Genomic DNA, 72,089 nt, shown 5'->3' with positions numbered 1-72,089 from the left:
AAAGCATGGCTATCCAGTAATTATCATATTGCTTGATGGTAAAAATACGCCTGTCGGTACTTAACCAAGCAAACAAAGCTTGCCATGCTCACTGGAGTGCCCGAGGACCAGGTTATTTCTGGCTCAACCCCCACTGAGATTGTTGGTCATCATGGCAAGTCTCATCACCTTCATCAGCCTCCTGCTCCTATGCCACCACTTCCTCCTCCAGTGGTAGCGCCTCATCCTCCAACGTGATTCTTCGTGGAACTTTTTCATTGTGGGTCACCAACAGCTACACTGCAGCCGTTACTTGTTGCACCTGCATGAGCGTCTGCAATATGGTATATATCAGGGGTATGACATTGTTTATGCCCCAGTTGTTCATACTACTGACCTCAAAACACATGCCCCCTGTTGTGCTGGTCTGTTGCATGACAAAATCATTCACCATTTTACTCTGTTCATACAGAAGCTTCAGCACTACTAGAGATGAGCGAATCGAAGTTGACCAAGTGGAATTCGATCCGAATTTCAGGAAAAATTCTATTCGCACCGAAGCCAAATTTCCTCACACTTTGTGGTAACGAATCGCATTTTTTCCTAAAATGGCTGCTGCACGTGTGAGGACATGGAGAAAGGAACTCTGGGAAGGCGGGATCACACATAATGCCATGCATGTAGCCAATCAGCAGCCAGTCAGCCAGCCCTGTGATGTGTCAGCCCTATAAATAGCCTCAGCCATCTTGGATCGAGCCATTTTCCAGTCTACTTAGTGCAGGTAGAGAAGTCAGCAGGCGCTAGGGACAGTGCTAGGAAAAACGTCATTGTGCAAAAAAAATATATATTTACAAGTGCAGGGAAAGATTATTCAAGGTGTAAGGAAAGGATAGGGAGGAATCATTCCATAGCATTTATGTTGAACAGGGTTCAGTAAGGGAGGTTACAGCCTGGTAATAGGAACAATCCTATTACACCTTGCTGCATTGACTGGAGACCCAAATTGCCATTATACAGCTCTGTAATTCCAGCTAAACCGTTCTTGTTATTGGGGTGCAAGTGCTGTTTGATACAGCCATTAACAGGGTTTATTACAAGGAAATATTTCTACATCTTATTTGCCCTTGTGCGGTGCAGTTATATGTTCTAAAGCATTTTTTTGCTTGTATTAGTGGGGGGGGGGGGGGGGAGGCGCATTAGCCGTTGTGTGGTGAAGTGAGAAAATTACAGCCCTTTTTGTCGTGTATTAGTGGCAAAATAAAAATATATTTGCCGTTCAGTTGTGCAGTTATATGTTCTAAAGCCTTTTTGTTGTGTATTAGTGCCAAAATAAAAATATATTTGCCGTTCAGAGGCGTGTAATAGTGGCAAAATAAAAATATATTTGCCATTCAGTGGTGCAGTTATATGTTCTAAAGCCCTTTTTGGCGTGTAACAGTGGCAAAATAAAAATATATTTGCCGTTCAGCGGTGCAGTTATATGTTCTAAAGCCTATTGTGGAGTGTGTAAGTTGAGAAAAATAAGGCTCCTATTTGCCGTTCAGAGGTGCAGTTTATATATGTTCTAAAGCCCTTTTGGGCGTATGTTAGTAGCACAAAAAATATATATATTATTTGCCGTTCAGCGGTGCAGTTCTATGTTCTAAAGCACTTTTTGGTGTGTATTAGTGGCAGAAACAATATATATTTGCCATTGAACGGTGAAGTTCCATTGCACTACAGCCATTTACAGGATGTATTAATCGGATAGATATGTATGTCCTATTAGCCATTCTGTGGTGAATTGGGATTGTTATATTTATTTTTTGGCGCGTATTAATAGGAAAAAGAATGCGAGACAATTGATAAGTGATTGTTGACTTTCTTCTGTATGAACCTAATTACGTTGATTAGCCATTCGTTGGGGAATTTTTTTTGTGAAACAGCCTTTATGGGGAAAATAGATGGGTGATTGTTGACTTTCTTCTGTATGAACCAAATTACATTGATTAGCCATTCATTGGTGAAATTTGTTTGTGATACAGTCTTTTTTGGGAAAATTGGTCGGTAGCTGTAACTATGGTCAAGGAAAATATATGTCCTTTACGGCCCACTGGGTAAATGTGGTTCCTGCCGAGCCACACCAGCAACTTGGCCAGGTGATGCCGCTTCCGCCTCAACGTTCTCACACCGTTGGTCCTGCGACAATATCCGCCTCTACCTCCTCATCCTCCACCGTTTCCTCAGCCTCCACTGCAGGGACAATTCGCAGTGCTCCTCCAGCATACCACATGTGCAGGGCACAGCGGTGTCACGCTGTTCTACACCTCGTTTGCCTGGGTGAACGGAGTCACACAGGGGAGAAACAGCTCCGTGTCCTTCATCAAGAAATCGAATCCTGGGGGGGTCTGAACTGGAGGATGAGGAGGACATTGGAGCACAAGCAATGTGTAGCGGAATGGGTGGTTTTTACACACAGGTGACAGGAGAGGAGGAGCAGGAGCAGCCAGAGGAGCTACAGGGCGATGAGGAAGACAAGACAGAGGACCTAGACACACTGTGGCAGTATGCAGTGGAGATGGAGGCAGGGATTCCCTCCGAGTCACTTGCACAAATGGCCACATGCTCACTTGCTAGCGTAGTGACAGCCAAATTGTCATCATTCGGCAGAGGGATGACTTCTGGCTCTCCACCTTGTTGGACCCTCGCTACCTGTCCAAAATGGGGGCCTTTCTTACACCCGCTGAGAGGGAGGACAAACTGAACTACTATAGAGACATCCTATGTAGTCAGTGGGCCGCTGCCTATCTGCGCCACCGTCCATCCTCTCTCAGGTCTGACCGGGTGGGCCCTCTGCGCTCACGTTCCTCTGCCATGGCTGCTGTGGGAGGGTAGGAGCAGTTCCAGCTCCATCAGCAGCAACTTAAGTCTAGAGTCGCTGATGAGCAGCTTTCTTCACCCGCCTAGTGAAGAAACTACTCATCAGCAGCAGCATCTAGACCTGGAGCAGGACCTGAACCAGCAGGTGGTGTCATACTTGGACAGTACCCTGCCACCCCACATTGAAGATCCGCTGGACTACTGTGCAGCCAAACTGAATTTGTGGCCGCAACTAGCAGAGTTTGCCCTGGAAAAGCTGTCCTGCCCGGCCAGTAGTGTGGCATTAGAGCTGGTGTTTAGTGCGGCGGGGGCCATAGTTAACCCAAGAAAAACTCGCCTGTCCACCTAAAATGTGGAGAGACTGACCTTTGTCAAGATGAATCAGGCGTGGATCAGCCAGGATTTCCACCCTCCAATGCCTGATGCATCAGACTAGATCATCCATGGTGCCACACCAACACTTTGACAAGAGACCGGTTTCTTCTGGCTACCTGCCTCAGCTACTATTCTGATGTTGCCACCTGCCTGATGCCACACATCTGAGGCCAAGTGCTCCTTCTTTCATCCACCATCTTCAGCTGGTACTGGTATTGCCACCCACCTCCCCACTCTGTCACCGGGTCACTCTGTAGTCTCCTGATACTGCTGCCACCTCCACACTATGTCACCTTGCCACTCTGTGGCCTCTTGATGCTGCTACCACCTCCACACTATGTCATCTTGCCACTCTCTGGTCTCCTGATGCTGCTGCTGCCAACTCCACACTGTCATTTTGCCACTCTGTGGCCTCCTGATGCTGCTGCCACCTCCACACTATGTCACCTTGCCACTCTGTGGCCTCATGATGCTGCTGCCACCTCCACACTATGTCATCTTGCCACTCTCTGGTCTCCTGATGCTGCTGCTGCCAACTCCACACTGTCATTTTGCCACTCTGTGGCCTCCTCCTGCTGCTGCTGCTGCCGCCACCTCCACACTCTGCCATTGTGCCGCTCTGTGGCCTCCTGATGCTGACGCCACCTCCACACTCTGCCATTGTGCCGCTCTGTGGCCTCCTGATGCTGCTGCCACCACCTACACACTCTGCCATTGTGCCGCTCTGTGGCCTCCTGATGCTGATGCCACCTCCACACTCTGCCATTGTGCCACTCTGTGGCCTCCTGGTGCTGCCGCCGCCTCCACCCTGTCATTGTGCCACTCTGTGGCCTCCTCCTAAAGCTACCGACATCTCCAGACTATGTCATCGGGCCACTCTGTGGTCTCATCATGCTGCTTCCACCTCACCACTATGTCATAGGGCCACTCTGTGGACTTCTCATGCTTTTTCTACCCTACCCACTTCATGATTGGGCCATTATTTTGCCTTTCGGCCTGGCTGACATCATCATTTATTTGACCCTTCTTCTAATCTGTCAAAAGGAAGGAAAAATGAGACACACAACGGATCCTGTCTGTGTAGCGGCTGTAAGGCCTGTATGGTCCCATCAGAATTGGCTTGTGATTTGGTAGCCAAAAGCAGGAATGGGTACAAAACACAGAAGACATGCAAATAATCGATTCACGTGTCATCTGTTTTGGGTCCACTCCTGTGTTTTTTTGGCATTAGCAATACTGATGGATTACTGACCAAATCCTGACCGAGTGAAGGCGGATGCTCCACAGACAAGATCCGTTTTTTGGGGATTATTGTTCTGACAGATCAGAGGAAGGGCAAAATAATCAGTGATGTCAAAACAAACTTACTGCTGACACCCTCTCCACTCTGTCGGGGGGGGGGCTCTACTTGTATAAGCGTTTAATAGAACAGATTCTGTAGACATCTATGTGGAATCAGCTGACGAGGGTGTAAAAGGAGTGCGCTTCTTCTTGGCGCTAACATCAACCTGTAAGGTTGAGTTCATACTTGAGTTTTTTTGTTCAGTTTTGGCCCTGTGACTGCACAAATAAGTGAAGTGTGCAGTGATTCTAAGAGCGACGCCTGTCATCTGCATGTCATACTGACTCACAGTATTATTTCACTACCACAGACTCCCTATGCGTGATACTGCAAGGCACAGTGTTCGAATAAATTTGGATCGAAACCAATTTTTTTGAAAAATTCGGCTTAACGGCCGAATCGAATTTTTGAAAAATTCGCTCATCTCTAAATACCACTTTACACAACTTTTTTTCGCGGACTCATCTGGAATATGCAGATCAGTTTTGGCACCAGTCCATAGAAAGGATGCCCTGGAACTGGCAAAAGTACAAAGGAGAGCGACTAAACTGATAAGGGGCATGGAGGGTCTTGGTTATGAGAAAAGATTAAAAGAATTACATTTATTTAGTGTTGAGATGAGGGGGGGACATGATTAACCTATACAAATATATAAATGGGCCATACTAAAAATACTAATAGTAAATAGGATTTACTAATATTTAAAGTGACCCATGGGAGTGTGGAGAGGATGGAAGTAGTAGTTCTGTATTTGATCATTCACAGTGGCTGGGCAATCTCCACAAAACCTCCCTCACTCCCAGGGCTCGCAGAGTGACAAGATGGTCACACTTGATAAATGTCACGGAACCATGAACCAGACGTACAACAAGAGATAAGTGAAAATAAGAAGGCTTTATTGAAAATAAAGCTGTAAAGCAAAAGTCCAACCGGATGGTGAAACCGAGCAGAGTCTTTCCGAAGCCAGAGGTCAGGAACCAGAAGGGTAGTCAGACGAAGCCAGGATCAGGAACCAGCAGGGTAGTCAGACGAAGCCAGGATCAGGAACCAGCAGGGTAGTCAGACGAAGCCAGGATCAGGAACCAGAAGCAGCAGCAGTCTTAGAAGCATGTGAACACAAGAGGACCAAGCAAGGAACTGAAGCCACAGACCTCCTATATATATGAGCTAGGCATCCAGCTCCTCCCAGTGGGAAGGAGGAGCCGCAGGGTGGAAGGCTACAAGAAACCCAGAAACCAAGATGGCCGCCAGCACATGTCAAACGAAGGAGAACAGCAAGAAGGTAAGACCATGACAGTACCTCCCCCTCAAGGGCCCCTCCTCCGCGGAGCACAAAACGGTTTCTGAGGGAAGCGTGCGTGGAAGGCTCGGAGCAAGGCAGGAGCATGGACATCTGCGGAGGGAACCCAGGAACGCTCCTCTGGACCATAACCACGCCAATGGACCAAAAACTGCAACCGACCGCGGACCAGGCGTGAGTCCAGGATATTGCTCACCTCATATTCCTCACGATTGCCCACTTGGACCGGACGAGGCCGAGGAACCGAGGAAGTGAAACGATTACACACCAGTGGCTTCAACAGGGAGACATGAAACACGTTGGAGATCCGCATGCCAGGAGGAAGCGCAAGGGCATAGGCTACCGGGTTTACCCTGCGAAGCACTCGGAAGGGACCAACAAAGCGAGGCGCCAGCTTGGGAGTGGGCACTCGAAGGTTGAGGTTGTGGGTGGACAACCATACACGGTCTCCGACCTGGTAGGAAGGAGCAGGCGCTCGTCTGCGATCAGCCTGGAGTCTCTGGCGCTGCGCAGAGACCTCAAGGGACTTCTGGATCTGTACCCAAGAAGCACGTAGGACGGAAAGGTGATCCTCCACAGCCGGAATATCCTGGGGAGAGAATACCTCCGGTAACACGGCAGGTTGGAACCCATAATTGGCCATGAAGGGAGACGTCCCAGAGGAAGAGTTCACCGCCGTGTTCCTGGCAAACTCAGCCCAAGGCAGGAGGTCAACCCAATTGTCTTGGTGATCGGAGACATAGCAACGAAGGAATTGCTCCAAGGCCTGATTGGATCGTTCTGCGGCCCCATTGGACTGAGGGTGGTAGGCCGAGGAGAAGGAGAGATGAATCCCCAACTGGGAGCAAAAGGCGCGCCAAAACCTGGACACAAACTGACTCCCCCGATCCGACACAATCTCCTTGGGCAAACCGTGCAACCGGAAGACCTCCCTGGCAAAAATCGTGGCCAACTCTTGTGCAGAGGGTAACTTCTTGAGAGGAACACAGTGGCACATTTTGGAAAACCGATCCACAATCATGAGAATGACCGTATGGCCTCGGGATGCAGGGAGGTCCACAATGAAATCCATCCCCAGGTGTGACCATGGGCGCTCCCCGGTGGCTATGGGTTGCAGAAGGCCCAACGGAAGGTGCCGAGGGGACTTACTCTGGGCACAAACGGAGCATGCCGCTACATATGCGGCGATGTCGGAACGTAGGGAAGGCCACCAGAACAGACGTGAAACAACCCAGGACAGCTGATTCTTTCCAGGATGCCCCGCGGTCTTGGAGTTATGGTAGGTTCGCAACAACCGAGTGCGCAACTCCTCAGGCACAAAACATCTGCCATTGGGTCTCCCAGAGGGAGCACCAGATTGAGCCGCCAAAATCTGCTCACCCAGGGGAGAGGTCAGGCTGGTGCGAATGGCGGCCAGGATCTGATTCGGAGGTATGACCGAAGTCGGAATCGACTCCTCCCTGGACAGCTCGGAGTACTGCCGTGATAAGGCATCCGCCCTGATGTTCTTGGAACCGGGTAGGTAGGAGACCACGTAATTAAAACGTGACAAGAACAGAGCCCATCTGGCCTGACGTGGTGTCAATCTCTTGGCCTCAGTAAGGTAGGTCAGATTCTTGTGGTCCGTCAGGATGAGAACCGGAACCACCGAAGCCTCGAGCAAGTGCCTCCATTCTTTAAGGGCCTGCACGATGGCCAATAACTCCCTGTCACCAATCTGATAGTTGCACTCCGCGGAAGACAGTTTCCGGGAGTAAAACCCACAAGGAAGCAGAGGACCCTCTGGTGTTCTACGCTGAGACAGAAGGGCGCCTACTCCCGTCTCAGACGCGTCCACCTCGAGGACAAAGGGCAACCCAGGGTTGGGATGCGACAGAATCGGAGCCGACACAAAGGCGGACTTTAGGGCCTCAAAAGCTCGGATGGCCTCGAGCGGCCAGACCTGGGAATTACTGCCCTTCCTGGTCAGATCTGTGAGAGGCTTGGCCAGCATGGAAAAGTCCCTGATGAACTTCCGATAATAATTGGCGAAGCCCAAAAAGCGCTGCAGGGAACGAAGACCACTGGGCTGGGGCCACTGTAAGACAGCCGAAACGTTCTCAGGATCCATGGAGAACCCCTCAGCGGAAATGATGTAACCTAAGAAGGTTACCTGGGATCGGTGAAATTCGCATTTCTCAAGCTTACCGAACAGCTTGTTCTCTCGTAACCGTTGCAACACTCGTCTGACATCCAGAATGTGGGCCTCCATGGATTCAGAATATACCAAGATGTCATCCAAATAGACCACCACACACTGCTGCAACAGGTCACGGAAAACATCGTTGATGAATTCCTGAAAGACTGCGGGCGCATTGCACAACCCAAAGGGCATAACCAAGGATTCGTAATGACCGGTCCTGGTGTTAAACGCGGTCTTCCACTCATCGCCCGCCTTGATCCTTACCAGGTTATATGCCGCCCTCAGGTCGAGTTTGGTAAAGACCGTGGCCCCTTTAAGGCGATCGAACAGCTCGGAAATCAAGGGTATCGGGTAAGCGTTCTTGATCGTGATGCGATTGAGACCCCTGTAATCGATGCAAGGCCTCAACTCACCGCCCTTCTTTTTCACAAAGAAAAATCCAGCCCCTGCCGGGGACGAAGATTTGCGAATGTGTCCGCGTGAAAGCGCCTCCCTCACGTACTCCTCCATGGCCTCATTCTCCGCTACCGACAGTGGATAGACTTTGCCACGAGGAGGAACGGCACCAGATTGTAACTCTATGGCACAATCGTATGGGCGGTGCGGAGGTAGGGCAACCGCGCGCACCTTATCGAATACATCCCGGTACTCCTCGTATTCAGGAGGCAACAGAGAGTCCGAGGAAGTACACAGCAACTTGACAGACCCATGGATGCAACTAGCCCCACACTGCGGTGACCACGAGAGGATCTCGACCGATCTCCAATCGAAAGTTGGATTATGCTTCTGGAGCCAGGGGTACCCCAAGACCACCGAGTAGTGTGGAGACGAAATAACCTGGAGGCAGACCGACTCTCTGTGAACGGCACCAATGGCTATCCCCACTGGAAGGGTCTCATGAGTCACGTGTGGCGGCAGAAGGGGTCTGCCGTCTATCGCCTCAAGAGCCAGTGGGGAACCTCGAGCCTGCAGAGGAATGGAATTGGCGGCAGCGAACACACTATCAATGAACAAACCACCAGCACCAGAGTCCACCAACGCCTGGGTCGTCACCGAGCCCCCGACCCAGGAGAGGACAACAGTGATCAGTGGTTTGTCAACACGGGAAACCGGGGACGAGGAGACTCCACCCAAGATCTGCCCCCGACAGGATCTCAGGTACGAGCGTTTTCCCGGACGGTTCGGACATGCCAACCGAAAATGCCCACCGAGACCACAGTACATGCATCGGCCCTCGCGTCTCCGGAGTGCCCTCTCCCCCTCGGACAGGCGAGCAAACCCCAGCTGCATGGGTTCACCCCCAGACAAGTCATCCCCAGGAGGCGTGGGAGGAGAGGGAGGCACGGGTGGGACAGCAAACGTAGGCACCAATCTGTTAGAAGACCTCCGCAGGTTCTCCTTAAAGGAAGGTCTCTCCCTGAGTCTGGTGTCAATCAAAATCAGGAAAGAAATAAGAGACTCGAGCTCAACTGGTAGGTCCTTAGCTGCAACCTCATCCTTCAAGGCATCCGAGAGACCATGAGAGAAAGCAGCGACCAGAGCCTCATTATTCCAGCCCACCTCTGCTGCCAGGGTACGAAACTCAATGGCGTATTCAGCTACGGATCGTGAACCCTGTCTGATGGACATAAGGAGCTTCGCAGCAGAGGCAGCACGAGCCGGCACATCGAATACCTTCCGAAGAGAAGCAACAAAACCGGAAAACTCGGCAACCACCGGATTGTTGTTCTCCCATAAAGGGCTGGCCCAGGCCAAGGCCTTGTCCGAGAGCAGCGAGATCAAGAAGCCCACCTTTGATCTCTCAGTGGGAAAGGCATGTGGCAGCAACTCGAAATAAATGCCCACCTGGTTAAGGAAACCTCGGCACTGAGTTGGCTCTCCCCCAAAGCGCTGTGGAAGAGGGGCAGAACCGGTCATACCCCGAAACACCGCAGGCGCAACAACAGGTGTCGGGGTAGACTCTGGCGCAACAACCGGAGCGGCAGTAGGAGCGAGCCCAGGAGCGACAACCGACCCATCGGCAACGGGAGCGAAATGAGCCGTGCGTTCAAGCAGGGTTTGCAACGCCACAGCGAACCGACCCAACAGGTGATCCTGCTGATCAAGTCTGGCAACCAGCGTGGGTAGCGAGGATGGCCCTGTACCGTCAGAATTCATGGCTTGGTCCTAATGTCACGGAACCATGAACCAGACGTACAACAAGAGATAAGTAAAAATAAGAAGGCTTTATTGAAAATAAAGCTGTAAAGCAAAAGTCCAACCGGATGGTGAAACCGAGCAGAGTCTTTCCGAAGCCAGAGGTCAGGAACCAGAAGGGTAGTCAGACAAAGCCAGGATCAGGAACCAGCAGGGTAGTCAGACGAAGCCAGGATCAGGAACCAGCAGGGTAGTCAGACGAAGCCAGGATCAGGAACCAGAAGCAGCAGCAGTCTTAGAAGCATGTGAACACAAGAGGACCAAGCAAGGAACTGAAGCCACAGACCTCCTATATATATGAGCTAGGCATCCAGCTCCTCCCAGTGGGAAGGAGGAGCCGCAGGGTGGAAGGCTACAAGAAACCCAGAAACCAAGATGGCCGCCAGCACATGTCAAACGAAGGAGAACAGCAAGAAGGTAAGACCATGACAATAAGATAAGAATAGTATTTCCCGCCAGGCACACCCTGTGTTATCACACAGCTGGTGAAAGGCTGGGTACCCTTGGTATTCAGGTGCGATTGACAGACAGGAGGCTGAGTTGAAGGTGAAAGAACAACTTGTAGTCCCTGATTTATCATACCTTTGCAGTGAACCCCAGGGGAGCAGGTGCATAAGATGGGAGTGATAGTGGCCCTGATGAAGTGTTGTGTTACGGTGTACTCCCTCAGGCCGTTGCCCCTGGGCATCGGTGCAGTGGAAATGTAGTTATGTAAAACCAGGCCCGAAGTCCCTGGATGCATTTCTGGAGTGTAATAATATTACAGGTAGGGTTCGCACCGAACTTTAGGATTTTTGGACCCCGGACCCGAACCCGAACTTTTCAGTAAAAGTTTCGGTTCAGGTTCGGTTTCAGCGAGTTAATGGCGCTTTTTGAAAGGCTGCAGAGCAGCCAATCAACAAGCGTTTAACTCGTGTGCCCATAGAAGCTATCACAGCCATGCCTACTAATGGCATGGCTGTAATTTGCCAGTGCAGCATGTGACCCAGCCTCTATATAAGCTGGAGTCACGTAGCACTGCACGTCACTCTGCTGTTACTAGTGTAGGGAGAGGATTCTGCTGCTGCGAGGGAGAGAATAGGAAAGAATCTTTAATCAGAAGTGCTTGTTAACTCAGCGATCTACCTAGATTTAGTTTTGTGGGCGCAGTGCACAATCTTTTTACCCTGCCCTGAGCCCAGTGACACAGAAAAATAACTTTTATCCATCTGTTAGTTAGGTGGGCGGAGGCGGCTATTTTATGCAAGCTCAGTGCACCAGCACAGCATATGTGCTTTTGTGACATTCAAATCCAAGCTTGAAATACTGCAATAATAATCTGGGTTTAAAAAAACACCCATTTTGGGCAGAAAAATTAATTTGCAGCCTTTGCTGCATCTGTCAGTGTGAGATACACGCGTTAGATACTGCTGTTCTATTCTGTTATTAAAAAAACACCCATTTTGGGCCAAATACTAAATTTGCTGCCTTGGCTGTGCAGTGCGCCAGTCCTGCAGGGTGAGCGAATGTGAGGTCAAAGGGGTAGTTAACAAACCGAGGGTTGCTCTTGGTACTCAGTTTTTATTTACCCTGGGCAGGTGTACAGCAGTGATGGAGAGGCTAGCACATGAATCCTCTGGGGCACTCTCCGTGTATAGGGAGCAGGCCAGGTGGTAGATGAGGTGCCCCGGGTGTTGGAAGTTTAATGTGCCGGTGGCAAAATTCCCCGATTTGTTGTAGGAATAATTGAGGTACACAAAGTTGCAGTAAACCAGAACGTCTTTTTACTGAACAGTTCAACTATTTACAGGTTTCAGTTAGTTCCACATGTACAATGTTGGTCACAGGCAGGCTTCACATAAGTGGCAGGCAAAGTCTTTGCAAGATACTGAGAGGGAATAACAATTACAGATCAGGCTGTATTTTCCTCAGATCCTGTCTGGCTTTCTCCAAGGCCCGTATGCCCTATAGCTGGCTTTATCCTTGGGTAGGGAAAACTTCCTCTGATATAAATCCTCTTGCTGTAAATATCCTTCTGCCCTTCAGCTTTCTACTTAGCTGGATAAAAGTGGCTCTGCACTGTACTTTTCAAGGTGCTAGATATCTTCAGGAGGCAACTTCTTCTCCTGGGTTAACTTCTGAGCTTTTCTTACTCAGGAACCTCAGGCAGGCTAGACTGAGCTACTTAGCCTCCTGGACTGGACTGAACTAACTCTTTCCTGTCTGGGCCTAACTATATACACTCACCTAAAGAATTATTAGGAACACCTGTTCTATTTCTCATTAATGCAATTATCTAGTCAACCAATCACATGGCAGTTGCTTCAATGCATTTAGGGGTGTGGTCCTGGTCAAGACAATCTCCTGAACTCCAAACTGAATGTCAGAATGGGAAAGAAAGGTGATTTAAGCAATTTTGAGCGTGGCATGGTTGTTGGTGCCAGATGGGCCGGTCTGAGTATTTCACAATCTGCTCAGTTACTGGGATTTTCATGCACAACCATTTCTAGGGTTTACAAAGAATGGTGTGAAAAGGGAAAAACATCCAGTATGCGGCAGTCCTGTGGGTGAAAATGCCTTGTGGATGCTAGAGGTCAGAGGAGAATGGGCCGACTGATTCAAGCTGATAGAAGAGCAACGTTGACTGAAATAACCACTCGTTACAACCGAGGTATGCAGCAAAGCATTTGTGAAGCCACAACACGCATAACCTTGAGGCGGATGGGCTACAACAGCAGAAGACCCCACCGGGTACCACTCATCTCCACTACAAATATAAAAAAGAGGCTACAATTTGCACGAGCTAACCAAAATTGGACTGTTGAAGACTGGAAAAATGTTGCCTGGTCTGATGAGTCTCGATTTCTGTTGAGACATTCAAATGGTAGAGTCCGAATTTGGCGTAAACAGAATGAGAACATGTATCCATCATGCCTTGTTACCACTGTGCAGGCTGGTGGTGGTGGTGTAATGGTGTGGGGGATGTTTTCTGGGCACACTTTAGGCTCCTTAGTGCCAATTGGGCATCGTTTAAATGCCACGGGCTACCTGAGCATTGTTTCTGACCATGTCCATCCCTTCATGACCACCATGTACCCATTCTCTGATGGCTACTTCCAGCAGGATAATGCACCATGTCACAAAGCTTGAATCAATTCAAATTGGTTTCTTGAACATGACAATGAGTTCACTGTACTAAAATGGCCCCAACAGTCACCAGATCTCAACCCAATAGAGCATCTTTGGGATGTGGTGGAACGGGAGCTTCGTGCCCTGGATGTGCATCCCTAAAATCTCCATCAACTGCAAGATGCTATCCTATCAATATGGGCCAACATTTCTAAAGAATGCTATTAGCACCTTGTTGAATCAATGCCACGTAGAATTAAGGCAGTTCTGAAGGCAAAAGGGGGTCCAACACCGTATTAGTATGGTGTTCCTAATAATTCTTTAGGTGAGTGTATACTAGGGCAAGGCTGGCCAACCTGCGGCTCTCCAGCTGTTGCAAAACTACAACTCCCAGCATGCCCAGACAGCCTACAACTATCAGCCTACAGCAAAACATGGTGGGAATTGTAGTTTTTCAACAGCTGGAGAGCCGCAGGTTGGCCAGCCCTGTACTAAGGGGTTCCCTAGCTCCCTCTACAGCTTGAGAGGAGAAACTACACCCCTAGCAGGCCTGGTACACAGGAGATAACATGAAAATATGCATTACAATGCAATACAAAACACAATAGCAATTTCCCACAGGAGGTGGGGCAACATGACCCTTAGTAGTGCCCACCCTTACGTAGTGGGACACTACATACCCCGCTACTTTGAGGTTGCCCATCCTCGGCGCAACACAGGGGGTCCGCCTAGCTGGAAACTGTGACCTGAAAGACAAAAATGCAAAGCAGGCATATACATCAAACACTACATTTGCAAGGAAAATATCAGGCAGCTCCGCTGGTAAAGGAACAAGTCCGGTGAAAAGGGGCATCGTTCTCTTCACGCAGGATAGTACAGGGAACAGGGGTGCTGACCTGGTACAGCGTATCAGGAATAACCAGGATAGTCCATAATAATAAAATATGCAAATATAACATAAGTTCCTGGAGGCTCAAAAGAACGACATGAGTCCGTACCCGGGTCTTGTAGACAGTTAAACAGGGGTTTCCCGGGGGGAGTGACTCTGATCAACAATGTAGTCTCCGAATCTCACAGGTGGGTGCCCCTTAGTAGGCTGCGTGGACCTCCTTACTGGCAGAGACTTTTCTTGCCTTGTCTCAAGGGGGCAAGAGGAATCCACAGGCTCTGAGCCCTTTCTGGTACACCCTGGGACAGGTCATCCTGGGGTCGAGGACTAGCAGGAACTGGAGCCGGTACCACCAAGTTCAACCAGGGTGTGAGGAACCAATGAAGTGGCTCTTTGTCATGTAACAGGTTCTCAACGGCCTGCATAGGATCAACAGGTTGGACTGACGACTCTGGCTCAGGAGACTCTGGCTCAATGTCCTCTGTTGCAGTTTCTCCTTCTATGCAGGGCTTTAAACGGTTCCTGTGTACGATCTGAGAGCCTTTACCTTCCCTGGAAATTTGGTACACGTGGGTCTCAGCATTAGGAATAGCAGTCATGACGTAGGGAGTCCTCTCCCACTTACTGTCCAGCTTGCTGGTTCGGTGGTTATTCTTCAACCACACCACGTCTCCTATAGCAAGAGGTTCCGCATGAGCAGCCAGGTCATAGTCTCTCTGCTGCCGCTCTCGGGCACTTTCCATGCGCTCCAGAACAATCTCTTTGGCATTAAGAAGACGTCTTTGATGCTGCACCACCCAATCAGTCTTTGGTAGTGGGTTGATGACATCAGGTATTTGCACGTCCAGGGAGTGATCAGCAGGCAGCCTTCCTTGACGGCCAAACATCAAATAGAAAGGAGTGTACCCGGTGGAGCAGTGAATTGTATTGTTATACGTATACATAAGTTGTGGCAGCAGAGTAGGCCAATTACCCCTTGTCTCAGGGGGCACTGCTCTCAACATTTCGATGAGAGTTTGATTCATTTTTTCACAGAGTCCGTTACCTTGCAGATGATAGGCTGTGGTCCAGACCTTCTGGCAATTATGTAGCAGGAACAACTGTGATTCAAACGCAGACCCCTGGTCGGTGAGGATTCTCTCTGGGCAGCCGTAGGGCAGGAGGAAATGCTTCCAGAATGCTTCCGCCGCAGTCTTGGCTGTCAGGTCCTTCACGGGCACTGCTACAACAAACTTAGTGAAGTGATCAATACTAGTCATGGCATAAGTATAACCTGAGCGACTTGGCTCCAACTTCACATGATCAATAGCAACAAGCTCCAGGGGAGTTTTACTCACGATAGGGTGGAGAGGCGCTCTCTGGTCATGGCGCTCACTTTTCCCGACAGCACAGGCAGTACACTCCCGGCACCACTTTTCAATGTCTTCTCTCATCCCAATCCAATAGAACCTTCTGCGAATGGTGGCCTCAGTTTTCTGCACGCCGAAGTGTCCGGACCGGTTATGATAAATCTCTAACACAAGACTGGCGTCTCGACGTGGTATGAGGATCTGGTACACCCTATCGCAGGACACTGGATCCAGGCTCCTTCTTAGCAACAGGCCTTTTTGAAGGAAGAGTTGGTGGCGATGTCTCCACAATTTCAATTCTGGGTCTGCACTCTTCCTGCGGACTCTTTCAGGAGTTCTTCCACTAGTAAGGAAGTCGAGCAGTTCACCGAGGACTCTACTTTCTGACTGGAGCTTAATCCACCTTTCTTGTTCACCCCTGGACTCAGGATTATTCGGTGGAGAGGGATCAGCAGCTGAGTGATTTTCAGTGTGAACATTATCTTGCTGAGCAAATTTGTTGTAAAATGCCGGCATCTCCACTTCTTCACAGGCATCTTTTGGTTCATCTGGTGCTTCACAGTGAAGTCGTAGTTGGCAAGGCAGGAGGCCCATCTTTGCTCCAGAGCCCCTAACTTGGCTGTATTCAGATGCACCAGGGGATTGTTGTCAGTGAAGGCGACAAACGGAGTGGCAGCAAGGTAGTCCTTGAATTTTTCAGTCACAGCCCACACTAAAGCAAAGAACTCCAGCTTGAAGGAACTAATTCTGATCGTTTTTCTCAGCTCCCCTCAGGGATCTACTGGCGTAGGCAATCACCCTCTCTTTGTTGTCTTGCACCTGAGCCAACACGGCTCCCAGGCCTCTTTTACTGGCATCCGTATAGAGATGGAACGGCTTCTGATAATCCGGGTAACCCAGGACAGGGGGTTCAGTCAGCTTCTTCTTCAAGAGCTGGAAGGCAATCTCCCGTTCTTCATTCCATTCAACAGGGATAGGAGTCTTTGGACTCTTTTTGGGATGCCCCCTCAAAAGTTCCTGGATCGGATCCGCAATTTGTGCAAAATGCGGGATGAAGCGTCTGTAATATCCTGAAAAACTGAGGAAACTTCTCACCTCTTTCACGGTGGTGGGAGTATGCCAATTGCGGACAGCAGCGAGTTTATCAGGATCAGGCTGGACTCCTTCTGCACTGACAACATGGTCCAGGTACTTCACAGCTGGTTTCAGCAGATGGCACTTGGACGGCTTGATTTTAAGGCCATATTTAGCGAGGACTTGAAACACTTCGGCCAGATGCTTTAAATGATCCTCATATGTCTTTGAGTAGATAAAGACGTTATCCAAGTATAGCAATACAGTTTCAAAGTTCTTATGGCCTAAACAACGCTCCATCAACCGCTGGAACGTCCCTGGAGCATTACACAGTCCGAAAGGCATGTAGTTAAATTCGAACAGGCCCACAGGCGTGGTGAAAGCGGTCTTTTCCTGGTCTTCCAGGGCCATAGGCACCTGCCAGTATCCACTGGTTAAGTCAAGAGTTGAGAATCAGGCTGATGACCCCAGGGCAGTCAAAGATTCTTCAATGCATGGCAATGGATAAGCGTCTTTGTGGGTGATTTGATTGATTTTTCTATAGTCCACACAGAACCTAATGCTGCCATCTTTTTTACGAACAAGAACTAGGGGTGCAGCCCAGGGACTATGACTGTCCCAGATTATGTTAGAGTCCTTCATTTCCTGTATCATCTTTTACGGACTGGTAGGTAGTAGGCGGTATGGGTCTGTATCTCTCCTTGATAGGAGGATGAGAGCCAGTAGGTATGGTGTGTTTGATTACACTGACCTCTTCATAGTCAGTGGAGTGCTTGCTAAAGGCCTGGTGGTGCTCCTTCACCAGATTCAGGACTCCCTCTATTTGATCCTTCGGGGTGGATTCGTTCCCCACATGAAGTTCCTCCCACCAGGATACTGAAAAGGCGCTGGCAGAGACGCTGCTGCTCTGTGCGGTTTGAGACATCTCTGTGGCAGGCAGACGGATAACATCCTGGAAGGATACCTGGAAAAGCTGAGCAACAGGGCAGTGCTTAGAGAGAGCAACAGGGTGATCACTGAAATGAATCAAACGGACAGGCACTTTACCTTGAGATACGGTCACCAGGCTCTTGGCTGCTCGCACGAAGGGATGATTTTCAATTTGGATAGGCTCCACCAGGGCTTGATAGTCTTGGCCCTGGATCCCTAGTACAGCACGGCACCACAAAATGATCTGGGAATTCGGTTGCAGGATTACCGGCCGGTTATCCCCGATCCGGGCAGTGCAGATTTCTCCTTTCCCATTTGCAAATTTTTGCTGAGCACACAGCACACTGATAGTCTTTTGAATGACTCTTTTAGAAGCAGGTGAAGCTGAGGGTATGGATTGGTTCAGGGCCTCAATACCTCAGAGTAACAATTTTTAAAGACATTAGTCCCTAAGATCACGGGGTGTCCCCCTTTATCTCCGGCTTGCACCACAATCACACCTTGCTGTGGTAAGGTGGCTTCTCCCACCTGGAGGGTAGGTTCCCAGTACCCATGGACTTTCACCGGCTTGCCGTTGCTAGCAATGATATCCAGCCAGGATTCCGGTAGCTGGGTGAGGAGACTTGAATCCCAGAATTTGTCAAAGTTGGGTCGTTGGATGGTGGTGACCTGAGACCCAGTATCCAGCAGGGCTTCAAAAGGTATCCCGTTAATGCATATGTTAATTTTTGGACAAGATTCCACGTATCTGGGCATCCAACTTGGATCCTTTGGACCTACTGTTCTACCTCCCGAGGGGCGGTCCTCGGCCTCGGGGGTGGCCCGTTTAACTGCCAACACGTTGTCTCAGTATGGCCATATTTTTTACAATAGGTGCAGGCCTGAGGTTCAAGGGAGGCCGCCAGCCCATCGCGAGATTTCGGCGCTCCAGCTCTGTGACGTCAGCCAGCAAGGAGGAGATTCGGAGGACGCGGGGCGGTGCTGGGCTCCTTTCCGCTGGACTCATCTCCGGACACAGGACACATATCAGGTTCATTTGCATATGTATCAAATCGGGTTTTTTTACACAATAAAAGCACACAGAGCTATGGGGACTGGGTATTGCGGATGTGCTAGCGGCCATCTAGCAGCCCATGTCCCCAGCTCTACACTGCGTGCAGAATTATTAGGCAAATGAGTATTTTGACCACATCATCCTCTTTATGCATGTTGTCTTACTCCAAGCTGTATAGGCTCGAAAGCCTACTACCAATAAGGCATATTAGGTGATGTGCATCTCTGTAATGAGAAGGGGTGTGGTCTAATGACATCAACACCCTATATCAGGTGTGCATAATTATTAGGCAACTTCCTTTCCTTTGGCAAAATGGGTCAAAAGAAGGACTTGACAGGCTCAGAAAAGTCAAAAATAGTGAGATATCTTGCAGAGGGATGCAGCACTCTTAAAATTGCAAAGCTTCTGTAGCGTGATCATCGAACAATCAAGCGTTTCATTCAAAATAGTCAACAGGGTCGCAAGAAGCGTGTGGAAAAACCAAGGCGCAAAATAACTGCCCATGAACTGAGAAAAGTCAGGCGTGCAGCTGCCAAGATGCCACTTGCCACCAGTTTGGCCATATTTCAGAGCTGCAACATCACTGGAGTGCCCAAAAGCACAAGGTGTGCAATACTCAGAGACATGGCCAAGGTAAGAAAGGCTGAAAGACGACCACCACTGAACAAGACACACAAGCTGAAACATCAAGACTGGGCCAAGAAATATCTCAAGATTGATTTTTCTAAGGTTTTATGGACTGATGAAATGAGAGTGAGTCTTGATGGGCCAAATGGATGGGCCCGTGGCTGGATTGGTAAAGGGCAGAGAGCTCCAGTCCGACTTAGACGCCAGTGGAGGTGGAGTGCTGGTTTGGGCTGCTATCATCAAAGATGAGCTTGTGGGGCCTTTTCGGGTTGAGGATGGAGTCAAGCTCAACTCCCAGTCCTACTGCCAGTTTCTGGAAGACACCTTCTTCAAGCAGTGGTACAGGAAGAAGTCTGCATCCTTCAAGAAAAATATGATTTTCATGCAGGACAATGCTCCATCACACGCGTCCAAGTACTCCACAGCGTGGCTGGCAAGAAAGGGTATAAAAGAAGAAAATCTAATGACATGGCCTCCTTGTTCACCTGATCTGAACCCCATTGAGAACCTGTGGTCCATCATCAAATGTGAGATTTACAAGGAGGGAAAACAGTACACCTCTCAGAACAGTGTCTGGGAGGCTGTGGTTGCTGCTGCACGCAATGTTGATGGTGAACAGATCAAAACACTGACAGAATCCATGGATGGCAGGCTTTTGAGTGTCCTTGCAAAGAAAGGTGGCTATATTGGTCACTGATTTGTTTTTGTTTTGTTTTTGAATGTCAGAAATGTATATTTGTGAATGTTGAGATGTTATATTGGTTTCACTGGTAAAAATAAATAATTTAAATGGGTATATATTTGTTTTTTAAGTTGCCTAATAATTATGCACAGTAATAGTCACCTGCACACACAGATATCCCCCTAAAATAGCTAAAACTAAAAACAAACTAAAAACTACTTCCAAAAATATTCAGCTTTGATATTAATAAGTTTTTTGGGTTCATTGAGAACATGGTTGTTGTTCAATAATAAAATTAATCCTCAAAAATACAACTTGCCTAATAATTCTGCACTCCCTGTATGCACAAAATCCTGGTGACAGGTTCCCTTTAAATAGAAAACAAAAGTGACGTTTTCCCATTTTACTGTAACTGTTAAGGGGTTAAGAGGGTTCCGGGTTCACAGCTGAACCTGGACATATCCTCTTCTTCACCCAGGCAGCCCCTCTGATTATGTGGAGAAAGTTAATACAAAGCAGTTACTAATTTATTGTTATTATCCATATTGCTTCATTTGCTGGCTGGATTTCTTTTTCCATCACATTATACACTGTTCATATCCACGGGTTACGACCACCTGTAATCCAGCAGTGGTGGTCGTGCTTGAACACTATAGGAAAGAGTGCCGGCCTCTCTAGTGGTCAGGACCATGGGAGTGCACATAGGTCAAAGCTTTTTCCTTTAGTGTTCAAGCACGACCACCACTGCTGGATTGTATAATGTGATGGAAAAACTAATCCAGCCAGCAAAGGAGGCAATATGGACAATAACAAAACATTAGTAAGTGCCTTGTATTATCTTCCTCTACATAAGAAATGCTATTTGTTGAGGTGACACAACCCCTTTAATACATATGAGATTACAATAGATAGATTTACACTGTGGCTCTAACTTATTCAAATTACACTAATATTACATTTTGATTAAAAAAATTGAAAACCAAAAAAACTTCTGCTAAATCCTGTACCTGGCTGCTCCTTTATGTCTCTCTCTATATATACATATGCATACTGTATGTCCAGCCCCTTTACATCTAGTATCACACCTGGCCCATTCTGAACCCCACCTGATAAAACTACCTTTTGCCCCCTATCTACTACTCCACCCTTGTAGGTTGTCCTCAGACAGCAATGCTATCTTCCCCCTTAAACTACTAACCCCGACTAACCTATAGCAATTGATCCAAGGAAACACTTCAAATGGAACAGGGCACATTCCCAACTACTGTTTCCTATGCTACAGAGCAAATTACGCATGTTATTGGGATGTTGGGAGTCATGGTTCTCTGCCATACAGTGGTTTGCCCCACAGTTATTTGATGTCTATGAACACTCATTACTAGCAAAGAAATTGCAGTCAAACTCTTTCATTCTAAGGCAGCAGGTCTAAATTCAAGGTTCAATTCCAGAAGCTGCCAAATCAGGCTGCCCTTCACCCCTCCCATCTGAAAACCTTGAAATGTTTTATCTCTGTTGACAGTAAATCATTATCAGTTTTATATAGATAAGAAAATAGGTTATTTGTTTTAGGGTTTTATCCTGTGATTTTCTGTTACAAGGCAAATATGTGCATTGAACACTTGTACATGGGATTTATAGCCTAAGTGGACGCATAATTGACATTGCCTGGGAAGACACTGGACAAAATGAATGCTTCCTCATTGCAAAATTTCTCTTCACGCGCTGGGATTCAATTATTAATCTGATGTTCCTGCACATGGGTCTACAGGAGAAACCTCAGGTATTTAACCTTTGAAATACTGAGACTCCCAAACCATGTATTACAATGTCCAGTTTTGATGACTAATATGACTCATTGACTTCAGTCAATTTGAGGACTTTGAAATGCTTACTCTGGTTGATCTTCTACAGAAACTAAAATTTTGTGTACCACATTCCCAACCAAAATAAATGTGTTATATTCTTATTACCTCCCACTCATAGATTGTCACTCCTCCATAAAAGGACCTACAGTGTATTCTATCCTAGAAAAGTCCACTGCCTCTAGTCATCTCTCAAGCCCAAGCCTAGCCCCACCTCTACTGATGTCAGACAGCCTTGACTATATAAGCTAAGAATTGAGTGTGAGAGTCTATGGACACAAAACGTTTCCTGAAAAAGTACAACAGTGCTCAGTAAGACCTGGAAAAAATATAAAAGTGTGACACAGACCTGAGTCTTCATGACAGCTGTACAAGGAATTTCAGCATTGTCCTTTCGTCATTGTCGCTTTTTAAGTGGTGGAACGTGCTCTGTGCTCCATCAACGTGTAAGAATTAGGGATGATCAAACCAGAGAAGAACTGAAAAATCCATCTAATCAACGGGAGGCCTCTAAGGAGTCAGGTGGCATCTCCCCCCTGGTTGACCGTTCCTTGGTGCGGAGGGATATTCGAGCCTTCTTAAGAGAATGTGGTGGGACACCTAATGAGGCACGTCACTGGCTTGCACAATTCCAGGAGATGCATTCCATTTACCAAAAGGTCTTTGCAGTTGTTGAGGTATGTTCTACCAAGATCAATGAAAGGAGTTGTGCGTGAGTAGAAAGACATGGCTACATTGTTCTTAAAACTGTACCATACCTGTTCAGAGAATGTGTCTGGTACTGCAGCTCAGTCCCAGTCACTTTAATGGAGTTGTACTGCAATACCAGACCCAACTCAGGAACAGATGTGGCGCAGTTTTTATAAAAAAAAAAAAAAACAGCCATGTTCTTCTGATTCTGGTATATTGTACCCATTCCATTGGACCGATTGTCGTAACAAGTGGTCAACACGGTACTCTCACCCTATACATTCTGATCTTTTGGTGGTTGACACTGGTGTTGAGATTCTTTCTATCAGGCCTCTGTTGCTCTATGATGGTCAGGATAGCACTGTTCCTGCCTGTAAACTGTACAAACTGATGGAGAAGATCAGGTATGTCCATCAACACCAGCTTCTCTAATAGTGGAGGCACTCCATAGTGAAAAATGCAATTAACTTTGTATATATAGCCTCCACTGAGTATAATATTTGCAAAACGACGTTCAGCTCAGAGTTCTACCTTTGTGAGGCACTATTTTTCATTCATGACTATGTTCTTGGGTGGTAATAGTACATCTACAACCTAAGAAAGCAAGAGACAAATTAAACAAATGTAATAAAACATAAAACTCTATGGTCTATATTACCTCTTTTTACTGTAGAAGTTCAGTAGCAGTCTCTCATATCCCAGGATCCTGCTTTTAACCTTTCCCACTTTGCAGCTATTTTTGTGAATGTTTCTAATCTCTAAATGCAGTGTTAGACTGAGATACTTAGAGCCCACCAGTGTAACAGATTCTGGGGGCCCACCTTAGGGCTCCTGCACGCTAACTTATTTTTTTTCCATGTCTGTACCGTTCACTTCACTTCAATGGGGCCGCAAAAAAAAAAAAAGACTCCGTGTGCATTCCGTGTCTGTATGTCCGCATGGCAGTTCTGCAAAATGATAGAACATGTCCGATTATTGTCGGCATTACAGACAAGGATAGCACTGTTCTATTAGAGGCCGGCTGTTATAATGTGGAATGCACACACCCGGTATCCATGTTTTGCGGACCGCAAAACATCCAACAGTCGTGTTCATGAGCACTTACAGTGATAACAGAAATATTAAAGATGAAGTATGATCGGAGACATTCACAGCAAAATGCACAAACATACATGTGACAGAATTTACACATATATGAATATCCTGCACTTAAGGCAGTCAGAAACAAGACACATGCAGCGCACACCAGTCACTCATTGGACACATGTGGCACACAAGAAACCTATACATGGCTCACATGCCACTGATGCATATGTCACATACTGCACATACACCACTGATACATAGAACATATATAGCACACACCAATCACACATAGGAAACACACAAAGCACACACCAATACATTTATGCCTAACCCTATTAAGTGTAGCACACTTAAAGGGGTTAAAGGGGTTGTCTCACTTCAGCAATTGGCATTTATCATGTAGAGAAAGTTTATGCAAGGCACTTACTAATGTACTGTGATTGTCCATATTGACTCTTTTCCATCACATTACACACAGCACGTATCCATGGTTTTGACCACTCTGCAATCCAGCAGTGGTGGCCAGGCTTGCAGACTATAGGTAAAGGTGTTGGCCTATGAGCACTTCCAGCCTTTCCCTATAGTGTGTAAGCACGGCCACCACTGCTGGATTACACAGTGGTAATAACCACGGATACGTCCTGTGTGTAATGTGATGGAAAGGGGGCAATATGGACAATCACAATACATTAGTAAGGGTTGTTCTACCATACTGACCTATTGCCTATCTACAGGATAGGTGATAAATATCAGATTTCTGGGGTCTGGCTGCTGGAACACCCACTGATCATGAAAAAAGGGGTCCTGGGACATTCAATTATATTACCACCAATCTATGTACACATTCCTTTGATCATGGGGGTCCCAGCAGTCAGACCCCCATCAATCAGACACTGATCACCTGTCGTGTCATAGCTGTTGCACCTTTTCACATTCCCTATCCTTAAAGGTTTTCTTTGGGTGTAAAAAAATAAAAATAAAATAAAAATGAAAAATCTGGCCCAAAATATGTATCAAACTAAAATAGAAATGCTCGCCTGTTAAAGGACCTGTGTCCACTTTTCTAGTTATTCTGTATCCACAGGATCGGGGATAACTAAGTGATCCATGGGGGTCTGAATGCTGGAGCCCCCACTGATCCCCTTTCTTGATTGAGTGGCAGGTCGAGCATATGCACTGCCTCTCCATCCATTCTCTATGGGGTCGCTGGAGATGACAGAGTACAGCGTTGGCTAATTCCAGTGGTCCTAAAGAGAATAAATGGAGCAGCAGGGCATATGTGTGGCAGTAATGATGCCTGTAAATACGGAATATCATCACTACCGCCATGTAAACCATGCGTGTCAATACTGGAGAATATGACGCACTGTGCAGAATTTTTCAGTCATAAGTCCAACCCCCTTTGCAGGTCATAACATTTAACAAAGCCCAAGCAAAGGTGCTAGAGGAGCAACGTGAACAAAGGGCACAAACGGAGGGTCATAACCGAAACAGAGGCATTAGGGTCACCTGAGGCAGGGTAATAGTGGGGATCCTGGAGCTGGGGTAACTGGAAAAGAAGCAATATTAGTGGTGCATTTAGAATGGGGGCATCTGGAGCTGGGGCATTTATGGGGGTGCACCTAAAGCAGAGGCATTGGGGTCGCCTGAGGCAGGGTAATAGTGGTGATCCTGAAGCAGAGGTATTAGGGGGGCAACTGGAGAAGAGGCAATATTAGGCGTGCATTTAGAGTGGGGCCATTGGGGGGCATCTGGAGCTGGGGCACTAATGGGGGTGCACCTAAAGCAGAGGCATTGGGGGGACCTAGGGCAGAGTCCCCCCAATGCCACTCTGAACTCTGCAGAGAGCAGCACACATTCATAGATCTGTGTCTGCTATAAACAAATCCCCTATTTCCCCCTTACAGTCTCCTACAGCTCACTACTGTCACACACCTGAGAAATCAGCCCAGCACCGCAGAGGAGTCCTTCTCTCCAGCAACCACAGTTTTCTGACAGCAGGGAGGGCAGGAGGATGGCCAGACATGTTCTCTCCTCCTTCACTGCCAGCAGCCCGGAAAGTTTAGAAGATACTGCGGGGACTCCTGTACAATTTACACCAGTAGGAGGCTGCATCACTGTGCGATACTGCCACCTAGTGGCTACAATAATTATATCTCCTGAGAAACAAGAGAAATAATTACTCCGCCATCTTATCTCTGGGTGCAGGAGACTGGGGACCTACTGAGGAATCCCCCGCCTCCCCGGTGGGCCAGTCCGAGCCTGTCTAAATGTACTCTTCTTTCACCCTCTGACCGTTTGCTTTGTGCAATGCAATGATCCAAATGAATAGACATATCTTATACTTGGCAACTAAGTGGTCATGGGGATCTACAGGGAGTGCAGAATTATTAGGAAAGTTGTATTTTTGAGGATTAATTTTATTATTGAACAACAACCATGTTTTCCATGAACCCAAAAAACTCATTAATATCAAAGTTGAATATTTTTGGAAGTAGTTTTTAGTTTGTTTTTAGTTTTAGCTATTTTAGGGGGATATCTGTGTGTGCAGGTGACTATTACTGTGCATAATTATTACGCAACTTAACAAAAAACAAATATATACCCATTTCAATTATTTATTTTTACCAGTGAAACCAATATAACATCTCAACATTCACAAATATACATTTCTGACATTCAAAAACAAAACAAAAACAAATCAGTGACCAATATAGCCACCTTTCTTTGCAAGGACACTCAAAAGCCTGCCATCCATGGATTCTGTCAGTGTTTTGATCTTTTCACATCAACATTGCGTGCAGCAGCAACCACAGCCTCCTAGACACTGTTCAGAGAGGTGTACTGTTTTCCCTCCTTGTAAATCTCACATTTGATGATGGACCACAGGTTCTCAATGGGGTTCAGATCAGGTGAACAAGGAGGCCATGTCATTAGATTTTCTTCTTTTATACCCTTTCTTGCCAGCCACGCTGTGGAGTACTTGGACGCGTGTGATGGAGCATTGTCCTGCATGAAAATCATGTTTTTCTTGAAGGATGCAGACTTCTTCCTGTACCACTGCTTGAAGAAGGTGTCTTCCAGAAACTGGCAGTAGGACTGGGAGTTGAGCTTGACTCCATCCTCAACCCGAAAAGGCCCCACAAGCTCATCTTTGATGATACCAGCCCAAACCAGTACTCCACCTCCACCTTGCTGGCGTCTGAGTCGGACTGGAGCTCTCTGCCCTTTACCAATCCAGCCACGGGCCCATCAAGACTCACTCTCATTTCATCAGTCCATAAAACCTTAGAAAAATCAGTCTTGAGATATTTCTTGGCCCAGTCTTGACGTTTCAGCTTGTGTGTCTTGTTCAGTGGTGGTCATCTTTCAGCCTTTCTTACCTTGGCCATGTCTCTGAGTATTGCACACCTTGTGCTTTTGGGCACTCCAGTGATGTTGCAGCTCTGAAATATGGCCAAACTGGTGGTAAGTGGCATCTTGGCAGCTGCACGCTTGACTTTTCTCAGTTCATGGGCAGTTATTTTGCGCCTTGGTTTTTCCACACGCTTCTTGCGACCCTGTTGACTATTTTGAATGAAACGCTTGATTGTTCGATGATCACGCTTCAGAAGCTTTGCAATTTTAAGAGTGCTGCATCCCTCTGCAAGATATCTCACTATTTTTGACTTTTCTGAGCCTGTCAAGTCCTTCTTTTGACCCATTTTGCCAAAGGAAAGGAAGTTGCCTAATAATTATGTACACCTGATATAGGGTGTTGATGTCATTAGACCACACCCCTTCTCATTACAGAGATGCACATCACCTAATATGCTTAATTGGTAGTAGGCTTTCGAGCCTATACAGCTTGGAGTAAGACAACATGCATAAAGAGGATGATGTGGTCAAAATACTCATTTGCCTAATAATTCTGTACAGGGTGTATATGTAATATACATTGCTGAAACAAGACTTTGCGTATTATACAAGATTTACATGGGAAAAACATAGAGAAAATACTGTATCCTTGCTACAAAGTCTGTGTGCCCAGTACAAGTCTAAAAGCTTTATTTATGAGTGATTGTGACTATCATATTATATGACCCATCACCATGTTTGACAGGTAACACTGGTGGCAAGCAAGCCCTAGATGAAAGAAAAAATGCCACAAGAGAAAAAAAAAACACATGCAAAGTAAAGTGTCCCAATAGACTTTATATTGTCTATTAGATCTTCATGTCTATGGATGGCTCCGAAATGCCTTTAATCTAAAATTTCCTCTTGCACCAAAAAAGGGTATCTGAATATTTATAATAAAAGATGACAAAAACAGAACATGTGATAGACAATACATTATGCTAAGGGCTCATGCACACGACCATATGCCCTCCGAGACATACGGTCCATGAGCGGGCCATATGTCCTGGAGTGGCATACATCGTGCACACGGGAGCGCACAGCATCATAGGTTACTATGATACTGTGCGCATCGGGCCGCCCGCGGGACTATTGTCCTGCACTCATATGATACATGTCCCAGGACGATGTATGCCGTCCTGGGACATATGGCCCGCTCATGGACCGTATGTCTCAGAGGGTATACGGTCGTATGCATGAGCCCTAACACTGTGGAATTCCTCCACATCTAGTGAAACTAAGGTAGCTGCACTGAGGCAGACCCATTTACCCCCTAATCCCTTCCTGCTGCAGCGATTTTCCATTTTTTCATTTTCGTTTCTAACTCCCTGCCTTCCTGGAGTCATAACTTTTATTTTTTATTTTTTTCCATTCACAGAGCCATAGGGAGAGTTGTTTTTTGTGGAACACTATTTAATGGCACTGTAAGGAATATGGATTATTATTTACTATCAGCCATGTTCCCACACCAGCCATCTACTGTCAGATAGCAGAGGTAGTGAACTCCACAGAGGGAGCCCCTGCTTCAAAGCCCATTCAAATGGCAGAGAACTTCTAGAAGGCCACCTTTGTTTACCATTTCTCACCTCCAGTCAGATAGCACGGATCCTGCAGGAAAACTTTCCTGCAGGAGGTCTAGGCCATTCCCCAGTTCAATCAAATTATCAGACATATTGGAGCCGGCGATTCATAAGGAATTATGAATCGCCCATCCATCGCAGGCCTACATATCTCCCCACAGAAACCAAATAACGGTACCATGCTTGGACTCTACTGGTAGCCGGAACCCAGGCAGATCCATTGGTCCCAGAACCACCTCCCTTCGACATTCTGGTCTGGAGCCATGAGCCCTAATCGGTTTTGTGACTCATTTGCTGCCAGCCCCAGAAGAGGAGGAGTGGACTGGAAACAACTGACATCACTGCGTCCCATGTTACTACCATGTTACTACAGCCAAGCCTTATAGAAACCCATTATCCATCACCACCCAAAGGACTCATCCATCTGGTCAACTGACTTTTGTTCTGCTTAACCCTGTTGTACCACGCCATCTGTATTTACCACTCAGACCACTGTATATATTTTCTGTGTATATAGTGTTATGTTTAGTGAGCCCTTAAGGCAATTAAATATATACAGTCGGGTCCATAAATATTGGGACATCGACACATTTCTAACATTTTTGGCCCTATACACCACCACAATGGATTTGAAATGAAACGAACAAGATGTGCTTTAACTGCAGACTGTCAGCTTTAATTTGAGGTATTTACATCCAAATCAGGTGAACGGTGTAGGAATTAAAACAGTTTGCATATGTGCCTCCCACTTGTTAAGGGACCAAAAGTAATGGGACAATTGGATTCTCAGCTGTTCCATGCCCAGGTGTGTGTTATTCGCTCATTATCCCAATTACAATGAGCAGATAAAAGGTCCAGAGTTCATTTCAAGAGTGCTATTTGCATTTGGAATCTGTTGCTGTCAACTCTCAAGATGAGATCCAAAGAGCTGTCACTCTCAGTGAAGCAAGCCATCATTAGGCTGAAAAAACACAACAAACCCATCAGGGAGATAGCAAAAACATTAGGCGTGGCCAAAATAACTGTTTGGAACATTCTTAAAAAGAAGGAATGAACCGGTGTGCTCAGGAACATCAAAAGACCTGGAAGACCACGGAAAACAACTGTGGTGGATGAAAACACCCTTCACAACAGTTGGCCAGATCAAGAACACTCTCCAGGAGGTAGGTGTATGTGTGTCAAAGTCAACAATTAATAGAAGACTTCGCCAGAGTGAATACAGAGGGTTCAAAAACAGGAAGAGTATGGAGAAGGAAAGGAACTGCTCATGATCCTAAGCATACCACCTCATCAGTGAAGCATGGTTGTGGTAGTGTCATGGCGTGGGCATGTATGGATAGAGTAGAGTTAACACTCCTGTTTTCTGAGATTTCTGAGTTGTGTTATCTAATCTAAGCAAACACCTTCAATTGCTTTTCAAAGGCTTTTGTCTCAAGATAACACGATGAGTTAAGAAATTTGAGTTAAGAGCTGGAGTGATAACCCTGCTACATCTGTATGGCTGCCAATGGAACTGGTTCTCTTGTATTTATTGATGATGTGACTGCTGACAAAAGCAGCAGGATGAATTCTAAAGTGTTTCGGGCAATATTATCTGCTCATATTCAGCCAAATGCTTCAGAACTCATTGGACACGCTTCACAGTGCAGATGGACAATGACCCAAAGCATACTGCAAAAGCAACCAAAAAGTTTTTTAAGAAAAAGAAGTGGAATGTTATGCAATGGCCAAGTCAATCACCTGACCTGAATCCGATTGAGCATGCATTTCATTTGCTGAAGACAAAACTGAAGGGAAAATGCCCCAAGAACAAGCAGGAACTGCAGACAGTTGCAGTAGAGGCCTGGCAGAGCATCACCAGGGAGGAAACCCAGCGTCTGGTGATGTCTATGCGTTCCAGACTTCATGCTGTAATTGACTGCAAGTATTAAAAAGTGAAAGTTTGATTTATGATTATTATTCTGTCCCATTACTTTTGGTCCCTTAACAAGTGGGAGGCACAAATGCAAACTGTTGTAATTCCTACACTGTTCACCTGATTTGGACGTAAATACCCTCAAATTAAAGCTGACAGTCTGCAGTTAAAGCACATCTTGTCCGTTTCATTTCAAATCCATTGTGGTAGGGTATAGAGCCAAAAATGTTAGAATTGTGTCGATGTCCCAATATTTATGGACCTGGCTGTAATTTAATCTTGTGCTGTTCTGGTATCTCGATCACGAATCCCCACGTCCATGTTTCGGCCTAGTTATACGCTACTGCGCGTTTGTTTCTCACCCTATATAATCCCGTTAGCGGCCCGGGCTTATATCAAACGAGAAGCTGGTGGCAGTCTTCCCGGGCTGAGGAAGCGCTGTTTCACTGGGGCAGTGAAAAGGCTTCCTCAGCTTGTTGCGTCTCTGTGTCCGTGTGGACAGGAGGAGTCTGTGAACACTGTACCAAGCTGACCTTACCTGCTTCTCAGGGACGGCGTAATGTCATGCCTTGGTAACCAGTGACTATATCGTATGTCTCTGGCTCTACGTATTTGACATCCGACATCAGTCGGGGTACGGTATTCGTCATAGGCACCATTTAAAGGGTTGTCCAGGCTGAACTCAGATATCACGTTTTCTGTATTCACTTAGTATGTATGAGAGGAGCATCGGAGCATTTCCTTGCTCCAATGCTCCCCTTTACCGGTGTTATCACCATCTTTGCGATTCTCATCTTCTTTTGTGTGGTGCCAAATCAATTAGAAGTATAAGTATGTGTGTGCCATACTACTTTCATAATGAGACCAGACACACAGTTGGTTTCATGAAAAAGCACTTCCTCATCCCCTTGAGCCAGAACAAGAGAGAGCTTTATTCAAGTTACATTGACTTAAACAGCAAACATGACATCACAAAAGGGGTGTTCCTTAAGAAGAGACTATTGGCTCCTTAACCTGATAGGAGTGGTTTCAGCAACTTCAACTCTGAGTTCATAGGTAGATTTGAAAACTGCAACCTAACTTCCCCCTTCCCTATTGACTTTAAAACAAAAGAATGCACACATAGCTCATACATCTAGTTTGTGTACTACAGAATGTTCACATTATATATAGAGAAATAAAAATCTATCTCTCACAAATCCCTCCTTTTGCGGGAAATAGACCAAAGGTGAACAGGCAAAGTGAGGTACTCTCCCAATGTCCTAAACAGTGAAGAGCTGGACTTTCCTTATTGCTTCACCATGTCCCCTCAACTCCTTTTCGGGTTTGCCTTCACCTTGTCCTATTTACCCCGCAACCATCAACAAGGTTTTATTTACTTCAGGATGGAATCATCTTTGTCTTTGACAGGGGCACAGCACATATATATAGTTTGGGTATGAATGTATTAAACATTCTTGAAAACAATTTTCCTAAACCTAAGAACTATATAATAGCCTGTTAAAACCAAATGCTAAAAACATTGTAGTCGCTGAACCAGTTTCCAAAACATTACTCTGGCCATGATGTGATTAATTTCAGAAGTTTAACGTCAGTTCATTTGATAAAGTCCATCAGTTTATTCAGATCCTTGGTGATCCTTCCATCAGGGGCAGTGTTGTCCGGAGTGTAGATGCAGCAGGAACTTCCAACGATTTTGTAGACCCCTCCTTTTTCTGCTTTCATAAAGATGGCATCAGTACTTGATCAGGGTACATTGGCCACTTCATTCTACCTGCATCCTGGGTCGGAGTTTCAAATCTCCACACAATCACCAGATATCTGCGTTTTGATAATTTTGGTGGATAAACCATGTGTCAGGAACTATCAGAGTCACTACTTGTCTTTTTCAGCTGAATTAAGTAAGAACAATATCGTGGAGGAAAAACACCAAAGGGCTTTCATGTATAAAATCCTGTTTCACCACTGTTTGGTGGTGTTCCCTTCAGGACAGTCATCCTTTGCTACAAACCTTTACCTTTCCTGACTCTAGAGGTAGTTTCCACTCTGTTAATCTCCAATATCCACAGTTGGTATGGTCATATCTAAACACAATTACCATAGACTGGGTCAGTTCCAATCACACAGATGTAGATCAGACCAAAACTAAGCGTCCTATCTGTCATCTGTCTTACAGTCCACTATACTGCAACTTAGTTGTTCCTGACTCATCTTGATAATATAACACCGTTGGAATTTGATTTGACTGTGATTTCCGCCTTGTACAATATGAAACAAACAATACCTGTCACCGCCAGCTCTCTGAGAAGCTGTGGCAGACGTTCTTCTGTACCTCTTGCATGATGTTCTTTGTTTTGGTTTCACTTTGTCATCTCTTTTCCTTCTCCCAGCTGTCATCTATTTACACTGATTGCCTCCCTTTATATTCCCTCCCATACTGCTTCACTTTGTGGTTTATGTGATTGATAGTGTAAACAGGGCACTCAAGAAACCGTGACCATGTGGTTAGAACAATTGAATACTTTTATTTAATGGTAAAATGGATAAAATATATAAATTGGCAACAAAAATGCAGTGAAATGCTGTCTAAACAACCAACTTATTGACAATGTACAATAGATATAATCTTTGAACAATAAGTGATGAGTGACAACTATCCTTAATAAAATAGTAACAGTGTTCTAGTTATTGAAATCGACTAGATATTCAATGACATAGGTTGCAGAATAATCGGTGTTCCGGTTATTAGAAGGATCGACTAAATAATCGATGACATAGGATGCAGAATAATCGATAGTCCTCAATATCACAGTCAATGGATTATTCGATACAATAGTAGTATGCAGCTCTAAAAAGTATACAGGTCCTTCTCCAAAAATTAGCATATTATGATAAAGTTCATTATTTTCTGTAATGTACTGATAAACATTAGACTTTCATATATTTTAGATTCATTACACACAACTGAAGTAGTTCAAGTAGTTTTCTTGTTTTAATATTGATGATTTTGGCATACAGCTCATGAAAAACCAAAATTCCTATCTCAAAAAATTTGCATATCATGAAAAGGTTCTCTAAACGAGCTATTAACCTAATCATCTGAATCAACTAATTAACTCTAAACACCTGCAAAAGATTCCTGAGGCTTTTAAAAACTCCCAGCCTGGTTCATTACTCAAAACCACAATCATGGGTAAGACTGCCGACCTGACTGCTGTCCAGAAGGCCATCATTGACACCCTCAAGCAAGAGGGTAAGACACAGAAAGAAATTTATGAACGAATAGGCTGTTACCAGAGTGCTGTATCAAGGCACCTCAGTGGGAAGTCTGTGGGAAGGAAAAAGTGTGGCAGAAAACGCTGCACAACGAGAAGAGGTGACCGGACCCTGAGGAAGATTGTGGAGAAGGACCGATTCCAGACCTTGGGGGACCTGCGGAAGCAGTGGACTGAGTCTGGAGTAGAAACATCCAGAGCCACCGTGTACAGGCGTGTGCAGGAAATGGGCTACAGGTGCCACATTCCCCAGGTCAAGTCACTTTTGAACCAGAAACAGCGGCAGAAGCGCCTGACCTGGGCTACAGAGAAGCTTTTTTCGGATGAAAGCAAATTTTGCATGTCATTCGGAAATCAAGGTGCCAGAGTCTGGAGGAAGACTGTGGAGAGGGAAATGCCAAAATGCCAGAAGTCCAGTGTCAAGTACCCACAGTCAGTGATGGTCTGGGGTGCCATGTCAGCTGCTGGTGTTGGTCCACTGTGTTTTATCAAGGGCAGGGTCAATGCAGCTAGCTATCAGGAGATTTTGGAGCACTTCATGCTTCCATCTGCTGAAAAGATTTATGGAGATGAAGATTTCATTTTTCAGCACGACCTGGCACCTGCTCACAGTGCCAAAACCACTGGTAAATGGTTTACTGACCATGGTATTACTGTGCTCAATTGGCCTGCCAACTCTCCTGACCTGAACCCCATAGAGAATCTGTGTGATATTGAGAAGAGAAAGTTGAGAGACGCAAGACCCAACACTCTGGATGAGCTTAAGGCCGCTATCGAAGCATCCTGGGCCTCCATAACACCTCAGCAGTGCCACAGGCTGATTGCCTCCATGCCACGCCGCATTAAAGCAGTCATTTCTGCAAAAGGATTCCCGACCTAGTATTGAGTGCATTACTGAACTTAATTATTTGAAGGTTGACTTTTTTTGTATTAAAAACACTTTTCTTTTATTGGTCGGATGAAATATGCTAATTTTTTGAGATAGGAATTTTGGGTTTTCATGAGCTGTATGCCAAAATCATCAATATTAAAACAAGAAAAGGCTTGAACTACTTCAGTTGTGTGTAATGAATCTAAAATATATGAAAGTCTAATGTTTATCAGTACATTACAGAAAATAATGAACTTTATCACAATATGCTAATTTTTTGAGAAGGACCTGTATATCAAAGTAGAAAATGGTAGGGCACACCAATATTAGGTACCACACGGATGGTTGATAAACCGATATTTTATTTTATTAGTGATATACTTTTTCAATGACCATTCATAAAAATATCATATCATAAAAATTCATAAAAATACATTCTTAAAAATACTAATACACATAAAAAATATTAAATAGTAAACTATCATAAATTAATCTGCAATAATATAATGTGTGCAATATTGTATAAATAGCTTCTACACTTTATGCTCAAAAAATTCCGATAGTTCTACTGAATGTATACCAAGGTGCGTTTAAGGAGGTAAAAACGTCCTTCCAGATGGGTTAATTAACCCAATCGATGCTCCGATTCATGAAATGAGAAATAAGTTCGTTATTTGAATAGAGTCTTTTGAATAGTCACCAATGTCTTTGCGACTGTTGCAACTCAATAGTCGCTATCTGTATTAGAATGTTACACTGTTGCTGCCTGTTAGTGAAGAAGAGCCGAAGCTATTTGTACTCACAGTTTATGATACAGTGATGTCGGCTTTTACTGCGTCACAGGTGGCGTCCCACGTGTGGTAGGCAGTTATTGCACAGGTACCAGCATATAAAGATGATGCGGCTTTCAGGATCCTCGGTGTTCTTATATGGCCGTACTGTGTTGGAGATCAGTCGGTTATTCAGCAAGAGTGGACTTAGCCACAGGGCCGACTCTCCAGACGAACAGGTATCCGGCTTGTCTTTGCTTATTCACAATGGAAAATCACCGATCCTTTACTTCTTTTTCTTTGAGCGCTTTCGGTCCTCCGGTGCTGTACTTTATTCCATGGGATAGTTACCAAACGCGTTTCGGAGTTGGCTACGACTCCTTCATCAGTGGCAGTGGACCACTGAGGAAGGGGCAATACGTTAGACCCCGAAACGCGTCTGGTGCTACACCCCCCATCTTCATACTGAAAGACCCAAACACCTATAATCGACTATTCAACAGACTAGAGCTGGATGTTTTTTTCGACGGAAATCTCTGTTGTAATACCACTGCGGAACTTTCACTAAAAGGCCGAGACCTAGTGGCCTTGGCAGTGACGTCAAACTGAACTACAGAGCCGTCTGCAAAATCTCCCGATTAAACAAGTGCTGTATGAATATAGGCATATTCGGAGAGCGAAAATATTTTAAAGTCTGGACGAAAATTTCAGTCGACTATAAGGTAACAAATTCTTACTTGCAAGTAACATTGTAGCGGGACGCCGCTACCCACTCTGTTCCGGCGGGACGCCGCTGAAATCAAGTGTGGGACATAAGGTCTTAGTCTCAATGCATCGATATCCAGGTATATATACTTTTTAGAGCTGCATACAACTATTGTATCGAATAATCCATTGACTGTGATATTGAGGACTATCGATTATTCTGCATCCTATGTCATCGATTATTTAGTCGATCCTTCTAATAACCGGAACACCGATTATTCTGCAACCTATGTCATCGAATATCTAGTCGATTTCAATAACTAGAACACTGTTACTATTTTATTAAGGATAGTTGTCACTCATCACTTATTGTTCAAAGATTATATATCTATTGTACATTGTCAATAAGTTGGTTGTTTAGACAGCATTTCACTGCATTTTTGTTGCCAATTTATATATTTTATCCATTTTACCATTAAATAAAAGTATTCAATTGTTCTAACCACATGGTCACGGTTTCTTGAATGCCCTGTTTACACTATCAATCACATATTCTCCTTATTGAGTGAGTGGTCTCAATTTACAGGTGCACCGGTTTGGTGTCCATTTCTCCTAGTGCGACATCTCATTTTTTCATTTTTTCAACTTTGTGGTTTATACTACTTCCTGGATTGTGTTCACTGCAAGAGGATGCAACTGCTGGTTCCTCAGATAAGTCTTTTCCTTTTTTTGTGTTTCTGTGCTGGCTTGATTCTAGGTGACCCTGACTCCCTCCGTATGTAGATAGTGGAGCAGCTGTCAATCTCATTGATAATCAATTTGCTATAACACATGGTTTCCAGGTATGCACTTTGGGAAAGGATATACCTGTTTTTGCTATCGATTCCGCTCCACTTTCTCAAAAATCGTTAAAGGGCATAGTTCACAATATCCGTTTGACTGTGGGTGATGCTCATGTTGAGGATATGTCATGTTTCGTCCTAAGTGTTGGGGCTACCCTGGCTCACTAAACATAACCCCACCATTGATTGGCAAGCCAGGCAAATAAATGGTTGGAGTGACTTTTGCAGAGAGAATTGCCTCACGGCGTCTCTTTCAGAGGTTTCTACCAAGACTGTACCATCTTTTCTCTCTGAATTTTCGGATGTGTTTTCAGAGAGTGGTGTCCAGCAGCTGCCCCCTCACCGGGAGTACGATTGCCCTATTAATCTCATTCCAGGTGCCAAGCTGCCAAAATCACGTTTATATAATCTCTCCCAACCTGAAAGAGTCGCTATGCGTACTTATATCTCTGAGAGCCTGAGAAAGGGACACATCCGACCCTCTAAGTCACCTGTTGCCGCTGTTTTTTTTTTTTGTTAAGAAAAAAGATGGTTCTTTAAGACCATGTCTGGATTTCAGGGAGCTGAACTGTATCACAATTCGTGACCCTTATCCGCTTCCTCTGATCCCGGACCTGTTTAACCAGATTGTTGGGGCTAAAGTTTTTTCTAAGTTGGATTTAAGAGGGGCATACAACCTAGTCAGGGTCAGGGAAGGGGACGAATGGAAGACGGCCTTCAATACCCCTGAGGGCCATTTCGAGAATTTGGTTATGCCCTTTGGTTTGATGAATGCTCCAGCCATCTTCCAACATTTTGTGAACAGCATTTTTAATCATTTAATGGGGAAATTTGTACTGGTGTATCTAGATGACATTTAGATTTTTTCTCCTGATTTCAAAACTCATTAGGGACCACCTACGTCAGGTCTTGCTCATTCTGCGGGAGAATAAATTGGACTCTAAACTGGAAAAATGTGTGTTTGCGGTTCCAGAAATTCAATTTCTGGGTTTTCTTCTCTCCGCTTCTGGTTTTCGCATGGACCCTGAGAAGGTCCGCGCTGTGCTTGATTGGGAGCTTCCTGAGAATCAGAAGGCTCTGATGCGGTTTTTGGGTTTTGCCAATTATTACAGGAAGTTCATTTTGAATTATTCCTCTGTTGTTAAGCCACTCACTGATATGACTAAAAAGGGGGTAGATTTTTCCTCCTGGTCGGTAGATGCGCTTAAGGCATTTTCTAGTATCAAAGAAAGTTTTGCTTCCACTCCCATCTTGGTACAACCTGATGTCTCTCTGCCTTTTATTGTTGAGGTGGACGCTTCTGAGGTGGGTGTGGGTGCGGTCTTGTCTCAGGGTTCCTCTCCTGCCAAATGGCGACCGTGTGCCTTTTTCTCAAGGAAACTCTCCTCCGCAGAGAGAAATTACGATGTGGGAGATAGGGAGTTGTTGGCCATCAAATTAGCTTTTGAGGAATGGCGCCATTGGCTAGAGGGAGCCAAACACCCTATTACCGTGTTTACCGACCATAAGAATCTGACCTACTTGGAATCAGCCAAGCGTCTGAACCCGAGACAGGCCAGATGGTCTTTATTCTTTTCTAGGTTTAATTTTGTTGTCACGTTCCGCCCTGGGGTTAAAAATGTGAAGGCTGATGCCCTGTCACGTTGTTTTCCAGGAGGGGGGAACTTTGAAGACCCGTGTCCCATTTTGGCTGATGGGGTGGTCGTCTCTGCTCTTTATCCTGATTTGGAGGCAGAGGTTCAGGCAGCCCAGGCAGAGGCTCCTGATCTTTGTCCTCCTGGAAGGTTGTTTGTGCCTCTCGCTTTACGACACAAGGTTTTTAAGGAGCACCACGATACTGTCCTTGCTGGGCACCCGGGGAGTAGAGCCACAGTGGATCTCATTGCTCGGAGATTCTGGTGGCCGGCTCTTCGTAAGACGGTTGAGGGTTTTGTGGCAGCCTGCAAGACCTGCGCTCGTGCCAAGGTCCCTCATTCATGGCCATCGGGTTCTCTCCTCCCGTTACCCATTCCTTCCCATCCTTGGACGCATCTGTCCATGGACTTCATTACAGACCTGCCTCGTTCCTCGGGGAAGACTGTGATTCTGGTAGTAGTGGACCGTTTTAGCAAAATGGCGCATTTCATTCCCTTTCCTGGGTTACCCAATGCTAAAACGCTGGCGCAAGCATTTGTTGATCACATTGTCAAATTGCATGGCATTCCTTTAGACATAGTTTCTGATAGGGGCACAAAGTTTGTTTCCAGATTCTGGAAGGCCTTCTGTTCTCGCTTGGGGGTTCGGTTGTCGCTCTCTTCTGCTTTTCACCCACAGTCGAATGTCCAGACCGAATGCGTCAATCAGAATCTGGAGACATATCTGCGCTGTTTTGTTGCAGAGAATCAGGAGGATTGGTGTTCATTTTTGTCCCTTGCTGAGTTTGCTTTAAATGACCGTCGCCAGGAGTCCTCGGATAAGTCACCATTTTTTGGTGCATATGGGTTTCATCCGCAGTTTGGACATTCTCTGGAGAGGGGTCTTCTGGTTTACCTGATGAGGAGAGATTTTCCTCGTCTTTGTCATTTATTTGGCAAAAGATTCAGGGTAATCTGAAGAGGATGAGTGAGATGCGTGTGGTGGATAAGAGACGTGTGCCTGGTCCGGACCTGAATGTGGGTGATCTGGTGTGGTTGTCTACAAAGAATATCAAACTGAAGGTTCCCTCCTGGAAGTTGGGTCCTAAGTTTATTGGGCCTTACAAGATCTTGTCTGTCATCAATCCCGTTGCCTTCCGTCTTGATCTTCCTCAGACTTGGAAGATCCATAATATTTTTCACAGGTCCCTATTAAAACCGTATGTCCAACCCACTGTACCCTCCTCTTTGCCTCCTCCTCCGATTGTTGTTGATGGTAATTTTGAATTTCAGGTCTCTAGGATTGTGGATTCTCGCATTATCCGCGGTTCTCTCCAGTACCTCGTTCATTGGGAGGGTTATGGTCCTGAAGAGAGGATGTGGGTCCCAGTGACGGACATTAAGGCCACTCGTCTTATCAGGGCTTTCCATAGGTCCCATCCTGAGAAGGTGGGCTCTGAGTGTCCGGAGTCCACTCGTAGAGGGAGGGGTACTGTCACTGCCAGCTCTCTGAGAAGCTGTGGCAGACGTTCTTCTGTACCTCTTGCATGATGTTATTTGTTTTGGTTTCACTTTGTCATCTCTTTTCCTTCTCCCAGCTGTCATCTATTTACACTGATTGCCTCCCTTTATATTCCCTCCCATACTGCCTCACTTTGCGGCTTATACTACTTCCTGGATTGTGTTCACTGCAAGAGGCTGCAACTGCTGGTTCCTCAGATAAGTCTTTTCCTTTATTTGTGCTTCCGTGCTGGCTTGATTCTAGGTGACCCTGACTCCCTTCGTATTAAGTGCAGGGAGCCGGTGGTCGTGTCCCCTCACTATTATAGGGTTTTCAGGTGTCACTCAGTCTAGGTACGAGGGCATGCAATTATCTATCATAAAGATCTTTGCATGGGCAAAGCAGTCAGGGAGAGCTCTAGGGGTTTTATAGGGCTCACCCATATGTTCTTTAGTTTGGGATCAAGTCAGTTGGATGTTTATTTATAACTTCCAGTTTTCTGCAACACCATCCGTGACAATACCACATGAAAAAAAACATTATGGCTCTTATAGTCCTGGCACTTGATTGCAATATGACACGTAGATCCAATCAGGCTCTTCTTCCAATTCGACAGCAGTGGCAGCAGTTATCAGGACTTGATGTGGATCTTCAAACCGTAGCTCTAGGACTTTCCGCGCGTCTCTCGTTTCACCACTACCCAATCTCCTGATTGTAAAGAACGCTTCTTTACAGTCTGGATTCTAGAAAACAACTAAAACTTGGAAATACAGATTAGACAATCAATTTGTGCAACAGACAACATAATTTGGAAAACTACTATGCTGCATCTGGAGCTGTTGGGGAAATAGAGACCTAATCTAGGGGCATTCCCAAAAAGTACTTCATAAGGACTTAGGCCTATCTTCCGGTTAGATGTGTACTGGATGGAGAAAAGCCCCAGGGGTAGGTACTCTTACCTCAGTCAGTATCTTTTAGCTGTAGCCTTTGCTACAGGCCAAATCTCCAAATATCCTGGAAAGAGATCAATACAGACACAGACATATTCACACTGTTCCACCTTTGTTCTGAATGTAGTCAATCCGCAGTCTCTGAAATGGGTAAGATGACCTTGGCATATGCCTTCCTGGAACTCTCAAAGTTCTCCCATCATTATTATAGCATTTACCTTCAACTAACCTAGTGGCAGCATTGTTGAACCCAGGAGCCATCCACCACAGAACCCAATCACACCTTACCTTCTCTCTCTTGACTTGCCTATGTTCTAAATCCATCCTCTTTGGGTAGAGTGCTTTCCTCTCAGCCTCTGTAGCCTGTATCGGAAAAAGACAAACTTTTTGGAAGTTCACTGGCCCTAAGCCATTCTGTATCACACAGACTTCCACTTAATGTAGACTTCAGGTAATAGTTTAGCCTCTACCTTCTCAGGCAGCATCAGGGCATCAAATATCTTTCATACACTCAGCATTCATTATTAATGGGCTTACCCATCGATCAAACAAAATCTTTGCTTCACCAGATTAGACCATAATAATGAGTGATACCGAAGGCATACCTGGATTAATATTGATGTTAGCAGTCTTACCCTCAGCCATCTTATAAACCTGAGCGAGTGTCTTCAGCTCTGTCTCCTGCATTAACATTGCTGGAGGGAGTGGTTCTTTCTTGACCATATCTGAATAAGTAGGAACAGCATATCCTGTCCAAGATGATTCATCTTCAAAGAACCTGAAATTATCTACCAGAAACTCAAAAATGTAGTTATTAATTAGAGACAGTCATGTGAATTTGAATTTTTATTTATAGAGGTGGGAAAGCACTACTACTCCCAGAAGGCACTACTACTACTACTACTACCCCCTCCAGATGCAGCAGAGTAGTCAGATCTAATTTTATACACCCTTAAGACAGTGATTAATTGGTGAGAGAAGTAGGAATTGCATTACTATCTACTCCTACACATGTGATACTACCCTTAGCCATGAGAGATCATGGAACATGTTTGCTATGAGGCAATAGAAACAGATCCTAAGGATTGTATAGATAATAGGGATCCAGCATTTGATTCTGGATTGTTAATTCCCTATGGGCGTTGCACTTGAAAGGCTGAACATTTGTAGCTCCCCCCACGGGCAAGGAAGTGGGCAAGTATATACAAAGTCTTCCATCCCCCCTCTAGTGTGGAGGACTGATAGGCAGCCACACCCACCTTAGGCCTTTGTTCAATTCAACTTTAACAACATGGAGGGACAAAATGAACTTTACTCAGACCTAGCCAACACTAGACCTTTCCAGATGATCCTTAAGACCACCCACAAAGGCAGCACTTAGGATTTTCTCATGCATATCTAAGGTAAGCTCAAAAAAACGAAATCCACCCAACTTTCCTGGAGTCTAGTGAAAACTTTCTCCACACTCTCTGTTCTTGTCACGGAACCATGAACCAGACGTACAACAAGGGATAAGTGAAAATAAGAAGGCTTTATTGAAAATAAAGCTGTAAAGCAAAAGTCCAAACGGATGGCGAAACCGAAGCAGAGTCTTTGCGAAGCCAGAGGTCAGGAACCAGAAGGGTAGTCAGACGAAGCCAGGATCAGGAACCAGCAGGGTAGTCGGACGAAACCAGGATCAGGAACCAGCAGGGTAGTCGGACGAAACCAGGATCAGGAACCAGAAGCAGCAGCAGTCTAGAAGCATGTGAACACAGGAGGACCAAGCAAGGAACTGAAGCCACAGACCTCCTATATATATGAGCTGGGCATCCAGCTCCTCCCAGTGGGAAGGAGGAGCCGCAGGGTGGGAGGCTACAAGAAACCCAGAAACCAAGATGGCCGCCAGCACATGTCAAACGAAGGAGAACAGCAAGAAGGTAAGACCATGACAGTTCTATCCTGATGCATATTCAAACAATGTGACAGGCTAGTCACCTAAATGCTTCCTCAATGATCTTCACTATGCATTAAATCCCCAGCTCTACATTGGACTACATTTTTTAAAATCTCACCAATAACATGAGAAAACTCTCCATATTTTAACTAATTTTCTACAAAGCAACATAAGTAAATCCTCTGGATTTGGAATTCTATTCATCAGGTAAACTTGATGTTACTACTGGGGATGTTACTACTGCGTGCAGCAGATTTCATACATCATAAAAGGGTGCTAGAGATCTAACATTTTCATTCATATCTGAATAAGGACTCCGAATGGGTGCAACCTTAGATTGACTGGATTGGTCAGAGATACTTCCAGTTGGCATCATAGGACAATGACTGCGGGTACTTTCTTAACTAGTGAAACATACAATTGGGAAAGGTTATTTGCAGGCATCATTGGATCTAATCCAATACTGGAGCCCTGTCTGCAAGATCTATAGATAACACATGTTAGTATCTTCACAGTCTGCAGATGCATTATGAGGGGGGGTTGAATTCCTGAGGAGGGGGTTTCAGTAAGAGCACAAGAGAGGGATGGGAAGGAAAGAGCAGAAACACACTATGGGTGGAGTTCCTGTAGAGAAGCACATTCCAAAGGGGGAAGAAAACAGGACAAGTTATTGTGGAACTACAAGACACAGATTAACCAGCAGATTTTGAGAAAGGGGATGGGATGCCACATGTTTTTTTGTTTTGTTCTCTATGGGATTCAAATCATCTCAACTTCCTTCAACTTTCTATCAGTCACTTCCATAGACAATTTTCAACATAACTCAGTTTGCACCAGCCTATTATTATCCTTCAACCAACTTCTCTGTTCCTTCAATACATTTTCCACAATCCTTCATTTGTAGTTTCGATATACAGCCTCAAGCGGGAACTCTTACACAATACTACGTATTTCCTGATAATACCGGATATCTCTGCTACACAGTATCACAAATTGCTTCCAACTTTTTTTTTTTTTTTTTTTTCTTGCATTCGCTGAGCCGCTGTTAACATCTCTTCATTATATCCTGTAACATTAGAATTGCCCCGTATTTGTGGTTCCACCTAGATCAAACGGTATCAGATTACTTATCTAATCACTACCGAACCCACAATTCCTTTGGTGAAGACCCCTGGTCCTATTCACCTCTGTAGGGATACATAATCTTAATAACTGCCAACTGCTTATTCTTCTTCCTAATAGTGACACACAGTCCTAAAGATATGCAGCCGCTATCAACCTTTCGGGACTTCTATATCTTAAAGATATCCAAACAATACTTATCTTACGGAACTCACAGTTTTAAAGATATTTGGCTGCTATCTAAGCTAATTAGGGTACACACAATACTATGCAATTGGTGTTAATCCTACTCAATTCCCATCATGAGGACCCCTGGTCACTACTTATGAATCTCCCAAAAACTTTTGTCAGAGCTTGGCTTAGGTCCAATTCTATGTCACGGATATGCGACTCAGCTGTCTATCAATTCCCGCTTTGTTTCAGTGCGTCCTACCACACAAAGAAGGAAAATTCAAACGGGTTCTTTCGTGCTAAAGGACAGATCAGCTATAATTTGAACCCTTCTATCGCGATAACACCAATTCAACTCTTTAGAACCCACAAAAGCAGAAGTTTCAGAGGAGACTCGTAAGAAAATAAAGCTTTCTTACCTTGCTAGCGTGTGACCTCGTCTGATGGTTTCCATATTCTGTCCCCCATAACTTTTTTATATTTATGTCTATATTTACAAAGCTGTGTAAAGGGTTTATTTTGTTGTGGGATGATCTGTAGTTTTTATTGATGTCATTTGGGAGAGTGTATGAATTTTTGATCACTTTTTAATCAACTTTTTTTTTGAGAGGTGAAACTGACAATTGGCCATTTTAATTTTTTTCCATTACGTTGTTTACCGTACTGGATAAATACTTTTGGGTTTTAATAGTACGGGTATTTTGGCATGGTGATACTATTATTTGTATTATTTTTTTATTGTTTATTTTTAAAATAAGAAATGGGGGTTATTTTAACTTTTAATCTTCATTTTTAAAACTTTTTTCACTTTCTTTCTACATTAATCTTTAGTGCCCCTAGGGGACTTTAACATATGATTGCCTGATTGCTTCTCCCATAGACTGTAATGATTTACCATTACAGCCTAAGGCCTCATGCACACGGCTGTTGTGCAATTGGCGGTGCCCAATGCACGGGCAACATCCATGTGGCGGCCGTGATCCGTCCGCACCGCAAAAAAATAGAACATGCGGAGGCACGGACAGAAACACCACGGAAGTACTCCGTTCCACACCGCAGCAGCCGTGTGCTCCCCGCATCACAGATGCAGACTCACTCAAGTTTGCGGGCCGCAATACAGCCACGGCCAAGCAACAGCCGTGTGCATGAGGCCTAAGGGAGATTGACTAGATTCCTACCAAGCCCTGCCCACGGCAGGGCTTGATAGGATCTTAGCTATGTGATAGAAATCTCATTGTGGGGGAGCCTTTTGGTCACTGGGAGCAAGTGCCATAGAAAAGAACATAGATCGGAATTGACCAAAGGGTGCCATATTAAAAGACCTGACATCCAGAGTACATGTACACCCAATGTTGGGAAGGGGTTAAAAGCCATTTCTCATTGAGTATGTTATGCATTTGAAATACTCACCTATGACGTATACATGGGGTGGTGGTTCAGAAGCTTGTATTCAAGTGGTATACAGTATGTATTATTCCTTTAACGCATAATGTCATACGTGTACAGCATTATGCACCCGCAATTGCATGGAGCTGGCTGCTGCAGTTGTATCATGCAGCAGGCACCCGGCCGCAATGATGGGGAACGACGATCCTGACGAACCCTGTCATTTAACCCCTCATATGCCACGATAAACAGCAGTGAAATTGCGGGGCTCCGATTGGCTACCATGACAGTCTGGGTCCTGCTGAGGCTTCCCCGGACTGTCATAGTAACATTCTTGCTAAGCTATACACAGAGAACAGCTCAGCAGGGAGCAAGTCAGAATCCTATTCACCCTAAAACCTCATTCATACGTCAGTGTTTTCCATCAGTGATTATGAGCCAAAACCAGGTGCAGCTGTAAACACCAGGGCTGCGTGAAAAACGCAGAATATAGAACATGCTGCGTTTTTCACGCAACGGAGAACTGATGCGTGAAAAAAAAAACGCTCATGTACACAGACCCACTTAAATGAATGGGTCAGGATTCAGTGCGGGTGCTATGCGTTCACGTAACGCATTGCACCAGCGCGAAAAACTCGCTCGTGTGAAAGGGGCCTAACTCTTTCTGCTATTTTCAACAGCAGACACGCAGGGCTAGTATCTGCGATTGGCGATAATGCCAGTTATTTGGTCAGTTATTTCCATTAGTTATTGTGAGCCAAAACCGGGTGTGGTTTAAAAACACATATATTTCCTTTAGCCTAAATTCACACGACCGCATCTGTTCTGCAATTTTGTGGAATGGGTGCGGACCCATTCATTTCAATGTGGCCACAAAAGATGCGGTCCGCAAATTGCAGAATGCACACGGGCCGGTATCCGTGTTTTGCAAAACACTACAGTCGTGTGGCTGTAGCCTTATACCTTATCTCTAGGCTTCACTACTGGTTTATATAAATCACTGCAAAAGGTGCACCACAATGATACGCAACTGACAATACTGGCTAATCCCTCAGGCTGATGTTAAAAACTGAGACTTTAGCCAATGTATTCCAGTCAGGAACACAACGGAGCCCTTTTGCACAACCGTCAAGGTATCTCAGTGTGGCATGGGTCCTACCACTAGACTACCTATGGTGTGTGAATTAAATCTTAGCACCATTCAGACCGTGTTTACACACCATAGGTAGTCTAGTGGTAGGACCCATGCCACACTGAGATACCTTGACAGTGGTTCAAAAGGGCTCCGTTGTGTTCCTGACTGGAATACATTGGCTAAAGTCTCAGTTTTTAACATCAGCCTGAGGCCTCATGCACACAACCGTTTTTTTTTACGGTCCGCAAAAACGGAGTCCGTAGGTCCGTGATCCGTGACCGTTATTTCGTCCGTGGGTCTTCCTTGATTTTTGGAGGATCCACGGACATGAAAAAAAAGTTGTTTTGGTGTCCGCCTGGCCGTGCGGAGCCAAACGGATCCGTCCTGAATTACAATGCAAGTCAATGGGGACGGATCCGTTTGACGTTGACACAATATGGTGCAATTTCAAACGGATCCGTCCCCCATTGACTTTCAATGTAAAGTCAGGAGTTAATATACCATAGGATCGGAGTTTTCTCCAATCCGATGGTATATTTTAACTTGAAGCGTCCCCATCACCATGGGAACGCCTCTATGTTAGAATATACCGTCGGATTTGAGTTACATCGTGAAACTCAAATCCGACAGTATATTCTAACACATAGGCGTTCCCATGGTGATGGGGACGCTTCAGGTTAGAATATACTAAAAGAACTGTGTACATGACTGCCCCCTGCTGCCTGGCAGGTGCTGCCAGGCAGCAGGGGGCAGCCCCCCCCTGTAGTTAACACATTGGTGGCCAGTGCGGCCGGCCCCCCCCCCCCCTCCCCTGTAGTTAACTCATTGGTGGCCAGTGGGACCCCCTCCCTCCCCTTGTAGTTAACTCGTTGGTGGCCAGTGGGCCCCCCTCCCTCCCCTGTAGTTAACTCGTTGGTGGCCAGTGGGCCCTCTCCCCTCCCTCCCCCTCCTAATTAAAATCTCCCCCCTATCATTGGTGGCAGCGGAGAGTACCGATCGGAGTCCCAGTTTAATCACTGGGGCTCCGATCGGTAACCATAGCAACCAGGACGCTACTGCTGTCCCGGTTGCCATGGTTACTTAGCAATTTGTAGAACCATTATACTTACCTGCGAGCTGCGATGTCTGCGTCCGGCCGGGAGCTCCTCCTACTGGTAAGTGACAGGTCTGTGCGGCGCATTGCTTAATGACCTGTCACTTACCAGTAGGAGGAGCTCCCGGCCGGACGCAGACATCGCAGCCTCGCAGGTAAGTATAATGGTTCTACAAATTGCTAAGTAACCATGGCAACCGGGACAGCAGTAGCGTCCTGGTTGCCATGGTTACCGATCGGAGCCCCAGCGATTAAACTGGGACTCTGATCGGTACTCTCCGCTGCCACCAATGATAGGGGGGGAGATTTTAATTAGGAGGGGGAGGGAGGGGAGAGGGCCCACTGGCCACCAACGAGTTAACTACAGGGGAGGGAGGGGGGCCGGCCGCACTGGCTACCAACGAGTTAACTACAGGGGAGGGAGGGGGGCCCACTGGCCACCAACGAGTTAACTACAGGGGAGGGAGGGGGGGGGCAGCCGCACTGGCCACCAATGCGTTAACTACAGGGGGGGCCCACTGGCCACCAATGAGTTAACTACAGGGGAGGGAGGGGGGGGCCGGCCGCACTGGCCACCAATGTGTTAACTACAGGGGGGGGGCCCACTGGCCACCAATGTGTTAACTACAGGGGTCGGGGGGGGTCTGCCCCCTGCTGCCTGGCAGCACCTGCCAGGCAGCAGGGGGCAGTCATGTACACAGTTCGTAGTATATTCTAACCTGAAGCGTCCCCATCACCATGGGGACGCCTCTGTGTTAGAATATACTGTCGGTTCTGAGTTTTCACAAAGTGAAAACTCAGCTATGAAAAAGCTTTTATGCAGACGGATCTTCGGATCCGTCTGTATAAAAAGTAACCTACGGCCACGGATGCCAATCTTGTGTGCATCCGTGTTCTTTCACGGACCCATTGACTTGAATAGGTCCGTGAACCGTTGTCCGTCAAAAAAATAGGACAGGTCATATTTTTTTGACAGACAGGATACACGGATCACGGTCTCGGCTGCAAAACGGTGCATTTTCCGATTTTTCCACGAACAGATTGAAAGTCAATGGGTCCGCGAAAAAAAAACTGAAAACGGCACAACGGCCACGGATGCACACAACGGTCGTGTGCATGAGGCCTGAGGGATTAGCCAGTATTGTCAGTTGCATATTATTGTGGTGCACCTTTTGCAGTGATTTATGTACTGTATTTGTATATTTTCATCCACACACTACTCCATTTTGTGTAGGATGCCCTTGTGGTGCATGTAAATTGCGGATCCACAATACCAGGCGTGTGCGTTCCGCATTTTGTGGAACGGCCAGCCCATAATAGAACAGTCCAATCTATAATACAACAGTCTGCAATGCGGACAATAATAGTACATGCTTTATTTTTTTGTAGAATGAACATGCGGACATACGGTCACGGAACGCACATGGAATATCTTCAGTTTTTTGCAGCCCCGTTGAGTGAATGGTTCCGCTTACGGGCCGCAAAAAAATGCAACGGACACAGACAAAAAATACCTTCGTGTGCATGAGCCCTAACTGATCAAAATAACTGAAGAAATGACTGAAATGTGAACTTGGCCTCACACCCCCTCCTCCTTTCCCCATAATTAAAATAAACAATAAAAAATAAACACTAAAGGCATTGCCAAACACCTGAACTATTAAAATATGAAAATATTTATTCCATATGGAGAAACGCATAACGGGGAAAAAAACAAATGGCCATTTCTGCTTTTTTCATTGCTTCACAGCCCCCCACAAAATTTACAAAAAATGTATCAAAAAGTCATACACACTCCAAAATGGTATCAATATAAACTACGGATCATCCCACAAAAAAAATGAGCCTCTATACAGTTTCGTAGATATAACTATAAAAAGTTATGGGTCAGAATATGGTGATGAAAAGAAAGAAATTTCAGGTTTATTTTTTTTTATATAAAAACACAAGAAACGCTATATAAGTGTGGTGTCGTTCAAATTGTGCTGACCCAGAGAATAAAGGCATAAGGTCAGTTTTACCATATAGGGAATGACGTAAAAACAAAACCCATATACATTTTTCCTTCCACTACATCATGTGCAATATTAACCCCTTCCCGACATATCATGTAATAGTACGTCATGGCGGCAGGGGCGTTCCCGCATTTTGACGTACTATTACGTCATGGTGATCGGGCGGGCACCGGAGAGGTGTGCGCCCGATCACTGCAGGGGGCCGGCAGTCCCTGATAGCCGGGCCCCTGCTGTATCTGCTGGCATCGCTGTACAAGCCGATGCCGGCAGATTAACCACTTCTATGCCGTGATTAGCGCTGACCGCGGCATAGAAGGTATTTGCGGCGGGTGAGGAAGCCCATTGGGTCCCCGCGCTGCTCTGGCAGGGCCCCGATGGGTGAGAAGGCAGCCTGATGCCGTGCAGAGGCTGCCCAATGCCTTGCACGGCATCTGGACCTGCCTTCTACGGGTGCCCAGGAGATCCAGCCTCAGGCTGGGTCTCCTAGGCAACTTGTTAGTGTAGGCCCCTTTCACACGAGAATTTCGCGCGGGTGCAATGTGTTAGTGAATGCATTTCACCCGCACTGAATATGTACCCATTCACTTCAATGGGGCTGTGCAGATGAGCGGTGATTTTCACGCATCACTTGCGCGTTGTGTGAAAATCGCAGCGTGTTCTATATTCTGCGTTTTTCATGCAACTCAGGCCCCATAGAAATGAATGGGGATGCATGAAAATCGCATAGCATTCGCAAGCAAGTGCGGATGCAATGCGATTTTCCCGCATGGTTTCTAGGAGATGATGTTAGTAAATTGATAAAAGTAAATTTACAGTATTATTTTCCCTTATAACATGGTTATAAAGAAAAATAATAGCATTCTTAATACATGTTCGCGCAGTCGACATCATCTTCTTTCTTCTTCTTTCAGGACCTGCAAAAGGACCTTTGATGTAATTGCGCTCACTGAGCACGGTGACATCAACGCAGGTCCTGCTGAATGCAGGTCCTGAAAGAAGAAGAAAGAAAACGATGCCGGCTGCGCGAACAAGGGGATGAGGTGAGTTAATTTTTATATTTTTTTTAACCCCTCAAGCCACATTTTAGTAAACATTCTGTATTGAGAATGCTATTATTTTCCATTATAACCACGTTATAAGGGAAAATAATAAAATCTACAGAACACCTAACCCAAACCCGAATTTCAGTGAAGAAGTCCGGGTTCGGGTCTGGGTACCACATTCAGTTTTTTCTCATGTGTGTGCGTGAACATCGGAGAGCAATCGCAGTCAAAACTGACTGCAATTGCGTGCCTACTCGTGCGGTTTTCCCGCAATGAACACGCAACGCATCCGGATCAAATCCAGGACGCTCGTGTGAAAAAGGCCTAACAGGCAATGCATTACAATACAGATATATTGTAATGCATTGTAGAGGGCATCAGACCCCCAAAAGTAAAGTCCCAGAGTGGGACAGAAATAAAGTTTAAAAAAAAAAAGTCAAAAGAAGAGTTTTTAATGTTTCAAGTAAAAAAAGAAAAAAAAAAGACCTTTTCCCCTGATTTTATATTAATAGAAAAAAAAAAACACACACATATTAGGTATCGCCGCGTCCGTAATGACCGACTCTATAAATATATCACATGATCCACTCCATCCAATAAACACCGTAAAAAAAATTAAAATAAAAGCTGTTTAAAAAAATTCCATTTTTGTCACCTTACATCACAAAAAGTGCAACATCAAGCGATCTAAAAGGCATATGCACCCCCATTATGGAACCAATAAAACCATCACCTCATCCTAAAAAAAAGAGCCCCTACATAAGACAATCGCTCAAAAAAGAAAACAAAACTATAGCTCTCAGAACATAGAGACACTAAAACATAATTTTTTTGCCTCCAAAAATGCAATTATGGTGTTAAGGTGAAATAAATAAAAAAAAGTATACATATTAGGTATCGCTGTGTCTGTAACAACCTTCTCTATAAAAATATCACATGACCTAACTCCTCAGGTGAACACCGTAAAAAAAATAAAAACTGCCAAAAAAGCAATTTTTTGTCACCTAACATCATTTAAAGTGCAACACCAAGCGATAAAAAAGGCGTATGCCCCCCACAATAGAAACAATCAAATCATCATCTCATCCCGCAAAAAATGAGCCCCTACCTAAGACAATCGGTCAAAAAATAAAAAAGCTATGGCTCTCAGACTATGGAGACACTAAAACATCATTTTTTGTTTAAAAAAAATGCTATTATTGTGTAAAACTTAGATAAATAAGAAAAAGTATACATATTAGGTATTGCCATGTCCGTAACTACGAGCTATATAAAAATATCACGTGACCTAACCCCTCAGGTGAACGCTGTAAAAATAATTATATAAAAATTGGCAAAACAACCAATTTTTTTGGTCACCTTGCCTCATAAAGTGTAATAATGAATGATCAAAAAATCATTTGTACCCAAAAATGGTACCAATAAAAACGTCAACTCTTCCTGCAAAAAATGAGCCCCTGCACAAGACGATTGTCAGAAAAATTAAAAAAATATGGTGTTCAGAAAATGGAGACACAAAAACATTTTTTCAAAAATGTTTTATTAGGTAAAACTGAAACAAACAAAGTAGACATATTTGATATCACCGCGTCCGTAACAAACTGCTCTATAAAAATAGCACATGATTTAACCTGTCAGATGAACGTTGTAAAAAATTAAAAATAAAAACAGTGCCAAAACAATTTTTGGTTACCTTGCCTCACCAAAAAAGTCATATAGAGCGATTAAAAATCATATGTACCCCAAAATAGTACCAATAAAACCTTATCCCCTAGTTTCCAAAATGGGGTCACTTTTGGGAGTTTCTACCGTAGGGGTGCATCAGGGGTGCTTCAAATGGGACATGGTGTCTAAAAACCAGTCCAGCAAAATCTGCCTTCCAAAAACCATGCGGCAGTCCTTTCCTTCTGCGCCCTTCCATGTGCAGTTACATCAGTTTACGACCACATGTGGGGTGTTTTTGTAAACCTCAGAATCAGGGTAATAAATGTTGAGTTTTGTTTGGCTGTTAACCCTTGAGGTGTTAAAGAAATATTTTTTATTAAAATGGAAAATCTGTCAAAAAAAGTGAAATTTTGAAATGTCATCTCCATTTTCCTTTAATTCTTGTGGAACATCTAAAGGGTTAACAAAGTTTGTAAAATCAGTTTTGAGTAACTTGAGGGGTGTAGTTTCCACAATGGGGTCATTTATGGGGGGTTTCTATTATGTAAGCCCCACAAAGTGACTTCAGACCTGAACTAGTCCTTAAAAAGTGGGTTTTGGAAATTTTCTGAAACATCCCCAAAAAATAAAATGACATTTACAAAATGATGCAACCATAAAGTAGACATATGCGGAATGTTAAGTAATAAATATTTTATGAGGTATCACTGTCTGTTTTAAAAGCAGAGAAATATAAATTTTTGGTAAATTTGGGATTTTTTCATAAATATTTATTAAATTTATGACTATCATGAAATACAATGTGTCACGAGAAAACAAAATCTCAGAATGGCTTGGATAAATAAAAGCGTTCCAAAGTTAATACCACATAAAGTGACACATGTCAGATTTGCAAAAAATGGCCTGGGCAGGAAGGTGAAAACAGGTAGAAGGGGTTAAATAGTGACATTACAAAGTGCAACTTCTCCAGCAAAAACAAGATCTAATACGGTTAAGTGAACAGAGAAATAAAAAAAGTTTATGTTTACGTGAAGGTTGGAAGTAAAAAATGGAAACAAAAAGTAAAATGCTCGGCTCTTTAAAGGGTTAAAGCCGGTGTCTGGATGCTGCCAGAATCCAAGGCAGGTGACCTTTCACACTTTAGCTCAATTCAGCGGGTTCACAGCGTTCAAAGTAAAAAACCATAGCAGAAAGGGCAGAGGTTTCTGCCATTCAATACGAGAAGGATATTGCATCAGCAAAATTCGCAATGTGAACATACTTTAAGGCCCCTTTCACACAAGCGAGTTTTCCGCGCGGATGCAATGCGTAACATGAACGCATAGAACCCGCACTGAATCCTGACCCATTTATTTCAATGGGTCTGTGTGCATGAGCGTATTTTTCACACATCAGTTCTGCGTTGCATGAAAAACGCAACATGTTCTATATTCTGTGTTTTTCACGCAGCCCTGGCCCCACTGAAATGAATGCGGCTTCCTTTAAAAAACGAATTGCGTCCGGAAGCAATGCGTTTTTTACTGATGGTTGCTAAGAGATGTTGTTTGTAAACCTTCAGTTTTTTATCATACGCATGAAAAGCGGTATGGAATAAGCATGGAATAAATGTGAAGAGTCAATTGATGTTCAATTTTAAGGCCTTATGCACACGGCCGTTGTGGGGCCGTTCCGTGCATTGGGGACTGCAATTTGCGACCCCCAATGCGCAGGCAACGTCCGTGCGGCTGCCGGGATGGATCGAGACCAAATAGAACATGTTCTATTTTTTTGCGGTGCGGAGGCACGGACAAACCCACAACGGAAGCACTCCGCACCGGAGCTCTGGATTGCGAACCCATTCAAGCTGTTTGCGGGCCGCAATACGGCCATGTGCATGAGGCCCAAGGGAGATGACCTGTGGCAGGGCTTGATAGGATCTTAGCTATGACAGGCCTCAGAGCCTCCATAGTGCCTCTGTGGGGTTCCGTGCCTCTGTTCCGCACCGCAGCTTCGGATTGCGGACCTATTAAAGTGAATGGGTCCGCACCTGTGATGCGGGGAGCACAAGGCCGATGCCCGCATAGTGCGGACCCGCTGTTTGCGGGCTGCAATACGGCCACGGCCGGGCAACGGCCATGTGCATGAGGCCTAATGCAAATGTAAAATCCATACACATCGCTAGGCACAGGGATCTCAAGTCTCCCGGACGTTCAGGGAGTCTCCCGCTAATAGCGGCTCCCTGACACCCGCATGGTTTACTGATAGCAGAGCAGAAAGATAAGAGAAGTGACAGGACAGAGTTTAGATTACAGGTTGAATTAACCCTTTAGGGTCAAATTGGCTTCTCAAGGAGATATATATGTTAAAGGCATCCCTTCTTCTGTCTCATTCAGTAGCTATAGAACTATTGAGAGAGATGTATTTTTTTTAAATACATTTACACATTTAACCCTCCATTTTAATTATATTATTTACCCCAGTGTTAAATTCACACCCCCTGGATGCTTGTTTTTTCCCTACAGTGGGGTAGATAATTACACACAGGGTTTTAAAGAATAAACTTCCTGACTCAGACCAAGAGCCGACTCAGCGAGTCAGCAAGTGAATCCAAGCATCCGCGCATGCGCATTGCGCAACCTAAGCTTCGGTTCACTTGCTTCTTGTCATCTCAGCGAATGAACCGAAAGATTCGATTCATGAATCGGTTCATTTGAATGAACTGATTCAAATGAACCGATTCATGTGAAAGATCCGAACTTCCCATCTCTAGTTTACTCGCAGTAAACCTTTCCGACAACCTGTAGCAGTGTCCCCTTCTCGGCGCGTGCGCACAGTGCAAGAAGAAGCCGATGCCAGCAGTCCGCAACGGCGCATCAGGCTGAGCCTGTGCGCACGCGCGGGATCTCAAAGCGGGAGGAGGGGGAGGGAGGGAGAGGCGGCACTGAGGAGTAGAAGGCGGCGCTGGGCACGAACGGCGATGTGTGCGGCCGGGCATCATGCATCCACAGACCTCCCCTGCTTGGGCACCTTAATTAAATGATTGACAGGTTAGTAGAACCTGTTTTTTCCGCAGGATAAAGCCACAAATAGCTTTTATAAGGCCACCTTAGAAATCAGAATGCTACCCTGGACATGAGCAGATGTTTAGCTCACAGGGCTTATAGCTGGTGACAGAATCCCTTTAATCATATACATAAATATGATAATTTGGGGCAGGGTAATGAGCCCAGTCCTCCACACCATAGAGCAAAGTGTGCAGATACTGCATATGTTTGGAAAATGTAATAAAAAGTTTGTGAAAAAAAAAAAAAACCTCCCTGAAATTAGATTTTGCAGGTTGGGATGTCTGTAGGCAATATGAGCTATATAGAACCAAGAAGCCAACACTTTATTGCCCCGTGTTGTAATAAAAAGTCTGAGTTAAAGGGGTTGTCTCACTTCAGTAAGTGGCATTTATCACGTAGAGAAAGTTAATAGAAGACACTTAATAATGTATTGTTATTATCCATACTGCCTCCTTTGCTGGCTGGATTCATTTTTTCCATCAGATTATACACTGCTCGTTTCCATGGTTCCGACCACCTTGCAATCCATCAGCGGTGGTTGTGTTTGCAAACTAGAGAAAAAGGCCCCAGCCTCTTCGGTGGCCGGCAGCGCCGGACTAGGGATAAAAACCAGCCCTGGAAAAAGTTGCACACCAGCCCCACAGCATCGCATCATTATTTACTTGTTTATAATAGGAGAAAGCATTCATTTTAAAACACGTGTGTAAACACGAATATGAACTTTGCCCCACGATAGCTCTTTTGTAGAACCCCCATTGTTCATATTATCACAGTGTTTTCCCAACCAGGATGCCTCCAACTGTTGCAAAACTACAACTCTCAGCATGCTCAGACAGTGTTTAACCACGCCCTTTGACCCGCCCCTTTTTTGTTGGCCACCTATTTAATGATTGTTGCATGCAACATTTTACTTGACCAGCTATTTTAGATATTTTACAGCAGTCCTGTTACAACCCCCCCTCTCCCATGAGCCTTTCGACCAAATAATAAAAATATTTATAAAATCTCACCCGTATGCTGGGTAAAATCGATAATAAAGATCAACTACAAAAATAAACATATTTCCCATGAAAACTTACAATTACTTGGCTTGGCCCTTGGAGATCTCGGACACCACTTCAACACTTTGGCCGGGGGCTCGGCGGAGCTGATGTTGTGCTTTATCCTAATGAGAAAGATTTCATAATAAGGATTTGGAGAAGGGGCAGAGGCATAGCAGAGCAGGGAGAGTCTGGTGCTACTACTAGGGGGTCATACCATGGGGGAGTAATAAAGCCCACCAAAATGCCCCCCCAGTAGAAATAATTCTCCTTATCTCCTTAGGCCTCATGCACACGGCCGTGTAACCTGGCCGGGATTCCTTCTGACAGCAGGAGCGCACGGCGTCATTGGTTGCTATGACGCCGTGCGCTTCATGCCGCCACTGCTGTACAGTGATACACTCGTATGAGTGTATCACTGTACAGCAGCGGCGGCATGAGGCGCACGGCGTCATAGCAACCAATGACGCCGTGCGCTTCTGCTGTCAGACGGAATCCCGGCCGGGTTACCACAGACCGCTCTCGGCCGCGGAACACGGCCGTGTGCATGAGGCCTTATAATGTGCAAAACATACCCCTTTGTAATGCCCTCAGTTGAGCTAATGTTCCCATAATATGCCAATATAAAATACCCCTTCTCAGTCCCCCCGTAGTACCCACCATAATGTGTCCCAGTATAAAATGCCCCTAGACAGAGCCCCCCATATAAAATACCCCTTCTTTTTAGCATCAGTAAATGCCCCTATAGTGCCACCCAATTATCTGCCAGTAATAAGTGCCCCAATAGATGCCCCCAATCATGTGCCAGTAAGATGTGCCCCAATCATGTGCCAGTAATAAGAGCCCCCCACCATCATGTGCCAGCAGCCAGAGCCCCCCATATCATGTGCCAGTAGCCAGAGTGCCCCCCCTATCATGTGCCAGTAGCCCCCCTTATTATGTGCCAGTAGTCCCCCTTATGTGCCAGTAGCCCCCCCTTATCATGTGCTAGTAGCCCCCCTTATCATGTGCCAGTAGCCCCCCTTATGTGCCAATAGCCCCCCCTTATCATGTGCCAGTAGCCCGTCCTTATGTGCCAGTAGCCCGTCCTTATGTGCCAGTAGTCGTCCTTATGTGCCAGTAGCCCCCCCTTATCATGTGCCAGTAGTCCTCCTTATGTGCCAGTAGCCCCCCCTTATCATGTGTCACTAGCCCCCCCATTATGTGCCAGTAGCCACCCATCATGTGCCAGTAGCCCCCCATCATGTGCCAGTAGCCCCCCATCATGTGCCAGTAGTCGTCCTTATGTGCCAGTAGTCATCCTTATGTGCCAGTAGCCCCCCTTATATCCCAGTAGCCCCCCCTTATGTGCCAGTAGTCCCCCTTATGTGCCAGTAGCCCCCCCTTATCATGTGCCAGTAGCCCCCCTTATCATGTGCCAGTAGCCCCCCCCCCCATCATGATCCAGTATTGTACCTATATAAAAAAAAAACACTTATACTTACCTCCAGCGATGAGATGCAGGCCTCTTCCGGCCTGTGTCCCTCGCTATACGGCTCAGGCGGCGCGATGACGTCATCGCGCCGCCTGCACCGGCCTCTGATAGGCCGCCAGCACTAGGCCGGCAGCCTATCAGAGGAACAGGAGGGGACACACCTCTCCCTCCCCTGCCGCAGCATAGACATCTGTATCGCATCTGTGGACGGCGATACAGATGACTATGGAGATGAGCGCTTCCACAATGGAAGCGCTCATCTCCTGCTGTGCCCTGCCGCCGGCCGCCCCCACTTGTCACCAGGGCCGCGGCCTTGCGGCACTCAGGCCTGTTGGGACATTTCCTGGTATCCCGGCAGGCCAGTCAGGGACCGTGGGAGCGTACATAAGCTGGAGCTTCTTTTTTTTTTTTTTAGAATGCAAGCACAACCACCGCTGATGGATTGCAGGGTGGTCATGACCATGGAAACGAGAAGTATATAATGTGATGGAAAAATGAATCAAGCCAGCAAAGGAAGCAATATGGATAATAACAATACATTAGTAAGTGCCTTGTATTAACTTCCTCTACATGATAAATGCCATTTGCTGTAGTGACAAAACCCCTTTAAATATGTATTCCAGATTTTTAGACGGTGCCAGTCTTGTCCTTAGGCTGGTTCTGGTATTGCAGCTCAGCTCTCACCACTTATATAATCACTTATAATCCTGTTTTATTTCTCTTAGGTGGATGAAAATGTGTTCAGCTGCAAGAGGTCCTTGACAAGTGTTGCATTCGCCCTGTCTTTTCTCCAGAGGATGGATATGAAGCCATTGGTGGTGATGGGTTTAGCCAGCACATACTGTGCCCGGCCTTCAGCTCATGATGCCAAGTCTTTGCTGGTCCACAACTGCCAAAGTTTGGTGGATTCCATCCATACCAACTCTGGGACTGCTTTGCCCTTTTTCAATGGAGGATCTGTGCTGATGGCTCGTGAACAAGATGGCTGGTACTGTCTACACTGTACTATCATTATACAGGGATCTGTTTTTTGCTGCAGAGGAAGCACTAGGTCACTAGTTCTTGGAGGACTTTGATTGACAGGACCAAGCAGTTAAAACGTCATCATGACTGACCCGGTCAATCAAAGCGCACAGTGTGTAGAGAAAGCAGAGCCTTTAGGTGTAATGGCAATGCCCCTGTTGCTCCTAGAGGTTCATATGCATACATTAAAACATGAGGACACATATGAACATGGGATCAACACAGATTCCTTCAGCTGCCAAGTGCACATGCAACAGGTCAGTCAGTTTCATAGGTACAAATCTGCTGACAGATGCCCTTTAAATGCTTCTGTATATTCCCAGGCTGAGGGATGCAGATTTATGATACAAAAGGCCAAACCATCTCAAAGTGTGAAAGGGTGCGCTAGCAATGTTCCCTTTCACAGCAGTAAGGTACGTGCAATACTTTGCTGAGTGACTCTATATACATGACCTTGTAGGTTCTGGACATTCAGATTTTTTTCTGTCTTTCTGGAGTACTCTGGTGTAGCAGATGTTCTTTAGCTGTGGAAGTCTCAAAGATGGTATTTTTCTGGGACTTGAGGCCTTGTCTGCAGAGCTTTCTCACATATGTCTATCCTCTTCCTCTGCTTAGACTAGACTTCCAAGGGGGCGGACCCAGGGTCCATCTCCCCAGAAACCCAACCTGTAAACATTGGTCTTAACCCTTAATTGTCCATACAGTGCCATTAGGTACACAAATATAATAAATCACATTAAACTTAAAGGGTTTCTACCACCAGAAATACTGTTGTGTAGCTGACTGATATAGCAATGCGCTAATGTCAGCACTACATAACAGTATGTTTCTAACATTAGTCCCTGCAGCCGTTTTTGTTAAAATAAGCACTATTATTATATGCTAATGAGCCTCTAGGTGCTATGTGGGCGTAAAATCAGCACCTAGAAGCTCCGTCTACTCACTCATTATCCCGCCCAGGTCCAGTGTTCTGCCCGCCCAGCTCCTCTTGATTGATGCCACTGTTCCCTGCATCGTTCGGCGAAATCTTGCGCCTGCGCCGTTCACTTCTGTCTTCGGCGCAGTGAGTGAAGGTCGCTCTCCTGATGCCGGCTTCCTCACTGTGACGTAGTCGGCGCAGGCGCAGTGAGGAATCCGGCACCAGGATCGCATCATTCACTCACTGCACCGAAGACAGAAGTGAACGGCGCAGGCGCGGGATTTCGCCAACGATGCAGGGAACAGTGGCATCAATCAAGAGGAGCTAGGCGGGCAGAACACTGGACCTGGTCGGGATAAAGCGTGAGTGGACGGAGCCTCTAGGTGCTGATTTTACGCCCACATAGCACCTAGAGGCTCATTAGCATATTATAAAAGTGCTTTTTTTTAACAAAAACGGCTGTGGGGACTAATGTTAGAAACAACTGTTATGTAGTGCTGACATTAGCGCATCGCTATATCAGTCAGCTACACAACAGTATTTCTGGTGGTAGAAGCCCTTTAACAATATAACATCAGTTAACCCTTTGCAGTAACCCTATTCTGGGGCACTGCGTATGTAGGGCCTCTTGATTCTTCCCCAATGGCAGCTGCTGTGCGACACTTTGAATTTCAATCCGTTTATTTTCAAGAAGATAAGCCGCTGCCAGAGATGTCTGGCAGCAGCTTTCCTGATCCAGATCACAAGCACACTTAGCGGAGTCAGGTATGCATGTGTATGGGAGGGGTGAGGAGTCAGCTATCTCTCCTGACGTCATATGTAGTGATGAGCGGCAGGGGCAATATTCAAATTCGCGATATTTTGCGAATATTTGGGCGAATATTCTCCATATATTCAAGAATTCGCATATACATGATCTCCAGGCATTATTTTCTTTATTTGCGAAAATTCGCATAACTGGAATTTTAAAAAAATCGAATATTCGCGATTACGAATATATTTTGCGATGTTCTAAATATTCGCGAATTCTCGAAGTGCCGATATTGGCGATTAAAATTCGCAATTTAAATATTCGTGATCAACACTAGTCATATGCTCGGCCAAGCATGTATGAGTTTTCAATGGGAAAGAGTCAGGCACTCCCCACACCTTTGATCTGGAGTCAGCAACCTTTAGCACACCAGCTGCTGTGAAACTACAACTCCCAGCATGCACACTTGCTGAGTATTCTGGGAGCTGTATTTTCAGAATAGCTGGATGATCCCTGCATGAGACTGTCAGCCGGTACAGTCAACAATACTCTAATGTGCATGGGGGCCCTTAGTCTCCCTCCAGAGTTATTTTCATGATACCTGTGTGTTCTCTCCTAGCTATGGAACAGTTTCAGCGGTGGACACCGAACTGCTCACTTGGTGCCTCAACTCTGGTAACATCCCCATCATCTGTCCTATTGGAGAGACACCTTCTGGCCATTCTGTTCTTTTGGACTCCTTGGACGTAACCTCAAGCATCTCACGGGCCTTAAATCCACTTAAGATCATCTTCCTCAATACAGCTGGTGGTCTGAAGGACTTGAGTGAAAATGTAATATTACTATTGCTAAATAAGGGATTAAAGTGGTTGTCTGGACTACAAATATTATTGACCGATCCTCAGGATAGGTCATCAATATAAGATTGTTTATGGACCGAAATGTGGCACCTCCACCGATCAGTTAATTCAGGCTGCTGTGGTGCTGGAAATGATACAGTGTACGGAGTGGAAGCATATGGCTCCTTACTCTGGTTACCAACATATGGCAGGGCAGCTCCCATTTACTTGAATGGAAGCTGAGCTGCAGTACCCTGGCGCAGCAACTACACCACGTACAGAGCTGTGCTCCATATTCTGTGGCCAGGGGCGTAGCTATAGGAGGTGCAGAGGTAGCAGTCGCTACCGGGCCCAGGAGCCTGAGGGGGCCCCAAAGACCCTTGTGCCACATAAGAAGACACTGGTATTATAGAAAGTGCATGCTGATCAAGTTACACCTCTGGCTGGAGGGAAGGGGTAGGTCAAGAATTTGGCATGGGGAGGGTTGCCGTTTCAATTTTTGCCTCAGGCAGCAGGAAGGTTATGTGCTTCCCTGCCCCTGACCACAAAGCACCGAGGGAAGGGGGCCCAGGATGAACTCTTGCACCAGGGCCCATGACCTGTGGCTGACCATGGGGGTGCTGGGCGTTGGACCACAACTGATCTGATATTATTGATTTGTCTTGAAGATAGGTGATTAATATGTATCTGTAGCCTTTTTTACGTTCTGGGGCACAACTCCAGACCAAAGGGGTTGTGGACTCCAAGGCCTGACAATCATTTTAAAGGGCTGTCTGTCCTTGGAGACGACAACCCCTTTGGTTTTGATTTCTGCCCCAGAACAACAAAAAAGGAAGAATCACCTGTCCTCAGTTCTGCCACTGCTCCATACAAGCTGGACCGGGAAGCGCCTGGTTTCTGTGACCGCTGTGGGCATTCACATGCCTAAGTGGTCACACAGCAGTGATGTATCACTCAAGGCTGATGCTTGAGATTCGCCTCAGCAGTCACAGGACCCAGCTGCTTCCTGGTACTGCGGGGGCCAGGAGGGATGGACTGCGGACAGGTGAGTCTTCCTTTTATTATGTTCAGGGGCATAGGTTCGGACCAAAAGGATTGTTGGCTACAAGGATGGATAACCCCCTTCAAGGGTGTATGCCACCACTACATTTATGTTTAATCATGCTGAAAAGAGTAAAGTAATCAAAGCTTTCATTGACCCCTATTAAAAGCATTTGGCGTTACTAGTGCGGCTCGTTTTGGCGATCCAGCTATGCGACTATCTTCTTGTGGCCAAGCTTGCACAGTAAATCCTATATGCTGTCCTCTATCAGTGCAACAGTAGCAGTGCTCACTGCGTGCATGCACTGTGTTAAAGTTGAAATCATCTGCCTCAAGCCTCATGCACACGGCCGTTGTTTTGGTCCGCATCCGAGCCGCCGTTTTCACTTCAATGGGGCCGCAAAAGATGCGGACAGCACTCCGTGTGCTGTCCGCATCCATTGCTCCGTTCCGTGGCCCCGCTAAAAAAATATAACATGTCCTATTCTTGTCCGTGCTTTGCGGACAATAATAGGCATTTATATTAAAGGCTGTCCGTGCCGTTCCGCAAATTGTGGAACGTGCATGGACGCCACCTGTGATTTGCGGACCACAAAACACACCACGGTCATGTGCATGAGGCCTCAGCCAACTCTGTTCAAGCACTGTGAAAGCCATGATGTTCAGGGCAGGAGAGAAGGCAGGAAAAGTTCCTTGGTGTCCCTTCCTTCTGAACCACTATATACACAACGCTGTAGGAGCGCTGTATATACAGATGAGGAAACGCTATGCCGCTTTCTGTTTTGGCCCCAGCGGTCATGTGATAGCCGGGCCAGGAGACTGCAGGAGCTGTTGAGTCTTCTTTAGACCTTGATGTGACTCACCTTGATTACTAAACAGGGTGATCAAGTGAGCCTTAGGCTACTTTCACACTAGCGTTCGGGGCTCCGCTTGTGAGTTCCGTTTGAAGGGGCTCACAAGCGGCCCCGAACATATCCGTCCAGTCCTAATGCATTCTGAGTGGATGCGGATCCGCTCAGAATGCATCAGTCTGGCACCGTTTGTCCTCCGCTCTGCTCAGCAGGCGGACACCTGAACGCAGCTTGCAGCGTTCGGGTGTCCGCCTGGCCGTGCGGAGGCAAACGGATCCGTCCAGACTTACAATGTAAGTCAATGGGGACGGATCCGTTTGAAGATGACACAATATGGCTCAATTTTCAAACGGATCCGTCCCCCATTGACTTTCAATGTAAAGTCAATACGGATCCGTTTGCATTATCATGAACAAAAAAAAAAAAAATTTTTTTTTTTTTTTGTTCATGCTAATGCAAACGGATCCGTTCTGAACGGATCTAAGCGTTTGCATTATAGGTGCGGATCCGTCTGTGCAGATACTAGACGGATCCGCACCTAACGCAGGTGTGAAAGTAGCCTTAGTCTGATATCCACAGTCAGTCCCTTGGTTTAGCCTGTCAAGTGTAAAATAAAAAAAATAAAGTGTATAAATAAAAAGTTTCACATGTAAAAAAGCGCCCTTTTCCCCAATTAAGTCATTTAAAAATTATTAAAAATAGAAAGAAATAAAAGAAGACATATTTGGTACCAGGTCTGTAATGGCCGGCTCCATAATAATATCACATGATCTATCCCATCAGGTGAACACTGTAAAAAAATATACAAACTACGCCAAAACAGTTTTTTTTTTCTTCTCACCCTCCCTTAATAAATGAAATAAAAAGTGATCAGAAAGCCAAATGTACCCCAAAATGGGGGTGTCAGTAAAAACTACATCTTGTCCTGCAAATACTAAAATAAAAAATCAGGGGAAAAAGTGAAATTTTGAAATTTCACCTCAATTTGCTTAAATTCCTGTGGTTTACCTAAAGGGTTAACAACATTTCTAAAATAAGTTTTGAACAGTTTGAGGGGTGTTGTTTCTAAAATGGGGTAATTTATGGGTGGTTTCTACTATGTAAGCTCCTCAAAGTGACTTCAAAACTAAATTAGAGTTTTGATTTTGGAAATTGTCTTGAAAATTTTGTATTCTTAAAAAAAAAAAAATATAACATTACCAAAATAGTGGCAACATAAAGTAGACATATGGTGAATGTTAATTAATAACTATGAGGTATCACTATCTATATTAAAAACAGAGAATAGAGAAGATTTTTGCAACTTTTCCGTAAATTTTGAATTATTTTTTTTATAAATAAAGGTAAAACATATTGACTTAAATTTACCATTAACATGACAAACAATGTGTCAGGAAAAAACTATCTCCGAATGGCTTGGATAAGTAAAAGCATTCAAAGGCTACAGGGTATTACCACATAATGTGACGCTTCAGAATCACAGAATTTTGCTCTCGGTCAGGAAGGGTGGGGTAAATGGCCTGGTCTGGAAGAGGTTAAGAAAAAAAAAAGAAAAAAATACTTTTCCCAGAAACAATGTCGTGTCTGGTAATGGAGTTCAGTCCTATTCACATCAATGGGACTAAGATGAAATACCAGCTGTATCCTGTGGACAAATGTGGCACATTTTGGGGATTTTCTAATCTAATAGAACCTCTTTAAGACTCCTGTGGCTCATGTGTTTTTCAAACAAATGAATCTTTTTGCATTGATAGTAACACTGGTAGACTCTAGGAACTCCAGAAAATACACACCCTCTGCCTGTCCCACCTGTAACCTCCCTATACCCTACAGGCTGTAGGACACGTGAATCTTCCAGCAGACTTGGAACTGATGAGGAATGCCGTATGGATGAGCGAAAGACAGCGCAGGCAAGTGACTGTCATTGTGGATCTCCTGAACCGCCTGTCACCTTCTTCTTCTGCTGTCATCACATCAGCCCAAACTCTGCTTAGTGAGCTTTTCAGCAACAAAGGTATTAAGTGAAATGGAATTTCAGATGTAGCAGAGCTGAATCTGTCATCAAACTCTATAAGGCAGCATCCAATGGTATACATAGTATAGAGGACAAGATGGGAGCCCTAGGAGAGAAGGCTCAGCGGTGTCGAACTGGTGTTCCTTGGACCCACCAGAGGAAATTATTATTGGGCCTAAACCCTAAATCATCTATAAAGTCTAAGGCCTCTTTCACACGGGCGAGTATTCCGCGCGGGTGCGATGCGTGAGGTGAACGCATTGCACCCGCACTGAATCCAGACCCATTCATTTCTATGGGGCTGTGCACATGAGCAGTGATTTTCACGCATCACTTGTGCGTTGCGTGAAAATCGCAGCATGCTCTATTTTGTGCTTTTTTCACGCAACGCACGCCCCGTAGAAGTGAATGGGGCTGCGTGAAAATCGCAAGCATCCGCAAGCAAGTGCGGATGCGGTGCGATTTTCACGCATGGTTGCTAGGAGACGATCGGGATGGGGACCCGATCATTATTATTTTCCCTTATGACATGGTTATAAGGGAAAATAATAGCATTCTTAATACAGAATACTAAGTAAAATAGTGATGGAGGGGTTGATAGGAAATCTTACCGTCCCACTTGGTACCCCTGGTACCAAACTTCTAGTATCGGCTTGGTTTGAGTCTTGTTCTGACGTCAGGAGAGCGCTTCACTCAGTAGGGAATAACAGACACAACAATGATGTACTGAATGAATGCTCTAAAGTTTATTATTAGTACACACAGATTATATAGAGGGGTTTACGCCCCCATATTAGCATATCAACGTAAGTTATTTATTCAACCTATCATAAATCAACATGCTCTATTCTACAGGCATATTTGGGGGAAACATCTGGGCGTAGTGCCAAAGAGATTCATTTTACAGAGAACAGAAACTGATACACAAACAAAGAAGCTTCTACATGTTGTATACCATGGATTCCCTTCAGGGGTTAAAAAAAGAAAAGAAAAAATTTAACTGACCTCATCCACTTGTTCACGCAGCCCGGCTTCTCTTCTGTCTTCTTCTTTGATGAGCTGGGAGAAAAGGACCTTTAGTGACGTCACTGCGCACATCACATGATCCATCACCCTCTTCTTCCGTGAAGAAGTCCGGGTTTGGGTACCAAACATGCCGATTTTTCTCCGGCGCGTGCAAAACACATTAAAATGTTTTGCACTCGTGCGGAAAAATCGTGCATTTTCCCGCGACGCACCCGCATTTTATCCGGCCCAAATTCATGACGTCCGTGTGAAAGAGGCCTAATATGTTTTAAATTAAAAAAAAGTGGACCCTGGAGGCGATTAGCTTCAATGGCAGCTCCAAATGTTTTTAGTTTTTTTTTATCCTGGACTTTGGGGCCCATTATGGCTTCAGAGACTGGGCCCACCAAATGAACCTCTGGTACTCTGGTGAGCCAGTCTAGTGTTTTTGAGAACAGGTGGTGATACAGTCATGGGCCTGTGCTAATGAGTCCAAAGATGTTCCCACATTCACCGGCCAGCAACTGCATGAGACCCTCAGAGATACACTTAAGCAACTACTAGCCATCATGGTACCCATTAATTTTACACACACACATCTGTTCTGTCTTCCCCTAGGACCCATCAAATGTGTGGCATGGGCCTGAAGGGTGCATAATTACAAACCTTTAACATTGCAACTAGGTCCCACAAATTACAATAAGGGAATGTGGCAAGGGGTATGACATGAGTCTTGACTTCTCACCTTGTGTCCTGCATAGGTTCTGGGACCCTTTTTAAAAATGCAGAACGAGTGTTAAGGTTCGATTCCCTCCAGGACATAGACACAGATCGCCTGATCTCCCTGGTCAACACATCCTTCCAGAAGAAGCTGAAGGAGGATTATTTCAGCAATGTGGCGAAGCGAATGCACTCGATCTATCTTTCTGAAGGGTAGGAGCACTCTGTCCATCTGAAATAGACATTCTGATGAATTGAAATTATTTTTTTCCGAACCATACCCGTCTTGTCCATGGCTGAGCTTGGTAATGCAGTTCAACCTTCATTTTTCTAGTCAATGAGGTTGATTTGCAACATCAGACAGCCATGGAGAAAAGGAGTCCATAATCAACATTTCAGATCTAGACAGTGTATGTCATTGTCACAATAAGTAACCCGATAAATAATCCACAGGTATAATGCAGCTGCTATCATCACCACAGAACCCGTGCTGGGAGGAACCCCTTATATGGACAAATTTGTGGTCAGTTCTGGGAGACAAGGGCAAGGATCTGGTCAGATGCTGTGGGAGTGCGTGCGACAAGACCTGAAGACTCTGTTCTGGAGATCAAGAGCCACTAATCCTATTAATTCCTGGTAAGTAGAGATCAGACAGGAGATATAGTAATAACATATGACACGTGATCTGTGGGCAGATTACAGCTGGGTCTACACTTCCATCTTGGCCACGACGAGATCACTGGGTAGCAGTGATACCGTGGAACTGAATGGGGGCTTCAAGTTGTTCAACCCGAGAATTGCAAAAAAAAATCCGATACTGCTGGGTTCTTTTCGCAAGTCTGGGGTCAATTCGCACTCTAGCCGTGACCCCTTTCAGATCAATGGCTTAACTTTTACACGGTGATCTTTGGTGTTGCAACAGGTATCACAGCTCGATTGCTGTTTAACTCCATTAGGGCCAGCTGTTCCGTTCCAAAAATTATACATGCACACGGATGTCATCCGTATTTTTCGCGGACCGCAAAATACATATGGTCGTGGTTCATGAGCCCTAAAGGTGATGTTCAGAATTAAGAAAATACAGACTGTAAAGGAGGATCAGTATAACAGATAATTAAGGGGATTGTACTAAATGAACACTATCATTTGAGGAAAATCATATTGTGTTTTAAAAGGGTTGTCCAGAATTACAAAAAACATGGCTGATTTCTTCCAAAAACAGCACCACAGAGGTCCAAAGATTCTTTGTACTGTAGTATTGTGGTTTATGGATCTAATCTAGCCCCATGGACGGCTGCACCACTTTCTGATAGAAAGCTGCCACATGTTCTTCTAGTTCTGGACAACCCCTTTAAAATACAATAGGATTTCCCTCAAATGATAGTGTTAATTTTGTACAATCCCTTTAATGATCTGTTATACTGATCCTCCTTTACAGTCTGTATTATATTCTAGAGCTGCATTCATCATTTTGAGAGCTCAGAGCTGAAATCTCCTGGCATTCCTTGCTAGGTTAATATCGGCACATAGCTTGTTCTGGCGATTTTCACCCAGAAAAGTGATACCATGACATCAAAAACAAAAAAACACTGCTATATTTGAGTGTAGTCTCTAGCATCCCTAGCCCTTATTTCTTACACATGCTTTTCCATTACTACAGGTATTTTAAGAACAGCGATGGCAGCTTTTCGAACAAGCAGTGGATATTTTTCTGGCTGGGTCTGGCAGATATCAGAGATTCATATGAACTCGTGAACCATGCTAAGGGCCTGCCTGATTCATTCTGCAAAAGCCCCATCTCCTGACATAGATGGGTGCCACCTGCTGGACATTCGTCAGTACTACATTCATACCACACTTCCATACAAATGGATCTCAATCTACTGTATACACGTATAGGAAATATAACTGGGGTGGTTAACAGATTAATTATTTTACACCTATGTATTTAAAGTCTTATTGTATGTCTGTGTAACCTATACTGTGAACTTTATAAAAATATCTGTAATAAGCTTGATATGATGCTGTAATATACCCTCATCATTGACCATGATCTTTTAAAATGTCCTATGAGACACATTTAACTGCATTGTATAAAATATATATAATAATTTGCTTTCTAAACATTTGCCATTTTGCTCTCTTAAATGGGTATTCCAGCAGGTGATAAGTGCTAGAACATGGGGGAACTAGGTGATACACAAGAATGTGGTGGGCTTAATGGGATAAGTGCTAGAACATGGGGGAAGTAGGAGATAAATACTAGAACGTAGGGGAACTAGGTGATGAATATGACAATGTGGTGAGACACATTTAACTGCACACAACTCATTCACTTCAATGGGGCCGAAATGATGCAGACAGCACTCCGTGTGCTGTCCGCATCCGCTGTTACGTTCTATGGCCCCGCCAAAAAAATAATAATAGAACGTGTCCTATTCTTGTCCGTTTTGCAGACAAGAATAGGCATTCTGCAGATACACAATTTGCGGACCGCAAAACGCGGCGCGGTCGTGTACATGAGATCTAAGGTGATAAACTCTAGAATGTGAAGGAATTAATGGGATAAGTACTAGAACGTGGGGGAACTAGGAGTTAAATACTATAACGTGAGGGAATTAGGTGCTTAATACTAGAACGTGGGGGAACTAGGTAATAAATACTAAAATGTGGGGGCCCACCTGCTGGGACACCAACTGATTACTGTTAGGGCTGTTTCACACGAGCGAGTCCATTGCGGGAATCACACTCCGTGTGTGAGTGTGATCCTCTGTTCTGGACTTGCAGGAGCGCACAGCATTATCATGATTTATAATGCTATGTGTCTCTGTATGGCCTTTTTTCCACAGAATCCAAGTGACATAAAGCTGTCAGTATGATTCTGTAGAAATAAGGTCAAGCAGAGGCACATAGCATTATAAATCATGATAATACTGTGCGCTCCTGCAAGTCCAGAGCAGAGGATCACACTCACACATGGAGCGTGATTCCCGCAATGGACTCGCTCGTGTGAAACAGCCCTTAGAGATGAGCGAATCGAAGAAAAATTTGATTCGCTCCGAATTTCCTCATGCTTCGCGGTAACGAATCAAATTTTTTTCTAAAATGGCTCTGGGAAGGTGGGATCACCCATAATGCCATGCATGCAGCCAATCAGCAGCCAGCCAGCCCTGTGATGCCACAGCCCTATAAATAGCCTCAGCCATCTTGGATTCAGCCATTTTCCAGTGTACTTAGTGCAGGGATAGACGTTAGCAGGCGCTAGGGACAGTGCTAGGAAAAATTGTGCTAAAAAAAACTATTTACAAGTACAGGGAAAGATTATTCAAGGTGTAGGGAAAGGATAGGGAGGAATCATTCAACAGTATTTATGTTGAATAGGGTTCAGTAGGGGAGGTTACAGCCTGGGTAATAGGAACAAACCTATGAAAAACTATAAGGAAAAAAATAGAACATGTAAAAAACAAATAAAAGCGGCCAAACTAGAGACCGAGAGATTAATTGCCAAAGAGAGTAAAACTAACCCTAAAATGTTCTTCAATTATATAAATATTATAAAGTATAAATCTGAAGGTGTCGGCCCTTTAAAGAGTAATGAGGGGGGAGTCGCAGAGAGCGACGAGGAGAAAGCAAAGCTGTTAAATATTTTTTTTCTCCAATGTATTCACTGAGGAAAATAAACTGTCAGATGACATGCAGAATGTAAAAACAAATTCCCCATTAAAAGTGTCCTGTCTGACCCAGGAAGAAGTACATCAGCGACTTAAAAAGATTAAAATAGACAAATCGCCAGGACCGGATGGCATACACCCCCGTATCCTAAGGGAATTAAGTAATGTCATAGCCAGACCCTTATTTCTGATATTTGCGGACTCTATACTGACAGGGAATGTCCCACAGGATTGGCGCATGGCAAATGTGGTGCCAATATTCAAAAAGGGTCCAAAAACAGAGCCTGGAAACTATAGGCCGGTAAGTTTAACATCTGTTGTGGGTAAACAGTTTGAAGGTTTTCTGATAGATGCTATGTTAGAGCATCTCAACGGAAATAAGCAAATAACGCCATATCAGCATGGCTTCATGAGGGATCAGTCATGCCAAACTAATTTAATCAGTTTCTATGAGGAGGTAAGTTCTAGACTTGACAGCGGTGAATCAATGGATGTCGTATATCTGGACTTCTCCAAAGCATTTGACACTGTACCACATAAAAGGTTAGAATATAAAATGAGAATGCTCGGACTGGGAGAAAACGTCTGTATGTGGGTAAGTAACTGGCTCAATGATAGAAAACAGAGGGTGGTTATTCACATACTCAGATTGGGTCACTGTCACTAGCGGAGTACCTCAGGGGTCATTATTGGGCCCTATTCTCTTCAATATATTTATTAATGATCTTGTAGAAGGCTTGCATAGTAAAGTATCAATTTTCGCAGATGACACTAAACTGTGTAAAGTAATTAACACTGAAGAGGACAGTATACTACTACAGAGGGATCTGGATAGATTGGAGGCTTGGGCAGATAAGTGGGAGATGAGGTTTAACACTGACAAATGTAAAGTTATGCACATGGGAAGGAATAATGCAAGTCACCCGTACATACTAAATGGTAAAACACTCGGTAACACTGACATGGAAAAGGATCTAGGAATTTTAATAAACAGCAAACTAAGCTGCAAAAACCAGTGTCAGGCAGCTGCTGCCAAGGCCAATAAGATAATGGGTTGCATCAGAAGGAGCATAGATGCCCGTGATAAGAACATAGTCCTACCACTTTACAAATCGCTAGTCAGACCACA

The 72,089-nt window shown here is 45.2% G+C and overlaps 1 protein-coding gene across 2 annotated transcripts; it reads left to right on the top strand.

The window, feature by feature from the left end:
* Positions 1-21,512: 21,512 nt before the first annotated feature.
* NAGS (N-acetylglutamate synthase) lies at positions 21,513-69,699 on the top strand. Of its 2 annotated transcripts, none has more exons than XM_040435376.1 (7): positions 21,513-21,726; positions 58,852-59,114; positions 61,439-61,652; positions 65,384-65,564; positions 67,331-67,502; positions 67,743-67,925; positions 68,950-69,699. In XM_040435376.1, the coding sequence occupies exons 1-7, from the start codon at positions 21,691-21,693 to the stop codon at positions 69,092-69,094; spliced, it is 1,194 nt and encodes a 397-aa protein (XP_040291310.1). In that variant the 5' UTR covers positions 21,513-21,690; the 3' UTR covers positions 69,095-69,699. The 2 variants fall into 2 exon arrangements, with proteins under 2 accessions (XP_040291310.1, XP_040291309.1); XM_040435375.1 differs by lacking the exon at positions 21,513-21,726 and adding an exon at positions 21,765-22,485.
* Positions 69,700-72,089: the final 2,390 nt, after the last annotated feature.

Source organism: Bufo bufo, chromosome 6 (genome assembly GCF_905171765.1).
Source record: "Bufo bufo chromosome 6, aBufBuf1.1, whole genome shotgun sequence".
In the NCBI taxonomy this organism is placed as follows: Eukaryota; Metazoa; Chordata; class Amphibia; order Anura; family Bufonidae; genus Bufo; species Bufo bufo.
This window is presented reverse-complemented; position numbering and strand designations above follow the sequence as displayed.

Excerpts from the sequence above, each read along its gene's own strand:
- NAGS (XM_040435375.1), top strand. The coding sequence starts at position 22,168 with ATGACAGCTGTACAAGGAATTTCAGCATTGTCCTTTCGTCATTGTCGC. Across the intron at positions 59,115-61,438 it reads GCTCGTGAACAAGATGGCTG|CTATGGAACAGTTTCAGCGG; the intron begins GTACTGTCTACA and ends GTTCTCTCCTAG. Across the intron at positions 67,926-68,949 it reads ACTAATCCTATTAATTCCTG|GTATTTTAAGAACAGCGATG; the intron begins GTAAGTAGAGAT and ends CCATTACTACAG.